The sequence below is a fragment of the Venturia canescens genome, chromosome 4 (genome assembly GCF_019457755.1).
Source record: "Venturia canescens isolate UGA chromosome 4, ASM1945775v1, whole genome shotgun sequence".
Taxonomy (NCBI): domain Eukaryota; kingdom Metazoa; phylum Arthropoda; class Insecta; order Hymenoptera; family Ichneumonidae; genus Venturia; species Venturia canescens.
The window spans coordinates 15,441,988-15,513,127 of NC_057424.1; the positions used below are offsets into that span (position 1 = coordinate 15,441,988).

Genomic DNA, 71,140 nt, shown 5'->3' on the forward strand with positions numbered 1-71,140 from the left:
GAACTGATTTACTCCCAACAACGATTTTTGATGCTTTTTTTACTACGTTCGTCTTATTGCTCCATTTTCAAAAAAATATTTTGCTATTTGGGGACGTAATTATTTCTTAATTAAAACTGAGAGCTGGAAAAAATATGATTTCCATAATGCAATTCAGTAATTTGAAAAGTGATTAAGGATTCCGAGCTCTGATCGAAATCGTCGCCCGTTTCAAACAGCAAATGTAATTTCGTTCTATGGCGAGCATAAAAAAAAAAAGAGGTCAAAAGAAAAGGGAATGAGATTTGAAAGCAAATGACGAAACGGACTTTTGTAAGTTCCGGCTGTTTTCCGGTCTTGCGGTTCTCTCGAGGAGATATCCATCATAAACTTAGCCTCAAGTCTCTCTCGGAGAATCGATTCATGAGACTACCCCCGTAATTTTAGTAGCCAGTGTGCCCTCTATTAGAGGAACTCCCCAACGAGTCATCCCAAGCGCAAATTATGTTCATAGATTTCCTTCGTTTTCTTCCTCGTCCCCATTAGTAATGGTTTTAATTTGTGCGCGAGAAACTTTTCGAGCTCAAAAGTTGCTATCAATCATGACTATTAATAACTTTTCGATTGATAAAATATGTGCGGGGCTGCGTATTTGACTATGAAATCATCCTCGTTGTTTCAAGTGGGAAATTGGGAAGCACCAAAAGTGTAAAAAAATTTTCAGTTATCATAATTCACTCGCTGGAATTAACACTGCGAAGAAGATTTTATTTTTATCGATTTCAAGCTGAAAAAACTTTCACGTCAATTTTTCACAATTTTACAATTGTTTTTCCCTCTTTTACAACTTCTACTCTGGGGGAAAGAAAGTCAGTCTATTCGAAGGCTGCGATAATAATGTGTTGATACGGAAAAAGAAAACAGGTTTTACGATCTGCTGAAGAAAAGTTTTTATTAACATTGAAACGGCTAAGATTTTTTTATAGCTTTCGATATAAAAGACATCGCGGTAAAGTGCGTTCTGTATTATGACCTTTTGTTAGAAAGGAGTTGATGTATTTTATCATGGTTAACGTTGTGATGAGCGTACGCGATAAAATCATTTACAAGGTGCAAATAATTTCTTCGTTCTCAACAACACAATACTTTAAGGGGGGGGTCCTGCTTTGAAAAGTCAAAAAAATCGATTGTTTTTGGGAATATTTTTAGGATCGACGAAAATAACTTACCATAGCTAACTTTTCGGTATAGTTTCAAGGATATTTCAAAAGTACAAAAACGTTTTTTTTAGTGTGAGAAATACTAATTTTTACGTGGTTTATGCGTCAAGTCTGATCGTCGAAGTTTCTCAGCTGCGTACAATGTGGAGATCGTAATTATTCTCTGCAACAAAAATTCCAATTTTTTTTCCATTTCCATAAATATTTTCCCTTCATGTGGACCTATAAAAATCCGAAAAAATTGCGAAATTCTATATTTAGAGCACATTGAAGTGATATTCTTCTTCTTTAGAAGCGTTCCTTTTTTCAATAGGTTCATATGGAAGGAAAATGGAAAAAATTGGAATTTTTGTTGTAACCAATAATTACAATCTCCGCATTTACACAGCTGAGAAATTTCGACAGACTCTGCGCATAAGTCATGCATGTACAAATGAGTATTTCTCACGTTAAAAAAACGTTTTGTACTTTTGAAAGATCCTTGAAACTGTATCGAAAAGTTCGCTATAACGAGTGATTTCCGTCCATCCTAAAAAAATGCCCTAAAACAATAGATTTTTTGATTTTCTAAAGCAGGACCCCCCTTGAACAGAAAAAAAGCAACGAATGATTATCGTTAATAGGAAAATCATTGAAAGTCATCAATCGATATTTCAAAGCGCTTTATAAAAGCCATACGCCACTGTGTATGGTAGGAATAGAAAAAAATATTTTGCTTATAATGGAACGTGCGGAAGGTGCAAATGGTGTTGACTCACTTCGTGTTACCTAATACAAAGCCTCTCAGCGTGTATAATCGAGCTAGGGAAGAGCTGCGGGTATGTTGCCAGCGTACAGCCCCACTTTATCGTCGGATAATCCCTTCCCAGCTCGGGCTAACGAAAAAAAACTCTTTTGTGGTGGTGAAATCATCCCCGTTAATCCTGGTATATCGTTGGCCCAGACCTCGTCCTTCCCAGTTTCCACATTTTCACTATATCAGTAGCCCACACGTGTATCGCGCTGAGCCTTAAGGTATACGAGGATGATTGGTGCATTAAGAGCATCATTAATTCGCTATGTTGAATTCTACATTTATTAAAAATGGCGAATAGTCAACTGCATATTTGTCAGTGCTGACTTTGCTCTCCTGGAATGAAAGAGAACATTTTTATGCATGTGACCACTCACTCCTTTAGAAATAATACTCTATAATACCTACGCCATATATAAATGCACGTGTGTGTATGCGTGTATGAATAATCTGTTCTCTGAGTTCTTCGCTCGTTTCACTCCTACATCTTCGTGCTCCCTCTCCCTCTCGCTTCCATCCTTCCTCACTTTTTCGCAGCTATCAACCTTTATCATTCTTTCTCATCCCTTACTTCCCTTCCTTACCCTTTGCCCCTGCTTTTTTTCTCTTTTCCTCGCCCGCTCCTCTCCCCCCCCCCCCCCCACGCCCATTCGGTCCTCTCGTTCTTTCTGGTCGCCGTGTGATATGCCATGAGTTACGGCCTAGGCGTAATCCACGAGTCGCAATCTGCGACCAGGAATTTGAACGTTTGCGAGCCTCTACCTAGACACGGAGATAGGGGAACCGAGAGGGAGAGGGACAGGACCAAGGGAAAAGAAAGAAAAGCGTGATTTACGTTTTTCTCTTGCGTTCACTTCGCGAGCTCTTTTCTCTCATCTTCCTCCATGACGACGACGTTTTTTCTCCTATTTTCTGTGTATCCTCTTTGGCCTCTCGTGATTTTCTTCACTTGCAACCTTCGCATCGCAACCGAAAATCCTGACTAACGACCAGATCTTCGGTGTGAGCAGTTTCAATTGTTTTTTTGACGTCGCAGTGCTTCTTTCAATCGCTTCCTGCGGACTGCAATTGAATGATTTGTTTTTTCAAATTTCTCGTTCCCCTATTATTCCACACTGTCCATTGAATATCGAACAGTTTTGTGAACACAAAGTTTACTTAACATCCGTATGCGCTGTCGATACAAGTCACTGCGTCGAACTGCAGATCTGGAGGATCATTCGCTCGAAAATAGTGACGTACGTTTGAGAAATTCAATCGATCGCGTGCTCGTACATGACCGACGCCGAAGGCCAATATAATAACCAATTTTCTGTGTCAGTTGAGTAAAACGTCCAAACTGTGCGCCTCGCTTTATTCACCATCCGATTTTTATCTTCCCGTGATATATTCCGTACCGCGTTTCCAAAATGGCAGCGAGAACTGACGTTTCTGGCCTTTTTGTGCCTCGAAAAATTCAACGAGCTCAAAAACAACTTGAAAGCTCTAGATCGCGTTTGGCAATCATTCGACTCGACTCAATTCACAGAATCTTCGGATCCTGAAAATTTTGTAGTTCTTGAAATTTTGGAAAAGTTCATTTGGAATATTAATCCACGTAGATCACAACGTTTTGCCGAATTTAACATCCTTCACTTTCCTCATTCATTCATCACACAAACTAACGTCACACATGTTCAATGTGAAAATATTAAGCATTGTGCGGTGCGTTGATATTTTGCGTTGTTGAAGTCCAGAGCGATACACAATTCTGAGAAATAATCGTGCAAATGGAAGACAATGTGTGAGTTACGGTCGTGTATGAGTTCATATTTTCACGTCTTTATGTCTATGTACAAGTCTATGTACAAACATGGTGCCCATAATATTACGTGTGTATATAATATTTGGCATATACGTCCAGGATGAGTCGTACTGTTCCCCAGTACGTATTCATGTTTAGTGCGAGTTGCATTTTCCTGGTGGGCCAACCGCAAAAAGCATCAGAGCAGAGTGCATCATATCCGGCGTTGACTCTGTTCATACAACGTGCAACTATTTCATACGTTGCGAGCATTACTGAATATTTTTTTGACAAGGAATGGAGGAATTCTAAACATGGGTCTCGATGGAGTATGTTGGAGTTTCACATTCGTTTTTTTCATTGAAAACGTAGTGCATTAAATGAATTAAATTGCAATGATGTTCGTGTTCGTTTCTTCTCTCAATTCCCTAGCCAATGAAGAGAAGTTCGTTTGAAATGGTTGAAAGTTAATTGAAATTGAGAACGAATCATAATCACGAGGAACATTCATTTTGGTATAAGCGGCTCATTTCCGAGTACACGATCGAATGTTCTTCACAAGAAACGTCAAAAGGAATGTGCGGAAAAATAAAGTTTTGTACAAGGAGCAACGGAACGCGGGGAATCGCAATTAGGACTCGGAACGATTCGTTCACGTCAGGGCACACAGAAGCTTGGACCAAGTCATAAGGGATTGAATGAAATATCAGCGGCGAATGAAATGAGACCGAATCTCGTGTACGTCGTTCATGGAGTAATGTAATTCCGATTCCTCAACGCGGGGAATCGGTAGCACAAAGTAGTTTGACGGAAGTTGATTGGTGCGCGTAAGTCGGATGTCCTGAAAGATTGGTCGCATAACGTTGAAACATCGAGAATAAGAAGAGGAAGAAAAGAGAGCGAACGTGTCTCTCCCCTTTTCAGTTCGTCTTCAATTTGGCCCCAGGAAATTCATTCCAGTTGAGATAACGATGGCGTAATTTTCATTGGCTAGTAAATTAAGCTTAAAGTTCTCATTAGACTTTGGCCTCCGCGTATTACTTTTGTTCTTTTTTGTCATTCCTTAGATATGTGACTTCGAACAGAGTTACTTCGACGTAATTTATCTTATCTACAACAGAGTTTGGATTTTCTTGCTCCAATTGTTAATCTCGTGAATAATAAACGCCTGCAATTGAATCACGAAGCAAATAAATTATCGTTCCGCCATCATTAGGCGGGCAATACCTTGAGAAAAGTGGAAAAAAATATATAGAAAAAAACGAGAGTTCGGTACGGGAGAAAAGGCGTGATGGTACGAAGCTCCCGGAGAAAGTAAGTTGTCCTGCAGAATTTTCTTCAAGTTCAACGCTCTGTACAAGTTCATACAATTGCTGGAAGCTTTGTTACGGCTTTACACGGGCGTTAACGTTGCCAGTGTGACGGCAGCGTGTATGTGTTTTATACACACGATATTTATGTGGAGAACTGCATGAACGTACACGTATTAGAACGGAGCACAATCCACTTCTATCGGGCCCGGCAGAACAGTGAGACACATACAAACACATATTTTTCTGATCTCGTTAAAGCGGTAAATCAAAAATAACGAGGAAAGTCCCATTGTGTATCCGCGAGTATACTTGGGCGCGGAACAGCGACGCAGACTCCGACGTAGACGTCGGAGAAATTATAGTTGAAAGTCACAAGAGCGTGAAAGAAAAGAGAAAAAGCAGAGCACAAGCGGTTTGGAATTGGAGCTGGCAACGCTGAATTTAGCAAGGATTTAAGAAACGTGAATTTAACTTTAATTCAAAACGTACGCTCTCAATATTTCAGTTGTTTCGTTCCTACATTCGTGCATATTTTCGAGCATTTCATTATTCATTGAATTACAATATCAAATTCTGTTGAAGCTTAGTCGACGGAGTCGAAAATTGTGAAAAATAAATAAATTTTTGTACTCACACGTCGATTTCCTGTGCAATTAACCGATATGCGTATTTACGAAATAATCATACGATTATCATAGAATTGAGTGAACTCTTGGAACGAAGCAGAATTTGAGGAAGTCGATAGCATCGTAATAGAGGTCATTAGAGACTGATGTATATTCGATGTAAACAGCGACATTGCTAGAAGCAACTCAGCATCGAAATCAACAGATTTCTCCACTGCGCATGCACTCGACTATACCTGGAAGTGGAGCTGCGCGTTGCTCATGTCTTCCTATAAAATCGAGAGTGCTTTTAGAGGCTGACGTCTAAGAGTACTCACTCTATTTACGCAATGAAGTACGTTACCCTGCTTCGACTTATCCACCAAACACACATGTTTCTCTGGTTCAAAACTTATTGGACACTCGCGGCACGAATTTATGCATTGAAAAATGTGTCGAATGTATGTCTGCGTTATTCAATATGCAGACGACTAATATGCGGTTGAATTCGATCAATTTTGTGTTCCTCGATGTGGTCGATTCGTTCATTTTTCGTATAGACATAAAAAAACATTGATTATTCGAAATCCGTTTTTTGTCATCATCAAATCAAATCAAAATATCAAATTTTCAGAGAATGGATGGTTATCAAAATAAAATTAATCAAAAATTGATTTTGACAGAAAGATGTTATTTTTATCATTACAAGTAATTCCAGGGTTCATTACAATACGCTGTTATCACGAACGCGCACCCATAATCGTATGCAACGTGCACAGTCGTTATAAACAAAATGATAATTATCGTTAACAAGTTCCTGTACGTATCTGAATCATTTTATTTCTGACAATTCCAAATTTCCTTAATCACACGCAACAGATTTTCGGCTGCTAAAATACCTCGTCATTCGCTAACTACGAATCACTAATTGGTTGAAATATCCCATCGACATGTGTATTAATAATCGATGATTCATTGCATTGCAAATTTGATCAAATTCGTTTCCTCTCATGATTGAATAATCCTGCCTGTCGGTTCCGACGTGTTTTTTTAAATAATTTGTCGGATTTTTAAAAATCCGACGTGTTTTTTAAAATAATTTGTCGGATTTTTAAATAATTGATCGAATAATACGAGTCGTAAATATACAATGGCAGATTTTCTAAAGGCGGCACGCTCTAGGACCCCCCGATGTCCTTAAGACTCCATATTCGAACCCTCACTCGTTCACATCTTCGTTTATAACGTCCTGAGAATATGAATGTGTATTTATACATCGTTCAACTCAGAAATCGTCGAATTGATGATGTGCACTCGGTGACATACCGGGAGCAAGTGAGCGCGCAGGGGTCCAGATGAGTTTCCTTTCGATTAACCATACGGTCAGGACATCTACCTAGTCTCGGTGACAGCCACGCGAACGAATGATTAATGGTTTTCACTTCTGTGAGAAATGCTCCCTTATCGTACACGATCAATACATTTTTCTCGCCCTCGGGTATATTCAGCGACCCATCTAACGTCACTGGATGTTTATTCGAAAAACTACCGGAAAAAACCAAATTTCTCGAATATTACAGACCGTCGTGGAGTCCTTGCGTGCCACGATTAAAAATTAAAATTTTTACGGATGCTGGGAAAAAACCTGAAATTTTGGGGTTTTAATTTTTCAAAAGTTATTACCGCACTTGCGCTCCCCTAGGGTGTATCTTTTAGCGCACGCGGTCTAGTATCTCTGAACAAAATGTTCGCATTTACCGACAATTGGCTTAGGAGCTAAGCGTCTCGACGAGAGTTCGCCCCCGCAGAGAGTGCACGAATTTTCGTGGTTAATACGTCATGAAGATTCGTCGTCGTCGTGAAAAGGGGAAAAAAGTTCTCAGACGCGGTGAGCACGAACTGTATATTTCATAAATATATAGACACACACACAGCTGTACGTTACCTTCGGTGAAGGAAGTTGCAGAAAGTTTTCCAGAGCAAAACGTATAAATACATTGGAAGGTGAACGAACGTGTGTGAAAGAAATATAAAGTTCGTGCGTCGTACTAGTCGCGGGAAAAAGGTCTGCTTCCTTTTCCACTATATCTGTATGGATTTTAATGTGGTCCTAATATATAGACGCGTGTACGTGTTACTGTAACTGTATAACAAAACCGAGTGAGATGCACTCGACCACGGTATTTTCACTCTCCTTACGTAGAGTCAACCACCGAGAGTGGCGTTGGAGTATTACGAAGATAAATCCACAGCAGCCGGGCGGAAGTTGCTCGAGATAAACCACCCGTCCATTTGTTTCGCACCTCGAAGAGAGGAACAAAGAGCGAGAGAGAGGAAGAAAGCCACACGAATTTGTTGCGCCAACTAGCATCCTGGGACTACCGTTATAAAATTCACCCTCCTCCTATAACTCCATACTAGTCCTGTACACACCCTATAAACTTTAATGGCATCTCTCCTTTAGCGATTGCTCGGTGTTCCAAGCTTGCCAGCAGACCTTACATGTTTATGGATAAGCGTGTAATTTCACCGAGTAAAATAACTCGTCATCATATGCTCATATGATGACGAGAATGGAAAGCGTTTCGTCGTTCGAGTACAATGAGGCGTGCTCATATCCAAATGCCTATTCGTGAAATTCGTTGGACTAGTCCATCAGTCACTGAAATAATAATTCGGCTCGGCGTATTGATTTTTTTCACTATTTTCGTCTTCTCTATATCGTTGGTGAATACTTTTATTCCAATGGAATCATCCCACAGAAATAGCCTGCTGACGTACGAATCGTTAGTGGAGATATTATCCTATACGTAGACTGAGGTGATGTGATAGCGAATTCTGGTTCGTTTGCATTATTGAACAATTTTCGATGAGGCTTGTAATTTAACTGCGTCACGTTCTAATTTTCCACTCAATTTTCAGAACTACATGTTGTGATACATTCGATGATTGATTAACTGGGTGGGCTTTTCTGGTCTCAGTAAATAGATACTGCTAATTCATCAAAACCATGTGAACAGCGAAATCGAAGTAATTGGAATGACTATTTCGGACATACTGTAATATAACGAGACATCCTTGCTCGTTAAATTTACTATTCTTATATCGGGTACACCAGAGCTTCGAATTATTGTGACTTTTGCCATTTTATGTTTGCTCACAGCCAGTAAAATTTTATAATCCAGATTCAGTAATTTCCGGAATATTTTCCTTTGGTTCTTCAAAAATATATTCTGAACATTCCATTTCAATTATTTTTATCCGTTTACACCAAAGTTTATTTGGAAAAAATTCAAGCTCTTTCTAACTGTTTTCCAGCCTAAAAAATCCACAGGAATCTAAGTAGGTCAGGGTTCAATGTAAAACTGTTGTGAAAAGCCTCCTGTGTACGCGCTGAAACACGCTCATTTATACACGGATAACTGGAGAACTGGTGCAATGTCATATCATGTCGCGTAACAGCATTCCAGAGCGCACGAGTGTCAAGTGGTTCATAGAGCGATGCTCATTAAGCTCCCTGATATTAATGTGCAATATTACCGTGTGGACTTACGGAGACTGTTTAAGACGCATGGCATAAGTTTCGATGTCATTTCACGTATGCTAGATAATGGTCCTATGTATTATTACGAAGCTACCAAAATATTTATTCGTCGTGAACTCATCAATGTTAATTAGAATTTATCCATGCTTCTTTTTCACAAACTGCATAACGAATGTTCAATTTATTCATGAGGTTGATATGGTTCCTGACGGTCCGGATAAAACAGTAGTCACAGGCCGTGGTCCAGCGATTGCGACGTTACCAGTTGATCCTGAGCCAAGGGCCACAACTGGTATTGTCGGGGTAAGCAACTTCACTGCTGGTTCGTTCACGAGTATCGCATTGTCAAAAATTTCTTGGGAAACGACTGGTCCATCCGATGAACCTTGGATGATTGTGGGACTCGATGTGGATCCTGAAATATGTCATCGCATGTTTAGAATTGCGGAGGGAACTATTAAATAATTTTCTAGTGGTAGCTGTACCTTTGACGAGAACCGGACCCCCCGTGGCGCCAACTACTCCGACGCTAGGAGCTTCAGCAACTATTGGCCCAGGAACAACCACAGGGCTTGCTGGTACCTGGACAGCGTCTGGTCCGGCAATGACAACTGGTCCAGTTGAAGGACCAACTACAGCTGTCGTTGGCGGGCCACCCGATCCCCCGGTGACGGTGATTGATCCGTCGGATGGACCAAGTACTGTTACTGATCCTTGAGACAAGCCTACAACTGAAAATTGTACGGTGATTCATCTGGCAAGTTGCATCAAGAGACTTTAACACTCGTTGTTCCAGTTCGCACGCACCTTCCTCAGCGGCCACTAACGGCACTGCAGCACTTGATCCAGCTTTAATTGTGACGGGGCCAGCAACAGATCCTTTGACGACAGTGGCACCGGAATTCGGACCTGCAACGACAGTGGCCTCCACAGGGTCTGAATTGATTGCTAACGGCTCTGCAATTGTGACGCCCAAAGGACCAGTAGCCAGAAGAGCACCTGTTGCTGGCGGTACCAGACCCACCGGTGCATGATGCGGCCAAACACTGCTGTGGCTGCTCGACACCAGGAACATCGATCCAATGAACTATGAAACATAAAAATAAAATCGAATGAGTGGCTTCCAGGGATGGAGAAACTTTTTTTTTACGACCTTTCAAGACCTGATGTAAATATTTTATATTACGAATCATTTCGATGAGTTTGACAGCGCTGGAAATTCGACACGAGATAAAGACTGGTAACATCGTCACCGCAAACCCAAAGTTCCAGTTATTTATCGATTCTGTTACTTGGAGAATTTTGCAATTGCATCATAACAGCTCAAGACATAAAATAGTGAGGCACCAAGTTTGGGACAGTTGATTAGCTACTTCTTGTATTTTCATATTGGATCGCAAAATCAGTAACCGAAGATGTGAAATGAGCTTCGTCATAAAACGTAGATGTTGCCTCTGCTAGCCGAACTGCATGAGTGAGAGAAGTTCTGCCACCATAATAAGGTCTGAAATGGGTCACGACTTGTGCAGTCGTAAATTCTCGTATACGTAAGCATCATATACCGTACAGCTGATCAAGTGAACTTCGTTCGTCAATTTTCGAAGCTGTAAAACTGCTGTGACTTCCGAACTCTATTGCAATGGAACGTTTAGATTTCACAGTACTTTCCCTACGTTTGCAGAAAAAAACTGGATAACTTATCATCTGTACTTTAAACTACTGATGAGTCCAAATTTACGTCACATTTCATAACACTCAAGCCAGAAATGATTTTATTATTATGGAATTTATGTTAGTAATGAGCACATATCCGAATGCTCGTATTTATCCGGATTATTTTCAATGGAGCCTCTGATTTTCAAGATTATCAAGCTCATGGTCTGCTTCCAGCTTGCTTATACCTTCTGCCACTACGTAGAACCAGTAACGACGACCAGCTACAGCTCGGATAAGGTCGTTATGCTTTAGTCACTTCTGTATAGAAATTTACGTAACATTTCCAGAACTTGATGTTCATCCTCATTATTATGAGAAGCCACTTCCTATTAGACAGCAATAATTAAACTTGACGAGCGACAGGTGGCATCCGCCTCCGTGGCTTATACCTTCTGACAAGTTTATACGTCCTGACAATAAGATACCACGTTAACAATAATAACAATATCTCTTTAGCGTTGTTATCCCCACGTCACTACAGGCTACAGCCAGCCCGTTGAGCTGGCAACCCTTGCTTTCTCGCCTCCTCTTTCGGACTGTCTCTCAACTTGGCGTGCAAATTCGTCAACTGAGGCGTACAACGTTCAAATTCAAATTTAGCTCAACTCAATTTCATACCGCTGATATTAGTTTGAGTAACTAAAATAACTAGGCATTTCATCGATCCATATCGCTGCTACCTATGCCAATATATAGAGGGCAGTAAAACACAGCTTTAACTAACTTCCCATCTCGCCAAACAAACTTCCCATATGCATATGTAACCAGCAAAGTACTACGTATGTGTCTGGATAAAAACGATCTCAGACCTTTCATATTTTAAAAAGTGACCGGCTACTGTAGTGCAAATTAGCAAACTGATGGAATGCATTCGATGTTTATGCAATTGCTATCGATCAAGATACTTGAAAACTAGTTTCTTAAAAATAGTGTTTTAGTCGATGTACTCGGAACGAGTACTTCTCTCGCTTGCCAAACGGGTGAATTTGAGTTCACAATGAGATATTAATGTGCTATAATCCTCATGGCATTTCACGATCACACTTATACGTTGAAAGTATTTTAATAAACTGAACTTTTGAATTTTTGAGTTCATGACCTCAAACGGATATTGAATTATTGAAATATTGAAGTAGCCTCGCTGCAGACAATTCTACATTTTTCAGGACTGTTCGAATCCGGAGATCCGCTGTAACGTGACAAAAAATTATTCCTCTCAAATATTCTGTGAAGCCGAGATATTTCTTGAGTATGACCACGTTGAAATTGATTTATTGAGTACCCTTTTAAAAAATAAGTTGTACGTAGCAAATCTATAATGTATTAGCACACGTATCTTTGAAGTTTGCAATATATTCGAAATGCAAGGAGTATCTTCGACGGAATTCCGGTAGATGAATATTCCCATGTTCTCGAGTTTCTCATCTTCGCACAAACACATGCACGCACACGTGCGCATATAGTCACGCAAACATGAGGTTACAGCACTCGAACCATCCCTAAAAATTCTTGAGGCTGATCTTCCACGAAAATTCCAAATGAAAATAGTCAAATAAAAAGTAGGAAAATAGTGAAAAAAAGAAAAACAAACGAAAGAAAATCGGGTGAAGGGAAAAAGTGAAGGGCCAATATTCCGCAAAAGCTTTGATCTCTCAAGTGGTATGAAATTCGATAAACGAAGTTGTACGCCCGGAGCTTTACATTCACATTCTTCTTCCTTCTTCCACTTTTTCATTCTTTTTCAACTCCTCACAGTTCTACATACACGCCATGTATTTACGCATGCATATCTGTAGAAAATTGATGTTTTCAACTCTTGCTTTCATACCATACACCGGGGTTTCGTATCCTCGAGTTTAACTTCAACGAAAAAACGAAGAAAAGTATTTGGGTGCGCTGGCCTCCGGATGTTGGCAAAAACCGAATTCCTTTCACAAATGGACCAAGAAAAGGAAGAAGTTCAGCCGGTTTACGGAACAAAAGTTATTTGAATAAGAAAACACCTGGAGCAGCCGATAATCGATCCGAATCCAAGTGCAAATATTCAATCGGACAAGCTGTTTTAAAAGATTACCAGAAAAATCATATTTTTTGTCCCCTCTGATGGCTGCTCAGCGAATTGGATGAAACACTCACTTCACTACTGACACACGCGACTGTACGTCACTACAATTTATACATCAGTGGCCTAGATCTCGCTTATTATAGGATGAAAAAATGTTGAACTTGAATTTTTAATGACATCGGTGCGAGTTTATACTTCTTGCGACCTTTCGCGAGTGTGCATGATTGGATTTACCGTTCGAAAGTGTAGCGGAGCAGTCTTCCTTGAATAGAATTCTCTTCCTCCATCTACGTGCTCGAGATTAGTTGAGTTCAATATGGAATGCAGAGCATGCTCGATCCATTATCGCACGTGTTGAAATTTTAATGAAAACCGACAATACGATTATCCGTGTCTGTGTGACGCGTATCTTTTCCGGAATTGACATTAAATCAATAATTCTTCTCGTCGTTAAATTTGCATCACAAGAACTTTCGAACTGGATCGAGTAGAACGCGTTCATTAGCATCTAATTGGAATGATTATCCTGACGCAATAGATATGCCACTTGATAATGGTATTGTCGAGAAAAAATACTGCAGAAGCAGTTAATCGATTTACCGAATGAAGCACCTTTCAGTAGCTACTGAACCTGATCAGCAAATGCCACGAATATGAAAAATAGTCACAAATCAGACATGGAAAGTAACGCGAGGGTGAACTCGAATGACCATTGAGATGAACGAAGGGAGGACAAATAATGCGTCACTTCTTTGTGCCAACTGGTATAAAAGCTCGATGGAAGCAGAGAGTTAACATCAGTTGTTCATCATCGTCAGTTCTAAGAGCTCATAAAAAATTCAATAGAAAATGAAAACTTTGGTAATTGCTTGTTTCATTAATAAAAATGAATCATTAATGCAACGAAAAGTCTTGCCACTTATAAATAATGTGAATACACGAATTTGTTTTTCCTTTCCATCAGCTCGTCATTCTCGCTGTGGCTGTCGTCGCCACTGTGGCTCATCCTGGCAGAGAACGTCGCGGTGTTTTGGGCGTTCCACTTTTGGCTCCAGCCACCACGGTCCTCGGGCATACTCTTGGAGGTGCAGTCATCACAGCACCGGCTCATGGTGAGTTTTGACAATTTATTTGTTGCAGATCTTGGAATGTTGACACTGCAAAAAATTTTGGCTCGTTCTCGCTACAAAAATTCTTGCTGCGAAGGAAGAAAGCAGCGAAGAGATTATTATTAGTGAAGATTCTCTCATATTTTGCAGGAGCCACGTTAGTTGCAGGACCTGGAGGCACTGTTGTCTCCGCCGTTCATCCTTGGGGCCATGCTCTTGTATCTCATGGACTCTGGGGCTGATGCGAGAAGGATCTCTGAATAACCTGACATAAAACACTGACCGAACTTCTGGCGAATCTTAATACTTTTGATGAGAATGACTTGGATCAAGTTCACTTGGTTGGAACTCAAGATTTTTCACAACGCAGATCTACTCATATGGAAAACTACATTGTTTCTTAATCACAAATGACTTTTACTATAATTTGTGAAATAAATCGTGATATGCAGCATAATTCGTTCGTTCAAAATTTCTTAAAGTTTCATTAAAATGTCGCTATCCTCAAAGATTTTTGCAGATTTCCTCCTTCCATTTAACTCCACTTGTGCGTCTTTCACTGAGTCCAATTTTCTCCTGAAATCCTCTACAGACGTTGTCCTCAGTTCCTCTTTTCCAATGGCCCACCGTATTGCGTTTGCACTCAGCTTAAGAAAAAAAAGGAAAACTGCCACTTTATAAATGAAGTGAAAACATTGCAGCTGATGCTGCAACCCACGATGGAAGTTATAGACCCAAATTGGTGCACCCACAAACGAGTATTGACCTCCTCGAAGCGTGGCCCACTTGGTAGATCGACAAAGTTACAAGCCTACTGCGCAACTACCCCTGTTGGTGTAAGGAATACGTGAAATTTGTCTTCTAATAATTTGAGAATTAATCACGTTGGCATACATTTTGAAAAATGAATTAATAAAGTTCAGGTCATGTTTGACTGCTTTGGGTACATTAGCGAGACGCCCACGTTGATCATAAATTCAATTAATTTTTTCAAATTTCTTAGTTCTAAAGAAAAATTGAACGTCTGTCTTAATACGGTGAACAAAAACTTCATGTAGTAGTTAGTCACGAAAGTGGAAGAAAAATCGAAAATTTCGAATGAATTGTATAGATTTGGAGACTAACAAAATTTTTAGAACTTCAAGAGTTGATAATTGTGTCATCAATATAGGAAGAAACTACATTTTTCATTTATGTTCAACCCTCAAATAAAAATAAAATGCTAGACAAGTTAAATGTCCCGGTAAACGATTGCGTTTATGTGGGTACACGGTGATTACGCGTTAGTTTGGGGTTGACGTTTCCCGAGCCTCTTTTTCAGAAACGAATTTCATACTTTTTTATTAAACATTTAAAATTAAAATTTTTGTTCTGTATACAGAGGAAAAACGTTTTATTGAAAAGAACTGTTTATAGAAAAAAAATTTAACGACAAATACAAAATATCAGATTTCCTTAAAAATGCATTCGCACCTGTTTCAATTTTCTAAATACATATTACTTCCTTAAAACTTGGTTGATATAGTTTACGAATGAAAAAATTTGATGGAAAAACTTTGAGTTCAGTGGCTTTATCTATAGACATAACAAAATAGAATGAGAAAACCCGAAGATGGGTAACTTATCTAGCACGGGTCACCCGATTTATGAGTGCGGTGAGGAATCCACCGCGAGTAGTGATCGATCGTGCAAACACGAGAGACAGCTTATAGGCTAATTATAAGTTTCCAATGAAGACATCGAAAATGGAATGGGAAATAAGGAAGTGAAGAAATATCAATTTGAAGTTATACACGAGAAATAGTCTTTGAAAATATGTATTATTATTTTGACACTTGATTGTTGGCAGTGTTTACACACATTTGATCAAACGGTAGTTAACTATATGGTATTTACTCCGGATAATGTACAAAAATAAACAAAATTCAATTCGATTAGTGATCAGGCAAGATGAGCTAGAACGTTGTTTTGAGGGTCCAGCTAATTGTTTGCAGAATCTCGACGCTCTTCACTGGTCGACCGGGTCGTTTACCAGATTCCATGAGCACCGAGGAGACTGCCAGTAGAAACGACAGCCCCGTGACCAGCGAGTCCTGAGCCCGCGACAATTGAACCGGATGGTCCAGCGACGACTGCGCTTCCTGCAGAATAACGTGTGCATTGAAAACTCGATGACATCAGCGGTCGAACGCAGGGTCACTTTTCTCACGATGCTTTTCTTCTGTTTGCTTGAAATGCTTGAACAATTCTCGTTGGAACAACTCACCAGCAGCCGGTCCAACGACAGCAGCTGATCCTGCACTAGGGCCAACAACAGCTGCACTATGAGCGGCGGGTCCAAGGACAGCAACGGAAGGAGATACGGGCCCGATCACTGCAGCAGCAGGCGCAAGAGGACCAGCAAGCGCAATTCCGTGTCCATGACCACCAATAACAACGGCTCCGTCGTGACCCCATCCTCCCCAACCCCATCCAAGAGAACGACGTTGACGTTCGGGGCTAGCAGAAGCAGCTACCGCGACGAGTACGATTATGAACTGTGTGTTGATGGAAGGAGCAAAAAAAAGCAATGAGAAATAAACAATGGTCGGTAGCAACGATCTTTTTCATTGATTCGATTCTGTGAAGCATGACACGAAAATGGAACAGTTTTGGAGCTCAAGAAAAATAGCTTTCGCATGTTTTTTCCGCTGTTCTTAACTTACCAGGACTTTCATGATGATCTGGATGTTTTCTTCGTTAGTTGAGCCGGGTGTCGACGTTAACCGTTGGCGTTGACTGATGCTCAACCCTCCGATGTCTCAGCTTTTATACAAAGCCATTATGTAGACTTATGGGTAGCCTTCGTCCTGTTGATTTACCCCCGCAAGCATTAACTCAGAAACGGAGACTACTTTTCCTTGTCTCGGACTGGGTGTGGTTGATTGTACGACATTTCATTGGAATTCGAATATAACGAGAAAATCATATACCGGAAAACCACGTTAGCGGTACTCTCTATTGTTTTTTTTTCTACACTGCTCATCGCCTTTGGCTACCACTCAATGAATCAATCAATGTTTACTCCTTCAACAGATCAACCTAAACGCCGTGACAAAGGAAATTAACGTTTTTAAATAATATGAGATCAAACATTGTTTTTTTTTTATCATGAAAACTCTTCATAAATGTTTTAGTATTTTCTTGATTTGAAATTAATTTTGTTGAAATACCAATATTTTTCAATACATTATTGCCGATGACCTGGGCTTAACACGAACAGAAAATAACGAGGATTCGTGTGAGAGGGTCACCCCGTGTGGCAGCCGGATTTTTTGGGGTTTTTTCGCAGGATAAAACATAGAATTTTGACATTTGAAGGGTTCATTTATCGGTATTTCAACTCTATGATTAGTATTTCAACTCTGAAATTTTTAAATCATACATAAATATTGAAAATTGAAGGATTATTGAGCTACGAAGCATTTTTGAAAATTGAAATCCGGTGTTTCAAAGCTTGAAAAGCCTTCGATTTTTAATATTTCTCTATGACTTTAGTTCAGGCGATAGCCACTGCTTCACAAATCAAAATGCTCTTTGGTTTTTTGATCTCAATTGAACCGATTCCCTGCAATCGTGGAGGCCATGGAGAAACATATAGAGTAGTTTTAAAAAATTCGATCATACAGTTGAGTTACCAATAAATAAACTCTTCAAATTTCAAAAGTCTATGTTTCTTTTCCTCGCCGCAGAAAAGTCGCGAAAAAAGCCCAAAAAATCCGGCTGCTACACGGAATGAGTTCCATAAGTCGTGCGTTCACGATATCGATTGTTCACAGATGTCTCTCATCTCACGATCATTATTTATGATGTTCATTTTCAACATTAGTTTTTTCACCTCGATTCTACACTTCAGATGTAATGTTAAATTATTTTTCGACACGGATAACAGAAATATCAATATCCCAGAGTGCTTTTGTAGAAGCACAAGAAAAATTAAGAAATTATGGTTGTGTGTGAGTGTAAACAAATGAGACGTCACTGCTAAAAAAACAGTTTTTTCCTTCTGTTCTCTATGGATCTCGTCAGTAAAAATAAAGTCTTCAATCAAATATTGAAAATCCGAATTCAGTGAATGAGATACAGCAAGCTACCAGATTCGATATTCATGGAAAAGCGCTGATTTTACCTTTGCGCTTGAATATTTGGAATATGTCGACCAAAATAATTAGTAGTAGGACGGCAAAGAGGACAGATGCAGCTTTGACAGAGCTGCGTGGTGAGTGTGACTGCTGGGAGAGGAGAATAAATCGGACAATGCAGAGCAAACGGACCCTACAAATTCGTCGCTGCACAGTTCTCTCGGTCTCTTGAACGTTTGGTTGAATACCAGTGACCAAACCTTTCCCGATCATTGGTGCGTGATTTAATGTGAATCCCTTTGCACAAGTACGTTTTCCGGACTAGTGACAAATATGAATTCTATCTTCCGCTGCATGCAACATACGTTTTGTTGTTGTATTAGTAGGCAGCATATTCGAACTCGAGTGGTGTATTAGTCAACATTTGTGCTGAGACGGTAAAAATTATTGCAGGCGTGAGTGTGCCCGTTGCAAAGCATAGCAAATTGTGAGAAATTTGAATATCATCGATCTCGCGGTCAATTTTCTGTCTGCTCGGATTACACCGTTAGACGACCACCAAGATGAAATGGAGTGTGACACCTCGAGCAGAAACGCAACAACAATGCAATACCGCTTAATATGCTTTGCAGATCGATCGATTAAACGGCTGTTCCCAATCAGATACTTGGGATTCATCGGAAACTCAAACAATCAATTTAATTGTAAATATTCCCAATAAAAAGCAAGGTGTTTTATAAAAGGTCAACAACAAATGATATCTCAATATTGATTCGCCGTTAATTCATTTCATTTTATTCATTTTTCTATGGCAAAAAAAATACACAAGGTGAAGTTATGATCTGATGTTTATAAAACTTTTCAATTTCTGTGTCGAGTATAAGAACGTTGTTTCCTTTTTTCAATCTCGATGAAAACCGGGTCTACCATAGCCCATGGAGTCCGTGATGTGGACCTGCGAGAATCGCTCCATGACCAGACCCATGGGTTGAAATGGACTCGCCCCCGGGTCCAGCAACGAGAACGGAACCCGAATCAGGTCCTACAACAGCAGCAGCACCTGCAAGAGGTCCTGCAACGAGGGCTCCATGACCCCATCCTCCGTGACCCCAAGCTCCGTGGTCTACCCATCCTCCTGAAAAGATGGAACATTTCCGTTGCAGCTTTTCATCGAGACACATTGCGTCATCATTTTTCTGGTTTTTCAATATTTTTTTTCAATGCTCAGCATTACCATCAACGACAGATAGTCCAAGGGATGGCTCCGAAATGACTGTTGGCCCAGCAACGGAGCCAATAACAGCTGATGGTCCAGCAACAGCTCCTTTCACCACAGTCGGTCCTGAAACTGCCCCAGAGACTACCGAACCACCGGCTACAGGCCCAGCTACAGTAGCTGCGCCCACGTGTGGTCCGGCAATGCTTGCACCACTGACAACCGTTCCAGTCCACCCAAGTCCGTGCAAGTCAAGGATTCCACTGGGGGCAGCCGCAACCGCAGCTACGCTTGCTACGAGAACGATCTACAGAGAGACATACTATTTAATTATCGTCGTCCAATTAACCTACTTTTTTTATTCAACGAACTTATTGAATTATACCAAGAATTTCATGGTAGCTGCTTCCTATGTGGTTTTCTCAAATGAACGTTAGAACTTGTGTTCGAAGACTGTGTCGATTTCCTCTGCGTGATGAGCTTTTATAATGCTCCACTGACCTCGATTGTATGCACGACTGTATTGGATGGTGGGTTTTTTTTTTTTCATTATTTTTATCGCATGGTTCGTTACTTACCCAGGAAGTCAAAGCACAGGCATGTGGTTGAGTCGTATAATTTTATTCGATTAGTTGTTTGACCTATGAAAACGGCATTACGCCCCGTAATTGTAACATCTGTCATATCATTTTTCACTTTTATTGGCCTTTGATATTGTTCACTTTTATTGTATGCAAATCCAACCAGTGAAACTCGATATGAATGCACGTTGAGCACAAATAAAAACGAGTATTCTAGCAGAAAATTTTCAAAACTGCAAATATTCATCGTGGAACGAGGGCTCGAGATGAAGCTGTACTGATGGTAGGATATTTTCCAAAGCATTAAAAAACGTTTTGACACTGTTCTGAGTTTACATTCAGCCCTATTTTGAGAGTATTTTGAGAGATTTCGGTTCTTTAAGGAGTTTCGATACAGTAAACCAAAATATTTAGGTTATTTTTAAATTTTTTCCATATGTTCGTCGATAATGTCAAGGCTCACCTGCAAAAATTGAGATTGATTCTCAACACAGTTTTTGAGAAATAAATTTTTTTTATGAAGCATTTTAACACGGGATTAGATGGCACAAACCACATTTTTTTGTCATAATTTAAAAAATGCTTATACATTGAAAATAAAAACACCAACTTTCACGTTGTATTAAACTGATAATTGTGTTCAATTTTCAAGAAGTTTCTCTGCATAGTTTGTTAGATTTTCGTAAAAAAAAATTACTGAACTGCTCATTTTCCATTGACTCGCCACGGTCGAAGAAAGTAACGGCAATGTCAGGATTGGCGCGAAATTTCAAACAGTCAAGTGGAGTGGATGGATGAGGTTATGTGTATCGTATGAAACCGAGCAATATTCATATTTTGTCCAACCTCTGTCTGTTTCACTCTTTTATCATGAACAGCTGCGGTCACCCATTTGCCTTTCCACCGTTTTCTTGGCACCATTACGATAATAACAAAAAAACAATCCAACGCTACTGACAAAAGATTGAGGTTAGATTGTCCACACAGCTGTTCGAGAGGACCTGTCGACAGAGCAGGCCGATCACTACGCGAACGTGACAACCGAGCAATGCCGCGGTTGTCACGTTCGCGTCACATTTTTCGATAATTTTTAGAAATAACATAAAAAATATCCATAATATGTAAAGTAAACTATAACATTCATCATTACAGAAAATATGGATGGATACATAATTACACACATATTATTCGTAATAAAGCCTACTCTTAATAATGAAAAGTGAGAGTGTAGAAGTTGGCGCCCTGCTAGAATACAATGGATTTGCCACCCTGATCCCCCCCCCCCCCCCCCAAAGATAAGCTGTACCGAAACTCCTTAACAAGTATTTCTGATATCGTAAAGCTTGGAAATTGTAATAAAACTGAACAACAGTTTCACCGTCTGGTATGATGAGGCTGCGGTGTCTGAAAACTTGTCCAATGGTTTTATAAGATATAAAAATTCTTTTTGATTTTGAGATTAAAATCGACACTAGGTGCAGGTGACTGAGCACTTGGATGCTCTTGCTGATGTTCGCTGTTTTCGACAAGCTCATGTATAGTACGTTTACGATAATTAAATGCTGCAGGCTTGAAATCTGATGATGAATATGAAATCATAAAATAAAATTTCCGTGGGGAATGTTGATTCGGTATAAAAAGTCTCGATTCCCTCAAATCCCAGAGTTTTTTATATTCCCTCAAACGATTCCACCGTCTACATGAAAAATCGAGATTAAAGCGCCATGGTAAAGGGGATGAAAGAAGTAATAATAAAGAAAATGAAAAAGAGAATAAAAATAACGACAATACGAAAGGAACTACTATAGGGCAGAAAAAATTGAGAAGAACGAAAAGCCGGATGTTTATGGAACCGACGACTGGAGGAATGGTTCATCCGGTTCGTTGCTTGACAAAGAAGACGGAAAAACTCATCTATATCTTTTTTTACAATAAGTACAGGATATCGGATTGGGGTTGAACACCATGCGCATCGCCTCACAGAGAGAGACAGAGAAAGAGACAGCTTTAACGTCATCTACCTTTCGTTCTCAGCCTCACCCCATACCACACAGAGAATACTCGACTGATTGGACTGGCGTTAAAGCAATTTCCGACAATTACAGCAGACTCCCGGTATCGTCACACTACCAAAGCTCTACCTCGTATTGTTGGCACAATGGACCTCGAAATAGAGGTCAAACTTGATAAGGTCCTAAACCGTTGAATGCTATTATACATATATATGTATAGGTTGTACATAATATATAAATATATGTATAAAAATAATAATATAAGAGTAACGATATACTTTATTGGAATAGTCTGGAATACTGGCTGATGCTGGTATTGTTACGTATATAATATACCAGACGAGAAAAATACAGTTAGATGTCAATACGTACAGCTGGAAAGAAGGAATTATCTGTGAGAATGAGACGCAAGGCAGACGGAAGAGACGTAGAATAGTCACTTGGAATCCTTGCAAAATCTTAAGACTACCGTCGGGTTTCCATTATTTCCAGATTTCACGCCTTCTTGCTGCACCTCAATGCTCGATATTGCAAAGGAGGAGATGAATTTTGGAAAAAAGAAACCTATCACAGCCACGAGGTGGGAAGTTTGAAATTAAAAGCAGATTTTCATTTCAATCTTCATCGGGATTCAATATCCTTCACGATGTTTATTTAAGCGATATACCAAAAGATGGGAATTTTGATGTCGCATTGATGAAACCGATCATGATAAAAGGAGGCGAGCTTACGAAAATTTTTTTTGATTTTTTGAGTGGTATGCATTTATTATTATTGAGGGATTACATTCAAATGGTATAGTATGCGTGTGGCATTTTTGTATGCAACATGCCGAACGTACAACGTGTCAATACGAATAAAATATCGATCGTCGTGTGAGGTACTATAGCGGTATAAAATAGATGAACGAGATCATGACGTTGGTCCGCGCGTTTTCTTAGAGGTCAGGTTTTGAGGTTATCGATTGGCCGCTGAGAACAGTCGAGGTGAGAAGTTTCTTAGGATCGATTCGACGATTACCAATATCCTCCGAGACCACGAGCAACACCACCGTGACCGCCGTAGCCTGCAACAATGCTACCGGATGGTCCAGCAACGACTGCGGGAGCGGAAACTGGTCCTGCAACAGCGGCGTGTCCAACAGCAGGTCCAGCAATCACGGCACCGTGACCTGTGGATATTTAAAAAACAAATTTTAATGGCGGGTTTTTGAAATTGGAGAAAACGGTATGCGAAGGATCGAAAGCCTGGTTTAACGTCCGCATTAACGCTCGGACTTCTGAAACATGCAAACCAGGCCTCGAGTTGTAACTACATTGAGTCGGACCAAAAATGTTTACCATGTCCGAGTCCCCAACCGAGAGCTCCCAACCCGTGTCCACCCAATCCGTAGCCTCCCCAACCAAGACCAGCGTGTCCAAGGACAGCAGTTCCGCCGACCACGCTTCCGGAAACGACGGATGGAGCTGCCACTGAACCAGTAACTACTGCGCCTCCGTCAACGGCTCCGGAAATCCTGGCAGGTCCGGCGACCGGTCCAGCTAGCGAAGCTGGACCGACCCCGGGGCCGGCTAGTGCGGCGGGGCCCAAAACAGGTCCAGCGAGTGCTGCACCGGGTCCCCAGAGACCGGAAGGTGCTGCCGAGGCGATGGCTACGCTCGCTACCAACAAAATCGCTATTTGACTGCACATTTTCGCTTGATTATGAAATTATTGTTTTTGCAAATAAATAGCTATCGGAAGAGATTTCTTCGATTCGGATGAGGTAGAACTGTTGTCCGTTGACGGATAACGATGATGTGCTGTTGAGTACTCCGCTTGTGCCAGCTTTTATAGGAGACCCTATTGTCTGTTCTCCCGGTGCTTGGACATGTTGCACTTTGCAGAGTTGGGCGGGGCAGGACACGCCAAACATTCTCGCTCTCCACCCGTCTCACTTGCAACTCTCGCCTCTGGCACCAACGCACTATCGTCGTCTCTTATCAGTATTACGAGTCAATAACACGATCGTAATATAAATGTGTGTGTGTGTTGGTATCTCGCTACCACCGATCCTTCAAGGCCCCGACATAGCTGTGCTGGGTGTTCCTTCCAGTTTTCCTCCGTCCCACCCTAGAGGAACCTTGTCGCCATACGGCTCTTCAAAGCAACGACATCAAGATCCTACCGGCTCGTGTTTACGCTGCATCCGGAACGCTGAAAGAATTCGCACGTGCAGCGATGGCTGAGTCGTATTCGGGGATTGAAAGTTCTCATTGGAACGAATATTCCAAAGCATTAGGAGAGATAAAAATCTCGTCAAAATTGCAGCACCATTGCAGCTTCAACATTCCACCGAAGCACGAAGCATCAATAATTATTCGCGATGCGTCATTAAATTTGAGTCATCGCACCGGGACGACCTTGCCAAGAGGTTGCAGAGTCATCGAGTTCCAGCTTACGAAAAGTACTGTCCATGGATAATGCGAATAGAATAGGATACTTTTGTATTATAAGTGGGGCGTGGGCAATGAGCCAGGCTAATCTCTGTGCTGTTGCGACGTCGTAGTTTCGCATTGTGCATCCGTTTAGGGAAGGCATAGCCCACGCAAGTGAGACCGAGATTGTTGAGAGAAAATCGCATAACTGTATTGTCTCGTTGATTGTTTCGAGGCCCTGTAACATTTTCCCCAGGAGGCTTCTAACGATATGGATCATTCGTGGATCCCGTAGGCATCGTTAATAATATTTAAATAATCTGCATAACTAACAGAATTATATGCTTTGCTGATAATGTTCACTTCAATTATGTGCCATTCGCCGTCCGATAAAGAGCGTTGTACCACCTGACTCGTGGCTACGACTGCGAAATATTTCGCCATAATGCAGACGTTGGCTACAATGGAAAATAACACTAAAGTCAGCGTATCGTGCTACGAAATGGCAAATAATGCCCAATAAATACGCGCTTCACTGTATCACGATGCGTGAACTATTGGTGTCGTTATTTTTACATCTACGATATGCGAATTGTGTGAAAGCTTTCGAATTCGACTGTTTACGTGTGCCTGTGTGCGAAACTGAGACATAATGCATATCTGGTAGGCAGTTACGGATTTTCCATTATACAATGGCGATTACACGTGGAAGCGGATTAACGCAGCCGTTCGTGGCCCCAGTGTATGAAACGATTACCAGCGACGAGTTAAACGTTACTGGAGCAATCAGACAATGGGGAAAATACGAATCGGTACATTTTCGGTTTTCTGCCGTCATTTTATTTGTGTTAGTTTATTGTTAGAATTATTCTCACTGAAAATCAATGACGACCTTTCCATCATGAATGAAGAAAATTCTGGTGAAACTTTTCATTTTCGGCACACGATATAACGCCAATGAAACGCACACGTCAAAAACTACACGAGCCGCCATTACGAAATCCAATCTGCGTATTCGTTCTATTCGTATTTACTCGTTGTACGAGATAAATCGTTATAAGTTACTCGTTACAAAATAAATAAACGAAAATTTTGAACTTTTCAACAAGTTGGTCCATTTTTCCTCCAAGGTGATGTTATCCCTCCCGACATCGTAAGGTAAAGTATGAAGTAAAAAATGAATATTTATTACCTATTGTTGGGTATGATGCAAAAGGTCCATACAAAAGAAATAATTGACTGATTTTTAAATTACGATTAAATTGCTAAATTAATTTAAATAAAATATAAGAATTAAAATAATAGAAAAAAATAACTAAATTAAATTACGATCCGAACTAGACATTAATTACGAAACATAAATATCCGAAGATCAAAATAACATCGATTCGCTCCAGTCCCTGTGCGCGAGCCCACGCCAGTCCTGGCCTCTTCTTACGCACATGACACGATGCTGAGTTATTGCAGATCTCGTTAGAACGATTGTCACAGAAAGTAATTGTTGTTTACCGTATACCCGAGTTACATGGCGTCTCTGAATACAAGAGCACACGGTATTTCTATCCTGCTCTCGAGCTTAAAGAATCCTACGAGTCTAAGCTAATTGTTCGAGTCTGTACGCGGGGTCAAATTTGTGTACGACCCGAAGGAAACTGGTTTCATAGGGTAAATGTAAAACCCGGATACGCCAAGGGTCGATTGACATTCCACGACTGACTCTATGACGGAAATTCCATCGTTTGCATATGTGCGTGTTAACTCCCGACATAAACGTTTTTGTACACATCCATTTCGAAGTGTCTCACCGACGCCAACACCACGTCCCACCTCTCTTACACCCCGTTATGCAAACCATGTGTACACGTATCGACTATAGCTCCGTATTAACAGCACTCCCCACACGTGGCAATAAATGTCACTCGTACGTATGTACGACTCGAATCGAACGAATATATCCCAACTTTTTTATTTATTTTTTATTTGGTTTTTTTTTCTTTCAAAAGACAGATCGTATTTTCTTTGAGAGATTTTTATACGAAAGTCCTTGCGATGTATATGCTGATACCGAAGCTATCTGTATCTTCAACAATGTCCAAGCTACATGCCCCGCCTTTGCCCCACGATAGCACTAGCCAGCAAGTTCACCGACCCACACGTGTCACTTATTGTCGAACCAACGGATCCAATGAGTATAAGTCGCCGCTTATAAAGGTTCTCTTTCAATCGACGCGCGCGTCAATGTCTCCACGGATTCGGGGGGATCTACTACAACGACTGTTACGGAAAAATATTTTTTTTTTCCCTGAAAAAGGTGAGTTTTGTACCCAACAACCAGAAATTCTTTATGGGCATTTGTTTATAGAATATTTATAAATTGCTAGAGCGTAAGGTTTGATAGAAAAGCAATTATCTGGCAAACGACTACTGTTGAGAGATTTAGGATAATTATTCCGTTCGATTCTTATCTAGATGTGGTCGGATCGCAGTCATTTTCTCAATGACGGGCCGTCGAGTCGAGTGAGGAAGTCTGGAATGAATGATTTTTCTATCCAAAAAGCTACCCAAAGGTTTGCTTATCTAAAAATCTTGAAAAATTTATTCCACGTACGTCTTGTCTCGAATAAAAGATTTTTCCTCGGAACTCTAACAATAACGTAATCAATGAATAAGGGAACGAGTTACGGAATGAAAAGAAATCATTCGACTGTGTGGCTATTGGAATTGGTCTAGCAACTTTTGTGTTCTGGCTCGTATTGGTTTCCTGAAAATCAGGGCAACCAGAAGTACGAATCAATTATCGATCCCTCGGGGATATTCATGTTTCTCGATAATCGATAATGTGCCCACCGACACGGACCTTTTCACTTCCGTCTTGAAGCATTTCCTTGCGGTTATCAATCGCAGTGCTCAAATCCAATTTTATATTTTTCCAGACCTCAAAAATTATGTAAAAAACCGAATTCAAATTCTCAAGAATCGGGTTGGGATACGTTTCGTGGTTTACAGAGATCCATGGTAGTGTCATTTCAATAAGGTTCAATAAGGTTTGCGGAGGTTTGATTCCAATAATTTCTATCATAAATTCCGCCAAATGACTCGATTTCTCAACCAATAACATCGAGAACATCAGAGAAATTAGAAAAAAAATATTTTCCAATGTTTTCGTACGAAAATTCGTGATACAGAAATAATCTCCATTTTTTTGCAACCACGTGACAAACAAGGAATCGAAATTCCATACACTCCAATTCATATTATGGATTATGAGCTTTCCGTCAGCAAAAAATCTATTGAAATCCGTTTAGCAATCCTCCGGGTACACACAGCCCGACAAACTCTTTTCCCTCAGAGATTAAAACGCTATAGATACGTCTATAGAAATATTTGCACTCGTACACACGCGAATACGGTGCAGCGTTATCAGCAGATCTATCACAATCGATAATTCGAACGACCTTGCCTTCCGATCCGTTGCACAAAGCTGCTATCTGTCAGCGATGCAAATACATACATAGACGCAGACATTTACGGCTTAACAATTATCTACAGCGGGCGCGTATCGACCGCACCTCTCGAGACGTACTCTTGTGAGGGCCAATCTCGCTGTAATAACACTGTGGATCATACGCTAAATAGTGTTTGCAGTAGACTCACGAGGAGGGAGGAGAAAAAAATCGATAAAAAAGCAATGCACTCAGACACGAATCAGTTTGGATTTTGTGATCACGCGTTCATGTGATATTACACGACTGTAGAAAAAAAAATTTTGTCGTTTGTTCTAAAGTTCATTTTATGATTTTGTCGTTAGTTATGCACAGAAACGAAGAAAAAATACGCTCATATAAAGTTTGCTTTTGTGATAGCTATAATAATAATACTCATTTTCATGTTTTCATAAGAATTTCAATTAATTTTGATGCATTCAACAATACCCCGGGATAAAAGTGGGGTTCTTACATTCGCACAGTGTCTCCAGATGGCACTCGAGTGATAAATAATAATCCGGTGTTTTGTACGGGCAGAGACCATAGATTTACATGGAACAACAGGGCCCGTATTCATTTTTGAATAATTTTCCACTTTTTAGTAAGCTAGTTTGATAGCTAAAATTAATGAAAATAATATACATTTATATTTCTATGGTTTTACATGATGCTGAAGTTTACAACGTTGGAGTTGAAACTTCAGTGTCACGGTTTTATTGTTACAATAAACATTGAAATCAGAGGTTTTCAAAAAAATCGTTCAAACGTTCTCCTGTAATTATTTTTCGTTCAAGTATGATCCAATCTACCGAAATTCCATGCTTAAATGTCAATGTCAAATTTTGTGTTGACCCGTATTATTGGTCGAAACTTCGCGGTAAGATCGTGATAAAAACGCTATTTTTTATCGAACAAGAAATAAACAATTCCCCCTTGCTTGTTGTGCCAATTCATAAAAAATGTTCACTATCAAAATTGAGTGGCTAAGCAGTTCAATAACGAATATAATATTGTCGTGATCTTGGGATTTTGCAAGAAATAATTTTATTGGCAGAGACTTGACCTCCAGGTTCGAATCACTTCGTAATTGATTGAGTACAATGATATAGATAGAGAGCCAGGGTTTATGTTGCTTCATAAGTGTGCATGGCCGATAGTCGCTGACCGCATAAACTCTCTCACACTATCCGGTATGGAAGATTGATTTACCGCGACATTGAGTTAGCAATCGTACGTGTGTGCTATGTATAGAGAACACGCGCGGTGTGAACATGCATCCCCACACCAGGGCCTGGCCTGAGATAAATCGAAACTGAATCTCAAAGACGACCTTCGACTTGTCACGATTCGCCTCGTAACTGCAAGTGCACAGTGCACTACAAGCGCACTCGAGCGATCTTGCAATCCTGACATGCACACAATTTTCTATGTATTCGTAGACGACAATTACATTCGATTATTTGAACGAACCGTTCAAGAGTACAATTTCAATAAAAAATAAACGCTGCCAGAATAATTGTGGTGTAAAGAGTCATGCAAATGAATGTGTTTCAAATAGTTATTAAATAAAAAGGAATTCAAACAGAAAGAGGGTTGAAATGTTCATTGCCTACTGAGGCTAAGTATAATTAACAAACGCACGCACAATCTGAACATCGACACATGAAAAAAAACCACGCCTGAGAGGAGGCCAAGACGATTTCTCTCGTTTCCAAGGAAACGAGTTAAAAACACAGTTGTTTTTTTCGGTCTTGAGAAAAAGCAGAAAAGAGAACAGATCATCGCTCGAAAAGTATATTGATTGAATACAAACTAAGGAAAGCATACTTCTGGTATATTGAACATGATTCATTCATCTATTTCTTGGTTCTTATAATCAAGGTAACTTCACTAATTTTAAATTTATCTTAATTGTTTAGAATGTAATGTGCAAGACCTAGATGACTCTCAGCTAACACGGTAGTATCTATCTCGATCTCAAAACTCTATCGCACCGTGTGAGTCCCGTCTTGCACATCTCGCCATCTCAACTTGGTTCTCTCAATCTAAAAAATGAATATGAATCCTGATCATAAAATTTACTCTCCTTTTTCTCATTCGACTTTCTCAAAAAATCATGCATCATCATTCGAATCATTCTGAATTAATAAGATAATTTATTTTCAGGAATTATTAAATGCCAAACATATATTGAACGGAATGAATAATAGTATATTACGACCCTAGGCCCGAAAGTTGGATTTCCTGGCATGTGCGATGCCAGGATGTTAGATGCCCTAGCACATGCCAGGGCATCTAACATTTGGGCCGTGGGTTGTATACTATTTTTCTTGATCCCGTAGCCGAAAGTACGTTCAATAATTACTAGCAATTGCGAGGAGGGGGGGGCGGGCATTAAAAACATAAACAAAAAGTAAAAAAACACACACAAAATATCACACAATGATACAACAATATTATTAGTACAAATAAATAATTCGTTGATACATGTCTGATTCAAAGTCCCATGATAGTTAACAATTTTTATATATGAATATTTCCCGCTATACTTGACAATTTATATGAATATGTGCTTTCCTATGAACCTGGAATTTGGAAATACAACATTATTCCGGACGACCATATTCATTTTATAAGTTCGGTTACATTATTTTCTGTTTTCGCATCTGAACGAACAAATGTATGTTATTCGTCCGGGTTCATGGCAGTATAGCGCATAACATGAATGATAAAAGCTACGCTATACGCACCCGCTTGAAGCAAATGATAATGATGCTTGGCAACGAATAAACAAAATCATGGCAACGAATACAGGCTTCACATTCATATATCGAAATGTTAAAGGATCACCGGCCGCAAAAATATCGTCAGAGCGCACTGAAGTTAGCCGAGTTAGCCGGCCACGAAAAATGCTCTTCCCGGCCTGAAATGCGGCCGGAAAGTGCGTTCTTTCGGCTAGGGGAGCAAGAAAAATTGTTTTGTGACCAATGTGCCGTTTACGGGAGTACGAAACCGTTTGATCATTGGAAAACAACATTTGAGGGGTTATATATTTTCAGACTTTTCGAATAGTCCATCTTTTATTTTGATGTTTGTCGATATCACACTCGCTGATAATGGAAAAAATTTTCATTCACAAATTCCCATCGTTAGTAGTGCTTTACCGAGAATTGTTTACCCAGGCTGCCGGTATGCAAGCAGCGCATTTTTACCGAAATTCATCTCTGTGTCGTGAACACCGGAGCTCCAAAATCCGAGTATTTCACCACCGGTATTTTCGAAACTCCCAATTCTGTTTCGTTTCAATGGTTGGACTATTTACTATTGAAACTTTTCAAAATATTTAGGATCCCGATGGGTAGTGCAATCATCGAGTGCCGCACCGGAGAAATAATTAAAACTAAACTATTCCACTCAAGAAGGATCGATCGAGGTTTTTAGTATTTTCGACCCTCGAAAAATGCCCATAATCCAACACGTTTCAGCCCCAACGTTGAATTCGGCACCATGTGGTTTGACGATTCAATCGAACGATTTATTATTCTCTCTAGACTCCCCGAAGTATTGTCTTGCATCGTATGCGGCGATAAACTATTTTTGCTGGCGTCACGTGCCTCGTAAAATCCGGAAACTATCGATGGCGTAGATCTTTCATACGTTTGAAAGGTTTGGAGCATGTGCGCAAACAGCGATGAGATATCTTTTGTTACATTTGGTATTGTATCCGGTGGAGCGATCATTACAGAAGACTAGAGAGTGATAGACACACACCGGGAAAATTGGAGGCTCCACCAGGAGCGCCCGATTCTCCACGTGTGTGAGAGTAGAGTCCTCGAGGTTTCGGACCCGACTGTTCGTTCCGGATATGTGTGTAATGCAGTACAAATACCGGTACGACACGCACGACGCTTTCATTCGCAAATGTTTGTCTACAGTGTGCGAGTAAAGGGTATCCACGTGATATTGGGCAACATCATCGATTGTTGCTTGCGATGTTATCCGCACTGCAAACACAATGGTGTCATAACTATAACACGGCGACGTCCGTGTGTTGCCCGTGCACTCTTCACAGTTATCGTTTCAACTTTTGTACGTGTCAGGGTATAGAAACGTCATAGGAAGAAAAAAAATTATTTTATTTTTACACGTTATTCGTGTAAAGGAAACTCCCTCGGAGGCGAAATCGCTGGATCTTGTGACGCAGTGCGAGTGCAGCAGCGTCGATATTCTTATTCACGCGTCTACGCACTCGCTGCCATAATTACAGATTTCCGTTCTCATTTCGAGAAAAGTATAAACAGCGCATTGTTAACGCGGGGGCTATAAAATCGCACGGTTAGACTATCGAGTAGGCGTTCGTCCGATCGCAAGTGGGTGACCTTTGGGAATTTGTGGAGGTTCGGCGGCGCACTTCGAGCAAACGGAGCTGAGGCTTTCTCACAATCCATGGGATCTTGGAGGAGGTGATATTTCAACTGAGAGGCTGCGGAAAGCCTTTGACGAGTCTTCGCTCCAGAAAAACTGATGCAATACGCGGCGAAACCCAGAAGTGGTTCGGGCACTCTTACGTTCAATTCTGCGACGTCTAAAAAACGAAGACATCGCGATTTTGTGCGTATTCAATCACACGGCACACGCTTCATTGTCTCGCAGATATTTTTTCCTTCGGCATACATTAGTTCGCTGTTTATGCGCGTTACCGCGTCATGACTCGGTGGAGTCTGCGAAATGCATTGCTCTCGGGACGCGGAGAACAGTCAGAGGGCATAATTTTCCCATGGAGAATCCGCACGTGTCGCTTAGCTATAGCGAAGCAGCCTCGTGTCTATGGGCGCGTTATCCTTCCCCCATTCCGAAGGTTCGAGGCTCAGTTGTCTTTCTTTTTCGTTATAAAAATACTTTCTTAATTAAGCAATACTATGAGCGGATTCTTTAGATGAAATTTTGATGAAAAAAACTATTTCATGTTTCCAGTTTTCATGTTTTTTGTGGTTTATTTTATGGCCTTTCAGTAAAACCGATTCTTTACGTAATTCAGTGCAATTCAAGACACGAATCTGCATCGTTTATTCATTTTCATAAAGGTCATCATTTTTATCCGGAATGTTTCCCTTCTGGATTGACTGCGACGCGCGAGAGTCTTTCGTTCCGATTCACAAACTCGAAGATTCCTTTATTGCCTTCCACTCTTTTTATTTTTCGATCAGCTCCGAGAGTTATTAACCCCGAAAAAGCACGCCCAGCATCCTTCGGTTCCGTAGAAATTTCAATGACTTGAAAATCATTATTTTCATGTGTGAATTTCGTGGATGCGAACGCGACTTTTGTAAATTTCCAAAATCGATGCGTTTCGAACGAGTTTTTGTTAACAGCAATCACCATTTTTGCAAAATGCGCGATTTTCGGAGCTTGCCGAAAAATTCACTTGAAGTGAGTCTCGCAGTGTTGTGTACGTCGGTGATACGGCGAGTTGAATCTCAGCACGGTCGAATGTCTACACTTTGTGTCATAGGGAGCACTCGTCGAAGATTTCCTGATGGCTCTAATGTGAAATTTCGAAGCAAATAATTCAACTAAGCTGTCACAGTCGGGTTGGTTAAAATTGAAAATCCGAAAGGAAAGAAGATGAGGGTAAAGTCGTTGGGTTTTTTTTGATATTGTCAAATTCTCAAATTAGTATGAAAACGCATTTATATACGAGTACATTTATATAAGTATATTAGGAGTTACAAAATGATGGATTCAGTAACGACGTTGCTTCCTCGATGTTCACTCCGCTCATGAATCCAACTAATTGCATTCAGGTAGATTTGAGTTCGATGTAATTGGGGTGATTTACATTCATTAAAAGTGAATAAACGCCAGTTTATTCACTTATAAAGATTTGAGGTGTCCATGGAGAATGAAGCGAAGCTTAGTAGTGACCATGAACACCGTAACCATGACCAGCATATCCCGTATGGACCGCAGCTCCGTGACCAGCACCGTGAGCCGTGATTTTTCCTGATGGTCCAGCAATGACGACGGAACCAGCGTGCGGACCGGAAACTGCAGCTCCGCCGGCGTGTGGACCAGCTACGACGGCACCATGGCTTGCGGGACCAGCGAGCACTGCACCGTGATGAGAAGGCCCAGCGAGCACGGCACCGTGAGAAGCGGGACCGGCGAGTACCACACCGTGACCATGTCCACCGTGTCCGTAGCCTGCACAATGAACATTTCAAGTGGTAATCATGACCAAGGAGTGCCGCGTGATTTATTCATTGACTTGAACAAAGGGACAAAAATTTGCGGACTTGTTAGGCATTTTTATCTCCCATTGACTGAAAATCGAGTGCTGAAAAAAATGATACAAAAACTTCATGTTTGTCTAATGACACATAATTCGTACTCGATGAGTGACAGTAATTTTTAGTCATTTTGGGTGCTGAAGTTAATTTCGGCATTATCTTTTCTTCGTTACACTTCGAAATATTGATAACCTCAACAATAAGTGATTTATCATTGAAATCATTGAGTCAAACATCGTGCCAAGATCGTATTCCACATTCACAATAATCTTTGTGACTAATATTTATAAAATACCCGTCCCCTCACCACCAACGTAAGAAGCTCCGACGTAACCGTGGTGTCCATCATAAGCTCCGTAGCCTGCATAACCGCCGTGATCTCCTCCGTAAGCTCCATCGTAGTGTCCACCGTAGCCCTCGACATGAGCAGGGCCGGCGACTGATCCGGTTACGACAGCTGGTCCAGCTACGGCACCGGATACGTGGACAGGTCCAGCGACCGAGCCAGAAAGATGCGATGGTCCAATGGCTGGTCCAGCGAGGGAAGAAGCACCAACGTGAGGTCCTGCAATGCTGGCATGGCCCAGGGCCGGACCAGCTAGAGCGACACCGTGCGCGCCGTACCCTCCATGACCGTATCCGTAAGCTCCGTGATCAGCGAGCGCGTAAGCTCCATGAGCACCTCCGTAGGGTCCGTAAGCTCCGTGACCACCGTAACCAGTCCAAACAGCACCGCGACGTTCTCGGGTCGGTGCGGCGGTCGCCACTCCAAGTATAGCCAATCCAACAATCTGTGGACACACGTACACCGACACACATTTTAATTGATCGCCTCCCACTGATTAACACACCGGCGTTTGTGTCCAGCATCGACTTATCGTTGGTCAAAGAAAAACTCCCGTCAAAGAGGGAGGCTCCTGTTCGGTCATCCGCACGTTTTATCATCACACTTTGGTTACACTGTACTAATTAACGGCATACGGTTTCTAATTGCCAAAATAATCCGACGTTTCGTTAACAAAAGCTACTGAAATCTTTGCCCCTTACACTTCTACTCGCCTTCACTCCAACCTGATTCCATCGAATCAATTTTCAACTCCTCTTTCTCTACTTACAAATGCCTTCATCTCGCTGACTCTGTCGCTCGCTGAGTGTTTCAAGATACTCCAACGTACAACCTTATATACCTTAGAATCCCGAGGATCGGCACCGCGCCCCCGCGCGCTTTATCCCTTCAAATCATATCCGCTGATGGGAGCCGTGCTCACCCGTTGCGCAAGAAGGTCACCGACGCCACGCCCCAAGTTCTTACGGAACCGCAACATCATCGGGGACCCCCTTTTGCCTCTCTCGCGCCACCATTTTTTTCATTCGTGTCCTTCGAGCTTCGGGGGTACCACGAGAAATTCTTTATACCATGGTTGCGGCTATGTGGAATTATTAATTGTTGCTCGATACAGTATCCATTTGTGTGTACATTCCGGAACTCCAACCGGACTCTACGATACACGTCTTTGGATTGAATTTGCAGCCGATGTAGTTTCAGGGCTTTTCAATCTTCCTCGTACAATCGAATTTTACTCAGAATTTAAGCTCTCGGCAACACATTTCACTCCGATTTTTTTTTATTCAGAAGATAATTTTGTGATTTTAGTATGTCACTATTTACCGAGGATGAGTTCTCTCTCCCGAGTTCATTTATTATTAAAACAATTTCGCTATAATATGAGCGATTATTATGTGAAGCTCATGCAGATTCAAACTTTCTCATTATAACTTTGAAACTTTTGTGCTGTTAGTCAATTCAGGCCCTCAAACACTTATAATCACGTGGTGCTTTTCGTAGAGAAAATACGGTGCTCTTGATCATCGGGTTTAAGAAATTGAGAAAAAAAAATACAAATGAGTCCCAAGAGATGCGAGAAGCATTGTTTTTTCAAACATTCAATGATCTGCAAGTTAACGATTTTAGAAAAGGTCGAAGAAACAAAACTAAAAATCAGTTTAACATCGACAAAAGAAAGTTGATTTAGTGTTACCGAAAAATATTTTTTTTGTTACAAATTTTTGTCGCTCATACGAATCAACGCTTTTCAATTTAGTAATAATTCATGGATTGAGGGCAAAGTCATTTGTTGTTTACCAAATGGAGGACCAATTTTTGGGCAACATCAGCGAAGGCCTGGGATTCAAATTTGATTTGACATCCACATATTTTGATCAATTTTCATTTTACAAAAATATTGTTACGAAAAAAATGCACCTGCACGGATTAATCATGAATTTTATGGAGAACAAACTTGTCATAAATTTTCTAACAAATTTTTGGGAATCTTTGTCACCAATAAATAAAAGCCCGATAAAATCTATGGCTGTAGTCCATGAAGAGTGTTACTTTAGCGAAAAAAATATCTCGGAAGATCGTGATGTCAGACTGTATCATAAAATTATTTATGCCGAGTGTAAGTCGCATTAACTTGCTATGTAATCCTGCTAATAATCGTTGCGATTCATTTATTGGCTCATACTAGTTTTTCACACGAGATTCTCATCTCTTGACACATCGCATACCGTGAGCTCTGAAATAAGATTCACATAGGTTTATGAGGTTTTTGAGAATTTGAGAATTATCGGCTGTCTGTACAGCAATTATGTATCGGAGGATTTGCAATCAAAAGTTCAACTGTAAAAGGTTTACTGTGAGCTCGATATTAGTTATGTACGAGCGATCTCACGTGAAATATCATGTTAAAAAGAAAGAAAAAAATTCTTTGATGAAAATCCTTGTATTTGCGTATTAGTAGCATAATTGAAGACCAAAAACGTTCAATTTTGATTGCTTTTGATTCGTAGAATCTCAAAAAGCTACTTAAGATTTTTCAATTTTTCAAAAACACCGTATTGAAACGAAATGTAGCAAAGGTTCTTGCCGTTCATTGTACCTGAGAAGGATTCAAAGTTATCAGAAATTCAGTGGATCTTAGTGAAGCCTCAATTTTAAATTTTGATGAAAAAATTTTCCATGAAGTTCCCCATACCTAGGATAACAAGATGTTTTGTACGAGTTGAAAGTGTAAATATATATTTTCAAGAGAAATAAGGGATAAAGAGCACAAAAAATTGTTATCGAAACGAGGGCACAGCATCCACGATCGCACTCTGGACCGATCTTTTCTTTCACTCTGCAATTAAATCCATAGCGATCAGTCTGGTGAACTCGCGAGATGATACGAGCAGTCTTCTCCTTGCTGGAGACGTCGCGAACTCGACCTTTAAGCCACCGAATGTTACGAAAGACAGGGTACCTGTAAAAGCATGCTTGGGTTACCAGAGCGCTCTATCATGGACTCAGGTTATACGATGATCGATCGGGTTCACTGACGAAACTCTGGGCAACAAAAGTTTCCTACTAAATCATCTAATTATGATGGAAGTGGTGAAGGGTCGAAAACCATCATTCGGTTATATCGAAAATATGAAATTTTCCTGTCGTCCAGTAAATTTTCGATTTTGTAGAATTTCTATATAAGAATAGAGAAATTAAAATAATTGTTCAATATTCATTCGATTTTGCTACGAAAAACATTGCAAAAGTCAGAAATCTCAAGCTCCGAATTTTTAACAATAAAAAATTTTCGTTAATAAAACTCTCATCGTGGCATGAATTTTAATACAAGGAAAATCACACTCAACTCTTGAAACCGTTTGGAATAATGGGTTTAGTATGTAAAACAAATTTGTTTGTGTAAAAGGGAGACGAAACCGAGGATAAATTCACGTGAGATATATTGAAATTGAGTTGAGAAGAATTGAGAGGTGGACGGGGTCGTCCAATCGAACGTGATCCGAGTTAATGGTGAGACTGACATTTCCATTCATTGTTCCCAACCGTTGCTACAGATGCAATTTACCTTCGGTTATGGTGGCGAAGTTAAACTTCTCGGGCTTACACGAGGAACAAATACTGTGAATTTACCGATAAATTAAAAACGTTTCAGTTCATGACCTACTTCTCATTCGAGATTAGTGTATAATCGCAGCGCAAACTTCTCCGAATTCCAATTTGTGCAAAATTCACTCTAGGCACTTTTTCATTATCAGCTGTTGATGAACGAATGCGTGCGAGGGCGTAATTGCTTGACGTTATGGTAAATTAACCTTGGCACGGAAACTTTGCATTTCGAGGACATTTTATCTCGTTTTATCCTCCAAATGAATGTTTGTCAGCATCTTTGTCAGAACACTCATTTCTTTTTCAGCCAAATTCCATTGAAATGTTGATAAATTCGATTTTTGAATTTGAATACCTTAAAAAAAGCTGCAGTCTTCGTGAGCGAAAGAATTCCACAAAAATCATTCAAAGTTTCGATTTTCCTCGAAAACTTAGTTCACTTTTGAGTAGCGTAAATAATTTTGAAGTTCAGAATATAATTTTATTTTTTCTTCTTACACAGTTGCATAAGCAATGTAACAAAATTATTGAATTTTCAATTTCAGGTGACAACACCTTCATTTTCGTTTATTTTATTTTACATTACAATCCCAGTAACATTTTCTTTCCCCTAAGAAGAAAAAATTTGAATTCACTTCGTACGAAATTCTATTGCAGAAACGATAACAATTTATAGAATCTATTGAATACGTTCATGAAGTGAGATCACTTTGAGTAACGAGGACGTTACGCAAAATTTCTCTGATAGTTATTGAGATACGAGACGAGCAAAGCTCACTGGTGCGAGTTGGATAATTAGACAATTCAAACTATTAATTACTGTGAATTGGTTGTAAACGAGGGTTCTCCGGTTGAGGGTATCGTCGTGATTCAGTGGTTGAGACGAACAATCGAACAAAAGATGGCTTCGGTACACGTTACGAATAAGTGCAGGAACGTGACATTCGGCCACGAAGAGCAATGTATATAATGCATCCGTCATATCCTATAACTGGCGGAGAAGCGATGCCATTTCTCTACCCGTTAATGACAATTATTGAACTAATTTGAGCGCTTTCAGCGTGATACGATGTCGGAGCGATTCTATCGACAACGACCGGATGTAGCCGGGAGCAATGTGATGGTTCTCTTTAGTAGAATCTCCTGAACAACCGAATTGGTCATTCCCAGGCTTTTGCGAATCGGTTCGTCCAGTGCTTGGCGGACCAACGAACTTTGCTGAATTTATCCATATCCAAAACGTACTGCTATGCTCCGGTCACTGGTAGCCATAATTGCTGGAAAATCAATTAGATACAGAACATTGTGCAGGCAACTTCCACAAACGATGAAACTGACGGGATCCAAGTGCTCGAGTGTGTTGGTTGAATGATCAAAATGGCTAATTTGTTACGTACCTGTAACTATTGATATAGCTATTCCTTAAAATTGCTACCATTTGGTACAATTATCCTGTTTCAAACTCAATCAACCTGGTGGAAACGGATCGAAATTACTTTTTCACCGGATGGTGAATAGGCTCCCTTCATTATGTTCCCGATTCAATGTATGATCAACTTGAGATTGAAACGTTTCACTGGAAATGTTTAGAATAGAAGAATTATCAAGTGTGGAATTTCAGGAGCTGGGTAATTGGCAACTTCAGGTCATTTACTTCTACGAATTTGTCTATGTCTGTACACACCTGTCACACGAACTCAAGTTTTCTCATATGTAATTCGTACAAACTCACTTTGGTGACGTTGAGAGCTGAATGATTTAATATGTCTCTGAATTTTTTACTGCTACTCCGAGCCCTTGCAGTCTATAATTGAGTTGCTCTGCACAAATACTTGAGCGAATGCGAACAAGGGTTGGAAAACCATCTTCTGATTGCCAGTAGTCTTTCATCTAGAGTGGTCGAATTCTGGTTGCAGTAATTACGTGAATGGTACAACAGAAGTTCATGATTGGTCTTGAAGAGTCACCTGCATAGACAGCTGATTATAATTATCGTTGTTTTATGTTCAGGAATGTGTCTGATCATGCCTGGAAAATCATGACAACGTGATATTCGTATTGACAAGTTGATATGCATTTTACCTTCTGGCAGAATTTTTTTTCTCTTTTGTAGGATTTCTAATGCAAGCTTCTCTCCATTCACACTGCATTTGAAAATTTCGTGTGCCGGTCACTGAAACGAGTTTTCCCCGATGGAAAAGGTGCCCCAAATCAACGCTCGTTAGCGAAGTCGATTGTCATCTTCAGAAAATGGTCCACATCAATATTCAGAAGGAATCGATGATTCAACGACGACATCGCCATGGGGAAGTGGAATCGAGAAAACTATGTCATCGGTTTCCTTTTGGTGAGCTGGACAAAAAATATATTGATTAAACACCGCACGCTATTGTCAATACGATGCAGAGTAACGCATTGAAATAACGATCAAATTGGTGGCATATTTATTCTTTGTATAATTCCAAAACAGAGGTCTAGTTTTCGATAAATGGATTTAGTAGCTTTGAAAATATTACGAATTTCGGGTTGAAAATTGGATTCCCCAAACCATATCAATCAATTTCGTGAAATATTTAATTTTCTTATTGGAAAATACGGAATATTCTCCCACTACTATTCGATTAAAGTGATAATAAAGTTCTTCTCACTTTTGGAATAAAACTCATGATAAACTTAAGATTCCACTTAAACCCGACAATGTCGTGTTTCACTAACTTTGATGCCATGTACTTTCAGTATGCGCGGAAGTTGCCAAAACATTTTTATTCAACGATGGACGACAGAAAAACCACGAGAATAAGATATCGTGACTGCAATCAAATTTGAAAAATGATTTTATCAAATTTGAGTATTCCTAACCAGACCAAAAAGTCATTTGAGACACCTCAATTAAATCATTAAATTCTCAACAACTGGAATATCGAAGGACTGAATGCTGCAGCCAGCAAGTTGTACGTTCGTGAATGGCTTTGCAATAATTTCGATGTAGACATCAGAAGCGAACCGATGAGAAGATTTGAATGATGTGGGAGGTTAAAATAGCAATAGACAAGGTAAGATTGAGTTTTAAATACTGATGCTTTATTTTATATAAAGTATTGTATAAATGTATAAACGCTATAAATACGTGGTATCTATCTATGGTGGTGGTGGGGTGCTAGTAGTGATCGCATAGAAAGGGTATGACGAGGGCGGGCGGGGTCGGGGGCCGGCGGCGGCGCGCCTTCTATGTACATTCATTCACTCACGGGAACGGCTGACCTACCATAATCTACCGGTCTCCTTCACATAACACGGGTACTTGTATGTATATGCATGTATATATATATACGTCCATACTAAAGACACATTGCGTTGGCTCTGCATTTTATGTACTTGATATATATATGTGTGAAGAAGTAGTAGGTATAGTAATAGTATATATATATATATTTGTGTATATATATATAAATATATATATAGAAGACATATGCATGGACGAGTATGTAATAATAATATGTATGCTTGGGTGCGGCAGTGAGTATAACAACTGTGAGGAAACTTGGGTTTCCTCAACAAGGGATAGTATATGTGAGTGAGAGCGTCGGCCTACAAAAGATGGAAGATGTAAGAGAATTGGAAGTGTCGAGATGCAAGCGAGTGGATTGTTCAGAAAACAGAAGAATCAGCTCGGTTGTGTATCGACCATAGAAGCGGCAAAGCTTGTCCTATGACTGGGCTCATGACGGAGCTTATCGCGTAATCTTCTCGATGTTGATGAGAAGTCCGCTCGATTTACGAGATTCGTATATGAACATACGATCGAGCCGTAGTAGCGCACTGTCGCTGCACGATATCGCGGTTGCGGTCTCACGATGAAGTGTAAAATTTACTAGATATTCCCACGAGATGATGATTTCTCTTGGGGTGGGTAATGGGAACCGCTTGATCGCGCCTCGCCAGGCACTGGTCGAATTGTTTGTTAAACACGTATCTCATTGTCTCTCGCGGTATGATCACGTGATGTTAGGATGATTGGACGAGCAATTAGATGATTCTGACGGAGTGTCCGACTGACTACTCTATATAGCTGCCATGCTCCGAGGTTGGACGAAGCTCCGACGTTGGTAACGCGTTCGCTGACCGGTATGACCGTGGTGGGTTTGCCGCCGTCGCCGAGCCGAGATCGCTGGGGTCTAAGACCGTCTTACCACTTGTGGATGGGGGCGGGGATGATAGCTCCGTGGGAGCCGAGACCGGCGTGGATGGCGCCAGATGGTCCGTTGATCACAGCAACTCCGGCGTCGTGTCCGCCAATACCACCGGCAATACCGGGGCCTCCTCCTCCGATGACAGCGATGGCACCAGCACCACCGAATCCACCACCAAGACCTCCGAATCCACCTCCGGGAGCAGCAGCAGCAGCGGAGCCAGAGCTACCGTCGTCACCGTTGATTCCACCGGATCCGGCGTAGAAAGCGACTCCACCGTAGCTGGGTCCAACGAGGTTAGCGGTAGCCTGGGATGGTCCTACGAGGGTGGCGGTTCCTTGGGATGGTCCTACGAGGGTGGATGGGCCAGCAGCGGGTCCAACAAGGCTGGATGGTCCGGTACGGGGTCCTCCAACGGATTTGGCTCCCTCTTGGGGTCCTACGAGGTCAGATGGGCCAGACTGGGGTCCTACGTTGGCCTTGGGTCCCTCAGCGGGTCCAATGTCGGACCTTCCACCGGTAACTCCTACGAAACCGCAACGATTCGTTACTCACTCTTCAAGTGTCTACATCCGTTCGGACACCGAAATATCGATTATACTAACCACCAGATACGATTTGTTGGACTCCCGCGGCACCAGCAGCGGCAGCAGCACCAGCAGCGTAGCTGGCACCAAGACCACCGGATCCCAAGCTAGCGGCACCACCCTGGAGGGAGGCAGCGGTACCAGCTCCAGCGGCGAGACCACCGCTAAGTCCGGCTCCGTGTCCGTATCCACCATATCCGTAACCGCCTCCGTGACCACCACCGTATCCACCGTGGGCGATACCAGCGCGCGCCGTCGCTACGGCCAGACAAGCGAAAACAATCTGGAAAAATCGAGAGGATTCCCTCCATTTATTCGACTCCCATTTCTCTTGTTACCAAAACTTCGGATACATGTATATTCTGAGCGTTTTCATCGTTTTTTTTTTTTTTTTTTTTTTTTAAATTTTCTCGACGTTCGTAATACTACCGGACTAAGGCACAAGAATCGAATTACGGAAGCTAAAGTATCAGACTCATGAACAATCATCGTACAGACGTAATATACGGGATACTAGCGTTGCTCTATGAGCGAGTTACTCGACGCGGCACCGATTACAGACTAGAGAAGTGTGCGCGCGCGAGCTCGAGACCCCAGGAAGCATAACCGCGTTGGCTTTCACTTTCAATGGGAGCGCGCTGCACGCGGTATGCAAGTATATGTTGCACTCGACAACAGAGGTAGGAAGAAACTGAGAAGCTAATGCGAAATTGCCATTCTCGAAGTATCCCCCGAAGGTATACTGCCGATCATATTGAACGAAAAAATCCACTTTTATATATCGAACGCGAGTGCAGCACGCGAACTGGATCGAGATGCAAACGCGAGTTTAAACATTCCCAATTCCGGTGACATTAAATCGTTGTGTCACGCAAAACGAGTTCAGAGACTACGACTTGATGGTAAAACTCGAAAATGGACTAGTTGCTAGGGTGAAATGACTTTTCCGAGGCCCGATCCAAACGTAACCGTCGATATGCCGTAATATTTCGTAATTGGACCGAGATTCCCCCCATCGATTGCATTTTCGAATGGCTTACTATTTTCTCAGTTAGTCCGAGCCACGATTCCATATTTGGCGGGGAAAAGACATCGCGAAACAGGCTTAATCGCCGTTCTTCGATCCACCGAGAATTTCTATCTCACTTTATATTATGTTGCGTGAAAAACAGGCTCGCATATTTGTGCTTTTCTGTACTCGATTCAACTAAATGAAATAAAACTTGATCAACTAAACGAGCACTTAAGGTGTGCCAGCGTAATAGCCAACGGCAGGACTCGCTACGCAACTCTATTTGTGGCTCCTTATAATTAATTGGATAACTAAAAAAGTTCCCAATCACTCCGTACATCTTTTCGTTTTCCGCGTTAAACATTTCAGACTTTAACCGGTCGATTATGCAAGAACGATCGAGTTTTTTGTTCTTTCGGTTTTATTTTTTCCCGATGATCCGCAAATTGAAATTGACGATTTCGAAAAACCTTCGGCCACCCGCAACCGGTACAATGCAATTACCGATCTTCCCGCATGTTCCGAGAATCAGCCCGAGCTGTTCGAACCCAAGAGTTTGCTGAACGAGATTTAGAAAGGAAGTTTTGAGCGTTCAACGAGCCCGATCGAGGCAAACAGTGCTTCGGATTTATCTAGGTTCCGCTAATGTGACGATCGCGAACCAAAGTCTTCTCGAACGTATGTGTAGCTGCACTCACGATACTCTTTACTTGGACTGTTACTAGAGCGAAACACACGTCGCCGTGAATAAATTCGAGTTGATATGAGAATCGAGAGCAGGTAAAAATGCCGTGAAAAAACTCGAAATGACGAAAAAAATGGCTTTTCGTTTACAACTCTAATAGAAATCGTGATACATCACCGACTTTTTCTAACGAGATTATCGTACCAGTGATTGTGCATTAATGAACGTGAGTTTAATCGAGAACAACCAGTTTGCTGGAGAAAGATGACTCGATATTGTAATAGCAACCGGTTTGCGAGACTACCGTTCGAGCGCTTTCCTCGATTGATCGCGAGGGAGTGCCGAGTTTGTGAATGAAAAGTCGTAAAAACGTAGGTTAATGAAAGCAAATGTGAAGATGATTCTTTAGCGGCCAGAGTTTTATAATATTTGACATTGAATGAAAATAGAGATATTTAATGAGCAATTTGAATATTTGGAAAGACCAGAGCTGCGTGAATGTTGTTGATCGCAATCCAGTGCATGATGAGTATCAGGAAAAACTCGGAATAAAGAATGTGCATTGAAAAGTCGAAAAGATTCGCAAACTTGAGAAGTATTCCAAGGGAAAATAAAAAAATGTCATTTCGCATAATACCGAAAATATAAAAATGATCAATTCGAAGAAACTTCGAATTACGGATGAGAAATAGTGAAATTATTTCAAAAGGAATAGAGTCAAAAAGATCATTAATGAAATGTAAAATGAATTTGAATGAGAGAACTGAATATTTGGCCAGAGATGAAGAGCCTCTGAGAGGACACCCTACAAACCACCCTGATATACTCACAAAGCACTTCATGTTTGGTGTGTGTTTGGTGGGTTGGTAGTCCAGTGAATGACTGACTTGGGCTGGGTCGACGGGCCTTATATACGCCCAAGTCTACACTCTGGCCACCGCTCCACAATCACCATCCTTTCGAAAGCCATGCTCTCCTCCACCCTCCTCCTCCCCCAGAAAAAACTATAATCCTCCGGTTGCAATGAACGGTGGTCGTTCCAGACTTCATGCGTTCGAGAGAGAGAAAGAGACACCGAGTAAGAGTAGTGCAAGGCAAGGGGAGGGTCGCGGACAGACGGGGTAGTGGCTCTCCGTAGGCAGAGTTAGGTGGTAGGCAAGTATATACATTGGGTAAAGCATGTAGACAAGCTAAGCAAAAGCGAAAAGGCCTTAGCTACCAACCGCCCGCCGCCCATTCGCCCGGCTAGGAGTCGTCGTCGTCTCGGCTAAATCTCTCGCCACTGATCTCTCTCTCTCTCTCTATTCCTAACTAACTAATATTTCCATCTTTATTTTCCTCTCGTATGAGATCGCGCTCGCGCGGCTATAGCAACAGCAGAAAAGACTCCAGGATAGTTGGTACCAAGTGCACCAGGCACCTGGTCACCTACGATACTCTCGCGGGCGTGGTGCGTTCGCTCGTTTCGCCTGTCGTTCCAACTCCATTCGTCTATGGACGAACAATTTTCACTCTTCGACGATGATCCAGTTACCAAAAGTCGTATTTCCAAAACTTAAGGTTTTAAACAAAGTTACTATTAAGGGAGTATCAAGCTGTGGCTTATTAGCGGAGGATTTTGCCAGAGACTTCGATCGTGACATCTAAAGTCACGAATGTTTGCTCAATCCATCTCTACTGAAGGTTATTTTCAGGATGGGGACCCAATTCTTCTTCACTGTTTGCACCCATAGCATTCGTGCGGATTCTCGTCCTGGTTTCGTCACATTTTACTGCCACCCGGGGCAGAAGCACTTTTGACTCTACAAATTTGCGTTTCAATTGCAGCCCAATGATTTTTGAAAATCTATAAAAAGAACATTTTGCAAAAACATTACTCGCCATATGGGCTGCTCGATAAAATCTGAAATTAGGGCGACCAACATCCGAGCTGACGACATATAGTCGAGCATTACACTCTTTCACTCTGTCTGTGACTAAACTCCGTGAAATATATGAGTTTAGCGGCAACATTTGGATGGTAATTGCACAATGTCTGTAGATTTTTTTCTCCTCATCTTTACAGAAATTAGATGCGTCAAAAAAATAGATAACCACACAGCACAAAGTCACGAATCGTCTTGAAAAAGCTTTTTTGCTGTATAAAATTCTACCATAAGAATCAGGTGGCATTTTTGGTGACGTATTCAAAGTTATAAAAGTGTAAGAAACTGTGAAAAGTGAGCTAATTCTGTCGGATTAAGGGGGCACTAAAATAAGAGGTCTTGCTATCCTCGCTCGTATGAAGATTCCGTGCTATCAGTAATAATTTACGAGACACAACCGCTTTGATACTAAAGTAAGCATCAATCTACATGTTTATACTTGTGTATACATATAGAGCATGGTCATAACAAAGTTTTGAACAAACTCGGGGAGCAAAGTTTGCCGAATCGCCAGGATCGCTTTGAAACTTGAGGTCACACTCAGCACATCCCGGGGTCCTTAGTTCGCCACCTGGAAACTCATGCTCCTGCTCGAATGTGTACATCGTATGAGAATGATGCTGCAGTCTAATTTCACTTTTCAAGGGTCTTCAATGTGTTTTCGTTTCGGGGATTACTCTTCAATAATGGCATGAAAATGCAGCCCAAAATGCCAGCAGTTGATATGAACGGATGAGGATTTTGGCTCAAAGTTTTAAGGTCGTTTGCGCCTTTCATCGTTTCATCGAGCTATCATTCTTTCGTAATGGCTTTTCATAAATTATTCAGTGTCATCGTTAAATGTTTATCAGGTTTGAATCGAGTTACCCCGAGCGATATAACCGAAAGGTGATCGCTGAATGGCCTCAGGAAACTTCAATCACTTTTTCAACACGAATTTCTCGTCGGCAGCTCACTGTCTTTCTCTTTTAAACTATTTCCATCTGCACCTCTGCTGCATATCTGTATCTTTTTACCTATTACTGCAACCTACCAATTTGAGCTTCGAATCGTCTTACCGAAGCAATTTTAAAACGGTGTCGATCAGTTTAAATGCTCGGCGATCGAAGGGCCTAAAAATTTTTATCTGCAGAAAATTCTCATTCGTTATAGAGAAGCAACACTTGGATGATTGTTGGATATTTTTCAAGACTCCACGATTATTTCCAGCTTCGAATCACTAATATTCCCACCACCAATCTGTGAGGGAATGGAATGAGAGTTTGAAAAGGAAATATCTTTTCCACCCTGGAGTGATAAGATCGAGTAATAGCAAAGGAAATCCTTGAAGCGAATTTCGCATAAAAATATCTCCGCCCATTGAGCTTACGTAATAATCCAAACGTACGGATATTCGCAACAGAAAACTCATTATTCCGATATCTGCAAACCCGCTTAATCAAAGACACTTCAAAGCGAATTATTGTCAAAGAAATTCTGACCTAAGAATAAAAAAAGCCCGATCTTTCGAATTTTTTTCCAAGATATTGCTTTTTCCTCATTTATTTCGTTCCAAGTAGTGTGCGCGTCGAAACTTTTAACGTATGCATATGTGAACTTGTATTTTTTCAAACGTTCAGCATCGCCTTTATGCATGTATACGTAGAAAGTGAAAGCCATTATATTCGCTAGCTGCTGGTGTGCGAGGGGGTCGTGCGAAAAATTCCTCCCACCGTCAATCGTCCAATCGAGCTCTCGCGGGCGCGGATCTTTTTCATCCCGGCCATGACCGGTTTGAATATAAGATACGTCGTCGAACAGACTCGAGTCTCATTTGCCTTCACCCCGAAGAGAGCAAGTACCGATAGAGAGGCTGCGCGCTCGCCATTAATAAATGTATCGATATATTTATGTATAAATATCGGTGTCTGAGCATGGAACGGTAACTACGGTCGGAGTGTACGCGTGTGTGTACGTGTGTTATCAACCAAAAGCGATTCCAGGTCGAAAGCTGAGTTTTCCTGAGGTAAACTAGTTTTTCCTGGAATTGAGTTTGGATGGTGGCATTCGTATGAGTTGGACGAAGCTATCGCTCTATGCTCTGCAACCGATAGTATCAATACAGTTTGGCTGATATTGGATCATTTGAATTCTCGGTTAAAACGAATAAAGAATCTCGAGTTGTTTTAATTAAATGATCATCAATTAAGAGTCCCGCTTTTATCGTCGTGACGTGAACATGCAAAAATATTCGTACCCTCCCACGAATTAGATAATATTGGAAAACGCTTACGAAAAAAATGAGAAAACTAAGTCAATTATCGAAACGAAAAAACGAACGTGGATGATTGCGAGTGGATTTTCGACGAAATATTCTACTGACGGAATGGACCATTGAAAAATAGCCTGTTTTATCTCTGATTAATCGACCGAGGGTTACAGGCAACGAAAAAAAAGCATGTTAAAATAATAAAAATATTTCACATTGTTTGGCAGCCTCGAGATCGGAATTTCGCGTTATTCAATCGGAGTTTATTTGTGAGCTTGGTAAACTCCGTATCTCCGTGCAATCGGAAATTCGTATTCGCTCAGCGTGTACATCGATAAAAAGATAAAACACCAAAAATTCATAGCCATTCGGTAGGTTGTTAATATATCGGATCTCTTGTCTTTGGCGAGTGTGCGAGATGATATGCAGCGCGTGGTTTCGATAAACCAACTTTCTAGGTGGAAATTATAACTGGTTTGCTATATAGTACATCCAGCGAGATCGTGACACCCCATACACACTAGCATCTCGTTAGGCCGCCGCGCTGTTAGAAATAAAGTCGTTTGTAAACTGGTACGGCGTAGCGCGCTCTGTTCTTGCGGGAGGGAGGGCCGGGGGGGGGGGGGGGGGGGCAGGGGACAGGCGGCGTCGCCGATTTTATATCTGCAAACGCATTTCTATCGAGCGCACACTTGCGTGCGTCAGCGAGCTCGCGCGTGGGCTCAGTTAATTTTTTTACCTCGAAATTGCTGAGAAATGGAACATTTTTTCTGGCGTTACGTTCACGATCCTCGGTAACCTTGCTAAACATGCGGTCAGCGAAGCTCCAGCAACTGCACTTGATGCCTGTGCATGAAAAGTCGATCGTTACCGAATTGAACGGGCTCCGGAAAATGTTGTTCCCTTCTACAGGCGAAAAATTCTCGAGAAATAATGAAATTCGATCAACGAGTCAATGCACCGATCGCGCTCTGCCTTCTGTTTGACGATTCGAATAATTTTTCTCATCCAACCTGCTGAAGAAAAACTGTTCAAGCTTTAACGACGCATTGCTTCACTGGCCGTTTAACATTCTTCGGGTTTATTATTTTTAGCAATTTTTTCAGGATCTCGATGAGAAATCGGATGCAAAAAATGGTGTGTTACATTAATGAAAGCGCAGTACAGTTACTCGTTCTCTATTCAAGTTTTCGATCAAGTGTTCTCATTAAACTTCGATAAGCTGACCGTGATTGAGGCATTGGGAAAAAATAAGGCAAAAGGATAGAACAAAAATTTGCGAGAAACTTTCAATAAAGAAAAATTCTTATGTTTTTTTCGTTCCCGATCTAATAGAATGACATGTACGCTCCAGGATAACAGATAAGACGCATGTGGTCCGGAGCTGATATTGCTCACTCTACCGGAAACTATCACGCGAACATGTAGCCCAAATGCGGCTGCAGAGGGACGGAGAGATACGAATCTGGAGAAAGAGAGAAAAGAAGGATGGAAAAAGAGGAAGAGAGAGAGAGAGGGCACGGAGATATTCGCCGATTGTGTGGGCGATGAGATCTCCTCGAGACTATATGAGCAGCCCAGCTTCGAGGCGAAAGTCCAATATATCTTGGTGCATATCAATTACAATTTCCAGACAGTTTATCGCTTGATAACTACTGCGGTATCTCCTATGAGAGAACTGGAAAGTGAATGCATAATCGGTTTAATTATTATCATTATAATCGCCATTTTCGTGCGTTCGTATGAAGAGAAAAAACGTTCAATTGAAATTCCATTGAAGAAATATCTTCTGCAGTATTGCACGAATAATACAACCTATGATTTCGACACGAAGATATTTTTTCCCACAGATAACAGCGGCAGTTCGAAACTGTCACTAATCAAATTATTAGAAGTGCGAGTAAACAGGTAACGACGGTAAAAGCTAAAACTTCCCGTAATTAGCGACACTGCAATTTTACAGTTTCTTTCGACACGTATTCGGATTAATGCACGCGGAAAACTTTTTTTTAAGGCGACATATGTATTTTCGATAAGTGGCATACACGCTCATTAATGCGATATCTAAAAAGAAAAAATAAAGAAAAAAAAAAAATAGTCCCATAAGGTTATATATTCGCTTTCCAGTCTCCTTAAATGGATTGCAGGGATAGCCGAGGACTAGGTAACGCGAGTCATAGTTATTAGGAGAAAGAGTAAGACACGAGGTGAAAAACTACGAGGGCAAGAGAAAACGAAACGAAGAAATAAAAAATCAACTATTCGCTATAGAAAGTTTCCCCTCGGTATGTCATTTTTTTCTTGCTCTAATTTTAACACACACACTTTCAGACACGAACATTATACAGTTTAAAAGGTGCATATTTCCACGTACATAGACGCATGTGACGCGCAAAAATCTGAACTTTATGAGAAGCGGAAGGAGGCCTGTGTTTTCCATACGATTTGAACAGCTCTTATATTAACATGTAAAGCCTGCCTTTTACACATGTTCGAATATGAACACATATATCTGCACATACATGAGGCTTATACATAGGAAGTAATGGAGAGGGAAGGAGTCGACACGCTTGCATTGCAGCTCACAGTGGAGACATTCCGTCTGTAGTCAGACGACTGTGATCTTCGGTCTGGGTCAGGAGTGCCTCGGTGTGCAATCGTGAGCGCGCGCGGTCAAGGCTGAATCTTCATCTCGTGTTTTATTAGAAATCTCGTGACTGGCTGATGCGCGCTCAGGAATATGCATACTCGTCCGAATCGGTGATATATTTTGCAATATAATCCTGCCAAAGGGAAATACGTGGAGCTTTGTACAGTCACGTTCATCTGAGACCCGTCACTTGCCATTTCGTTTGAACGATTGGCCACTTTTTTGAGCTCGCAGTGAGATAACGATACGAATGTTCCTTAAACTTTTCTATGTTTCAATCGAGTCAGAATTCACAAACAAGATTCGAGAGGATTGAACTGGAGGGCAGATAAAAGTGTTCGAAATATCTCGATTCACCCTGAATGAAAAATGTTCGAAAATCTCCAGAATTCCCAATTTTTATGTCGATCGAAGCGTTCGGCGAGCGCTCATTTTTAGCATTTTTCAACGGCTTTCGTCACCGCTTGCTTTTTAAATTCCATCAAATTCCACGAATACGACATTTCGTTAATAAACTGCTCTTGCATTCTTCGGTACGAGCACTACCCTCCTAGTCACCCTAAAAATTTGACCACTTATTAATATCACGTTAAAAAATTCATGTTCCTTCATTCAGGTATTCCAGTTCCTTGTTTTAATGTTTACACCAAATATGTCTCACCTTCCGAGAAATTTTTTAACCAACGTGCCAGGATTCGGTGGTGCCATTCGAAGGCACGGATCGAGCTTCAACCCAGCATTTTAATCAAATGCACTCCCGAGAATTCCATGAAATTTAATAGCGTTACGCCAACGTAATTGTATGCATATCTGTACATAGGAATGCGGTAACTACCTGTCATACACACGTAAATCTAATTTCGCAATTGAGAAACTTGAATATTGTTAAAAAAATTTGAAAAAAAAAAAAAAAAAAAAAAATTACGAATTAAAATACTTTTCCGTGTTCAATATATACATTGACCGAATATATTTATGCTATATGCCAAAAGATAAAACGTAATGAGAATAGCAGGCGCTAATGCAGCAGCTCTGGCACGTGAAGAAGGAAAGGAAAGAGGAAGCGATTCGCGCACGCCGAGGCAGGACGTGCCTCAAGGTTACATAATATATAGAGTACATTTTATTGCACATAACTGTACATATAAATACGTTCATGCTTATATACCATGTACATAAAAATACATAGACGTAGATGTGGGTATACAGTCGATTGTATGCACATCGCCATATGGATATCGTTGAGAGCGTTTATCCTCCGTATTGGGAAGCTTTTGATAGGAGACGTAACGGGGCATGGATAGTCTTATTGCAACAGTCGGTCACTCGGAGCCAGCCAAAGCGAAAGAGCTCTCGCAGGCATAGGAAGAACTATTTAGACGTTGAAGTAGCGCCAATAGAGCCAGCCAAAAAGTATAGATTTGCATGCGGACCAACCTCCTTTTTTATTCGTCGACGCGCCATTCCCCACATTAAGGTTCAGTTATTCTCGCATGTTGAGAGTATGAAGAGATAAGAAAGATTAAGAGACACGTTAGTCTCGCGCGGGCATTAATTGCACAGCCGATTTTTCTCGATGATAAACATCGGTTGAGAATCTGAGACTCCTGGACACGGGGAGCTTTGAATTGTTGATGGTGCTGATACACTTTCAGTCTTTTTGGAATTATTGAATTTTTTGCTTCACACGAAATAACGACTCGAAAATTCCAGTCGCTCGTGAACTCCGGCAAAAAAACGAGGCAGAACAATCCGCGAGGGAGAGTTTGAAAGCTCGTTGTTTATGACCACTTTTGGAAACTGCGCGACAATAAATTCGGAAAAAAACGACTGAAAATGAAACTGCTGCCTTAAAACGTGCTCAAAGCGGTGCAACTTCAACGGGCATGCAGAGTGCAGGGGATGGGGATCGGGAGGGAAGTGCATGGCACGACAACTCGGATGACAACGACGTTAGCTGATGAGAGAACTATAAGTAGAAACGGCTAGTGTATGAAGCAATCTTACCGTGCTCCCGGACAAAATTATTCGCCTCGGTGCATTCTCAAATTACTCTTCCTCCAAAGTAACCATAAAATATTTGTTCCATTCGTGTTGTGAGAAACATTGGTAGTTATATTTTTTAAATTATTTCTCTCGTCTGTTATTTAATCATCATTATCCTATGAAAAAAAGGAGCAAATTCATGAAAAATATCTTAGCAATAATGCTTTTAAAAATGATTAAAAGCACCATGATTTTGGACATTTTTCTCGTTTGTAGATTTTTTTTATACAGGATTCATGTCCCTTGGTGTGAGCATAACATTTCCGAATGAGCAAGCACATTTTATTTGCAAAAATACAATAAAAATCGACATTTTTGGGTAATTAAAGCTCATCGGTTCATCAGGAATTTGAGATGATTAGATACCCAATTATTCCATGATCGAAAACCATGCAACCCCACAGACATTGTATTTGGATTTGAGATTCATCGTCCTTTCCTTTGCGCTTCCTCTTTCATTTTATCTTCACTTAATCTGGCTCAGCGTTTTTCTTATTATTGTATGAAAGCCAGGAAGATCTGCAAAACGGCGAGAGACTGGGAAGCCAAAGTCGCAAATCAGTTGCCTTCCTTGTTACGAGCGCTGAGAATAGGTGAAAAAGTAAAAGAAATAAAATGATTTGAGAAAAAGCAGTGAAACTTCAATGGCTTGAGAGTATGAACCAAACTGTGGATTCGTGAGATTCGCCGTGAACGGTTCTCGGTTAAACTGGGTGCATTTTTCGAGTAAATCAGTTGAGGAGGGGCTAGAGAAAAAAAATTCCAAGAGCCCATATTTTCAAAGTGTTTTCACCCACACTTTTCTTCTTCGTGCTTTTTTTCCCACCTTCGTTACACTCTTGCCACTACATATTCCTCAAAGTATCTCGTTTATTTCAAAAAGCTGATCCACGTATGAGGCACTCCAGCTCATTCCAATTTTATAGCTCACCTGATTTTTTTTCAATCCGTACCAACTTGAAAAATTCTTTCACATTCGAAAATATTGTTTTTTTCATCATATTTCGGCGCTTAATATATCTCGTTTTCACGATAACGTTCAATTTTCATAACAAACACGTTTCCAAACGATTTCATAGCTTTCGTAATGTCCAAGCCACCGGTTCCAGGATCCGATTTCCGACCATTAAAAAAAATCATGTTTACCAAAAAATCATAAATAAAAGTATTTTAAAAAAGTGCGAATATTTTTCCAGAAGAAAGTACCCCGTTGAAAAATTTCAAAGCGACTAGTGGTGATCGGGATTTTAAAATGGTATAAAATACCCAAAATATGCACACGTCCTATATATTTATCGAAGCAACGAACAGTACGTATAAAACTGGATAAATATGCCTGGAAGCAAAGAGAGATTTTTCGTTGTCGAAAACGCCCGAGTCTGTGGTTAGTATTCACTGATTTTTCCACAGTTTCTCGCGCGTCAGGGATTTTATTGAGAGTATATGGATCTCTTGCTCTAGCTTGAAAACTGCGCAACACTTGCTCCATCTTTATCTCTCTCATACTCCAGGCGACGGGTGTACCGTTTTATAACATATACTTGTTTTTTCTACGTATCGTCGACAGCGATGTGTACATGGGGCTTACATAGGTGCTATGTAGAAAACTATGTATAAATATAAAAATGGTATGTACCTTAATGCATCTGTAGCACAAAACAGTCATGTATCTCGTTGATATTGTCGTGCCTCTGTGAATCGTCTCGCCACTTGACACCGTTCCAAAAGCTGCGATTCACCACTCATACGATCCTCATTTTATTTATTTTCTTTTTTTTTTTTTTTTTTTATTCTTTCGTCGCCATGAAGCTCAAGGATATCTCGCTGCGTTGGCAAATTTTTCAGTAATCCAGATCTTTTATTCCACTAGATATTGACAGATCGATCCAACAATATGATTGCAGGGATCATCGAATCGCGCCATTCTAGAATCGAAATTTTTCAAGCTGACCCCAAGAAAACGAGGCGAAAGTGTTTTGGTTTCTCTGACCCTCATCTCAGTGAGCCACCGTTCCTTGCAGAGACCCTGCGAATGAAGAACGCCATTTTCTGCCTCACTTTTTTCGAGAAAATCTCATTGGAACACCGCCCTACGAGTTGGATATCGAGGCAGTTCTGTCGATATTCGTGGGAGTATCAGCAACTTTTGTTTTGCATAACTCGCTCCTCAGATCGTGCCCATTTCGTCATCAGTCCCGTTACAAAGTGCTTGTGTATCACACGCGTTTGTCTATATCTATTTCATATTACAAGTCTGGTTTTCAGACGTGGGGAAAATGAATCTAATGCGTCCTGGCGACGCGGAGAGTGTCCACCGGGCAGGTATATATACCGGTCTACCGGACACTGCAGCTCTCAAACGAGCGATCACGCGCCAGCCATGCACACTGCATACTTCTCTTCTCCTGCAGCATATAACGACCGATATACATGTACTTTCGAACACGAGGCTTTTCGCATCGGCTTGACCAACTGCTCAATCGATTTTTTCATCTTTGTAAAAGACGATGCGAAAAAATAAGATTCTTGAAAAGAAGTTTTGTTCCGGAACACTTGAATCCTCGGCTTGAAGCGTCTCTTTAAAAAGTAAGAAAAAAATCTGTTTTCAGCCAGTCGGAGTCCCCAGAATTTTCAGGCTCGAAAAAATTTGCCTGTTTCCCAAACATTGCTCAAAACACCGCGCGATGTTTTGAATTGAAATGAGCCCCACCTTCATCGTGTTTATGACGAAACTCGGATCTCCAGAGTTTAGGTAAACAGACAAAAGTACAGGAAGTAACCGGAAACTTTATTGCGATTCCGGGGATAAAAAGTGGATGCTGAGAAGAAAAATCGTTGATGAGATTCCCCGCGGGAAAAGGAGCGCGCAAGAGGCGATTTGGCGTTGAACGGTTCGTGCGTGGATATCCACAAGGTGCATGACGCGGAGGTACAGGCAGCATGTAGACTGTGGAAAGTGCTATGCACGAGAGTGAAATTCATATACGTATGTATATATTTTCAGCTAAGGATTATTGCGTAAGGCAATGTGAAGCAGGAGCAAGAGAGCAAGGCGAGTTGCTGGACTGATGCTTCTGTACGAGGTTGTGTTTCATGTTCTATTAGGCGGTGAGCTCTCCATGTGCGCCCATCATATCCGTGTTCCGTGAGAAGCAACTTCTTGTACGAAAGCTGACCAGGCATTGCATATATCTTTGTTCATATGTGTGCTGCGATGTAGTGGCTTCAAAGGGAAAAGCAAGCAGGACGACGTCGGAGCATCTGCGCTCGGTCGCTTCTCTTAAATCAATTTCAATTTGACCCTGACTTTTGATGAATTGTGTCCATGATTTTGACTGCCTGAGCATCTCATCTCGAAGCTATTTCGCTGAGTTTGAATATCGATAAACGATTATCGAGAGCAGTGCTGACTAAAAGAGTTCTCGTTGCACTTCAACAAAATCTCGAAAAACTGTCATAACTGTTTTATTTAAATCGTGAAACAAAGATGAAACTATAGAAGCATGCAATTGCGTTGGAACATTGGAATTGTTGATTACTATAATAATGACCCACTTTGTGCAACGTCATTCGTTAAATGATGTGAGAAATGACCTTTTGACTTTCAGCCCCATCAACCTACTTAGACTTCCTTACGTACGAGCGATATCTTGATATTAAAATGCGGCTCTTCGATCCCAGACAAAGAATTCACTGATCGACTATTCTGAAGAATCGCAACGCCGCAACAAAAGTACCCACCATTTGGTTCAACTACAGTTGATAATCGTGCTACCGAAACGACAATGCGCCACGATATACGTACAGGTTTATATGGCGATTAATACGTACGTGGGAACGCGGACGATTAGCGGAATTTCCATCGCGGGCGCGTCTCGATATCTGTTGCACACTCCGTAGCAGTTAAAGATATACAAGTAATCTGCATTGTATATAGTTATATGCATAAATATCTGCATGTACATCGTTTGAAAGCGAGAGCGCGGTCGAGGCCAAGCCATAAAACCCATTGCTGAAGATCGACGCGCAGATATACGAATAACGAGACACAGAATCGTCCCATGTGCTTTCACTATTAACTATCATTTTTGTTTCTTTTTTTTTTCATTCAAACGAAGCTCAACGACCGCTTCAAATTTAAACATATCGTTATGGCCAACTGCTTAAATGAAGCTTGAACAAGTACCCATTCAATGTGAAATACATCGCTTCTGCTATTCCAATATTTTCTTTCATTCGGACATTTTATTTCATAGCGATTGTCAGTAGAGTAAAAACTGATGATTTTTTATTTTTATTTTTTTTTTTTCAACGGATTCTCCGAATTAAAAAAGAAGCTTCGAAGTTTGAGCTGCTCTTTGCTCTTGTACGAATCCATTCCAACATTACTCGAGTCGTTACCGCGAGTCTTGATGCTGTTTACAGAACTGGACGAGACCGATCGAAAATAAGTGAAAATTCGAATGCGTGGTGTCGGAAAATCAACACTAAAATAATGAAACGAAGGCGAACGTTCGGAATACATGAAATTTAAAGTTCTCAAGAATGAAGTTGTTTAAGGTAGTTCATGCACGAAACGATTTTCTTGAAAAAGTCTTGAAATTTACACAGAGTTTAAATCGGTAGTCGACTGACACCCATTTCAAATTTCCAAAGGGCTCGTTTTATGGGTTATTGAGATAAACGTGTTTGAATATGAAAAAAAATGCACAGGGTTATAAGGACTATGCGTAAAAAATCGTCTAGCTTTCCATATAACGAATGAACGCTTCTTACGAAGCTTATAAAGTACACAATAACAGTGAAAGATATAATGAAGGTTTGGCAAAAATTCGAGACGATTGTCTTTCTAGTCATAAAAATATATTACCTTAAAGATTGAACGACATTGGTAACGAGCACTCGTATAACCTCACATTTGCTTATTTCGGCATTTTGTTTTTTCTTGGCTTGGCCCATTCCTGTCACAGCTTTCTGTTTTTTTATTAATAATTTTTTCTCTACCCATTTCTCGTTGTGTTTTCCCTTGGCGCTCTCTAATGCGATTTTTTACTTAAAAAACTACAGTATTTTCGCCAGGGCTGAATGAAATTTCGGGTTCAGTCAGTGATGGATCCCCCATTAATTAATGGCTGGTAATTTCACTCACCAAAAGATAAGTTGAAAAATTGTATTTACAATTCCAAATTAATAACTCTGACATGAATTTAAAGTGATTATATCATTAATTAGGAAGTAAAAATCGATCCAATTTAGACACTCATAAAATACGATTCTTCGAGCATGATGTACCTTAAACATTGTATAATTGAAAAGAATTTTATTGAAGAATGAAAAATGTGGGAATAATAACATTAGAAATAATATTCCCGTTATATTTATTCGTGCTTCAGTTAACTTTTGATTCACTTGAAAAATCAGGACACGCGCATATATTTAACGAGGTTTCCCTGCTCGCAGGCGATCTGTTCCGTGTCCTATCGAGAGGGAGCGGGGCGCGCACGCGAGGAAAAATCAGTTGGTATACGTATTCTACAAAACGCGTTGAATAATAACTGCATTCCACATGGTCGAACGAGTAAGGGATAAGTTGCAGTATATCCAGACGCGTTCGTACGTATATACCGTGGTACGATTTGTGCCGAGTTCGCTATTGCTCGTTTGAAATTACGAGTTAGTCCACGTTGAGACGTATAACATAAAATCTCGATATATTTTCCATCTGGTTGCGCTCGTAAACTTAACTCAATGAAAAACCAAAAAAAAAAAAAAAAAACAACGAAAAAGAAAACGATTTTCTGTTTTTTGATCGTCATAAGCGCAATTTTTTTCTAACTTCGTGTGACATTTGCCACTCTAATCGATCAATCTAACTTTCTCCCCAATAATTTTCATCATCGAGAAGCAAAATGTCATTTCACCCCATAAAACAGGCTTTTAAACAATCGTCTCCGTAAAATCAATATTCCAGAATCCACCGATCGATTGTTATTAAAGATAGTAAAATTCGCGAATATCACCAGTCCAACGAACGCCGTGCTTCCATATGTGAGTCTCCTTAATACTCTATTGCCGCAACGACAATGAACTATTATAATTATGTGTATTATTATATTTGGTAGAGTGATACATTCTTGGAAATATCTCGCAGAGACCATTAATGAAAAATATGTTGGATCGAGCCAGCACTATATAATAACGTTTCAGCAATGGGCGTTCCTAGTACATGGGGCCTATATCACTGGTCCAAGTACATAATACGAGCTTTGTATACGTATATAACCTCCGCATATACATACATAGGTAAACTATGTTATATATGCCATGAGAATGTACTCCAGCGGTGCGAGACAAGCAATTATCATCATATAGCTATGTCGTTGTGTAGAACTAGTGGTATGAGCTGCCAGTGGTCTGAAGCCTCGTGTACGAGCAATAAAGCACAAGCAATTAACGTTTAATATCGAGTTGGCCGAGACAGTTTTGCGAAAAGGTGGAGGGAAGGGGTTTCTTTTCTCGTTGGACTTCTCGGGTAAGAGCACCGAGTGTACTGTGCAATTATAACATTTATATATCTGTATAGTTAAATATTTTGCTTTCTTTGTCTCCCCGCTCTCGCTCTTTCTCTCTCTCTCTCTCTCTTTCTGAACTATGAACAATGTACATGTAGGATCGTGTTAGCTTCTATGTTTCATACGCTATTCGTAATTTGTATTAGTAATTTGTTCGGATACTTGCGAAAAACGTTGAAGATAATTATAATTAACGAATTATTCCGAAGGACGAACGTTCCAAGCGAAATCTAATGGTGCGTTGAAATTCTATACTTCAATAACTGATCTCTTGGTAACGAAATATTCCGAGGTTTTACCTCGACGAATGTGTGCGTGTTACTATACGAATTTGCCTCGTTAATAGTTCCAAATAGTCCGAAACGATCATAACTCCCTGGTAACGTTTCATTTGGTACTTCAATGGGTTAAGGGCAAATGGTTAATTAAACGGGCAAATAATGACCATTTTCACGAAGTTTTTTGATCCGTATAAATGATAAATGTGGATATAAAAATTGTTAGGTCTAAAAAATACATTCCTTAAATACACAACATTTTTTATTTATTTTTATTTTACTGAGTTTTCGCACAGATAAATGAGGGAGAAGACGAGTAAAAAAAAGATTAGTGCGCGTTGTTGATAAAATCTCTGGAATGGATGATCGGAGAAAAAAAAATAAAAATGGTTTTAGATTCAATGGGTAAATGGCTGCAGCGCAAATCATACGATTTTTTATTTATTCCAAAATGACATATTGGCGGCCATTTTTCCAAAAACTACGATTAGGCGCGTTTTTTTACATCGTTTTTTGCAAAAATAAATAGTTCCACTCAAAATTTAAATATGATACACGCTATAGCCATAGTCTCAAAGAACACGTGATGAAATTTTGGTAAGGATCGGTTGAATAGTTTCGGATATTTTATCAACGAGCCGTCGAAAAACGTAATTTTGAGAAAAACGCGTTTAAACAAAGGCAGGTACGCAGGACCGCCCAGCATATATCAGGGCGCTCAGACAGCCAAGTAATCGTCGCTCAAAAGTACACTTAGACTGCTCAGATTTTTATAAAATTTTAGTATGATACTTTGAAATATGTATGCTTTCGAAAAATGCAATAAAAAAATCGATTTTTTGATAATTCTATTTAGGGTAGACCCCTTAATCGTTTCAGTAGCCGAGGTGCTTGTTTAGGTATCGAAAATTCGTAATCGCGAGTAAACATCATTTTACCAATTCTTGTTAGAGCATACGTTGAAAAAATGAAAGGCTTTTGGGAAATTTTACTTATAAAGTGAGTAAGACTTGCTCGACGTTTCATGTTCTTAGATTTATCACAGGAAGCCCAAATTCGGTTAGTTGCAATAGCTTCGCCATATTGATGATTCGATAAAAAAAGCTCTCCTGAATTTGATTCGTATCGCGACATAGGAGGCGTCTAAACATATTAGTGTGTTCGAAAGTTCGAACGCGCATGGCTCTGTTTGGGCGTTTGTGTGTGTGTGTGTGTGTGTGTGTGTGTTGGAGCAGCAACAATGCTTGCAATCGGAAGAGCTTCAGGCTACGATATCTCGAATACTTGCATCGTTTTTTTTAGTTCGTCTATTGGCTGACTCGCAAAAGTCGAAAGGACCTAACACACGTTGTGCGGAGGATGATTCCCGTCTTGCTCAATATCGTATATTCTGGTTTTCAGTTTTTTTACCCACCGAGCAATGTTCGACGAGCTTTTACCTCTTCTTTTCGCGTTACGTACGTGTTTCGCTTTGAAAATGAAAGGACTGAAACCTTACCGGGGCTTTGATGTGGCTCACCGAAAACATATACGTTGATAAATCTTTCAATAAGTTTGCACGACGAAAAAAGGTCAATTAAAAAAGCACATTTTTATCCTTTTTTCAAAGTCGTGAGTAAATGTGTTCACTCCTTCTGGAAAAGAAATCCTAGATTCAGGGTTCTCACAAAACTAAGATCGCTTTGATAGCTTCACTAAAAAAATTTGTCCTAAATCTTCCACAAGAATTTCGAAGGTACACAATCGGTAATTTTTTAATATTTTTTGCCTGTTTTCGACCGAGAATCATCGTCATACAAAATACCGTTTTCTTCGTATAACAACGAAAAATGAGTAGCTACTAAAAAAAAAAAAAAGAAAAAATTCTAATGAATTTGCTTTTTTTTTGTATTTTATTTTATTTTTATTTTCCAGGGTTGAGGTTACATATGATAATGGCACTGTGTTGAGAGTTTTTGTCGGTTTATTTCCAGCGTGGATGATTTTTAACTTCATAAAAGTTTCTCGAGGATTTTGTTCCACAGCCATTCGATCACGCCCTCGCAAATATGGTTCGATGGAATTTATGTGAGGAATTGATAAGGAAAAAACGGTAAACCCCTTCATGGTTTTTCCACTCCGCTGAACCCCGAATTTTCACGAGTCGAATAAAACTGAGCCGACAATGATTAGGATGATTTCCTTCCAAGAGGATGGAATTTTGAGATGAGCAGATGCAACTTCAACGATTATCATTTCGGAGAAGATAGGTCAGATGATGCATCTCCAGAGATTTCGAGGCTGGTCACCAGACATATTCGCAGCAAGGGGAGCAAGATCTTCAATCGTTTCGGTGAAGCGGGCCGAGGTACGTGGACGTATGACATGCGTGTAATTATGCATCGATCGAAGAGTCAATCAAGACTCAAATTTTTCCTGATTATTATTGAATAATTCAGCAATTTCGTGTTCTAAAATTACCACTTGTAAGCACTATTTTTCGTTATTGTAAAAAATTTTAATCTGCATAGAGCTCTTGGTTATACGATTTTTGGCAAGGTTTGAAACGAAAGATTATCTCAACATGAAAATCGAGAAACTGCAGAGCGTATCTGCTGTACTCCACTCGGTCCCTCGTTTTCTATCGATTTTTTTCGCCCTCTTCATTTCAGCATCTGGTTTTGTATTTACACAGAAGTCTGTTTTTCAACAATACCTACGAAATGGTTTTTCTTCATCAAAGAGTTATTCCAGGGCCCTCGGAATTTCCGGTTGGTACGTTTCTCAATATTGGAAAATGTTGCAAAAGAAAAACAAATGATTTGTAATAATTTGAAAGCTTTCACACGCTCCTTTATATGTTAGTCATTTGGGAAACGAAGGTAAAAAAGTATCTTTGTTTCATTGTTCCTTTCATCTCTCATCTGAGCGAATTGAATTCATGGAAAATTATTGAGTCGTATATTCGAGTAGGGCGTCTCGATGTAAATTTATTGATCCATTGTTGAGTTGATCTCGTAATCGTTTCCAATAATATAACCGATATTTATGATGTTCTATCCGTTCGGTGCAGGGATTGGAGACGAAGATACCAAGACGCAAGAGAGATATCGGTGGTCTCCTCGCGAACGAGGCATTCGAACGCTGAGAGAATCGTCTGTAAAGTGCAACCAGAGCAAGGGAGTCTCTGTAGAGTGTCACAAGTTTGTTGAGAAACTCTAGGGGAAGGCGCTTCAAATCCACAGCTGAAAAGGATTCGGGTTCGGTTTTAACCCCTCGGAGAGTCCTAGAAGATATCGTCCGGCGCGGTCTTCTCCTCAGCTTCCGTGTCTTTCTCTGTCTTTCTTTTTTCATTCTGTTATTCCTTCACTCTTACTTATCGAACCCTTATCCAGAAAGAGAATTCTCCGTGGCAGTATATAACATTCAATCCTGGCCACTTCGCACTTTTTCTATCCTTCGTTTATCTTTACTTTACCCCTTCTATTTTATTTTCATCCATAATTTTCAAGCCACATTTCAAAGAACGAGGACCCGAACCCCCAGCGATTGTCAAACTTTGCCAATACGACGATCGAGCCCAGGAGAAGAGTCTCCGACTACTCACTGTCAGAAAATCCAAAGTTTTCCCCAGTTTATTTGTTTATTTATCAGTGTGACGAGTAAAGCGACGAGTCGAGTTCAGTGTTGAAGTCTGTTGATGTTAAAGATGGAAAAGTCTGAGCCAGAAATATGAAGAATGAGTTAAAAAATGGTTAAAATGGGAGGTTAGTCATGCTCGTGAGGGCCGAGGGGGGGGGGGGGGGGGGGGGAGTACAAAAGTCTTGGCAGTAGCGGAGTTACAAGAAAGAGTTTATCCGATAAGTCGTTGCTGCACTTGGCGAAGGATTAAGGCATTTCGTAGGTTTACTCCTCAGGGAGTGGTCGAGTGGGGAGTTTCCTCGTGGGATTCTTTTTTCGATTGAATATATGAAGAAAAGGGGGATAAAGGTGATATATACGAATGGTCTTCGCGTTCGAAGATCCATTTTTCCGAATGGAAAATCGGGCGGAGCGTTAGATCCTTGAGACCGGTTGAAGGATCCTTGGCATATTCGATGAGTGTGCGAGGAATAAGAAAGGTGAGGCGAAAGGAGCTCTAGTAACTTTTCCCCAATGGTCCTTTTTCACTTATTCTCGAACTGTAAATACGTAAATTGTAATGGAATTGCCATGGGAAGAAATCCGGAAGGATTTTGTTTTATTATTTCGCGTGTACAGCAGCTCAGTTCGCCTCGCATTAAGGGAAGGAAAAAATGCACTGCCATCATCGAGAATTGTCCAACAGCTAGAATCGAGAGCCTTTTTATCGATTCGGGACAAAGGCAGTTAAAAAAAAGTTCGATTCAGAGCCGACAAAAATCTCAATGGCAACGGTGAAACGAAACATTTTTTTTATTCGTTTCTTGAATTTCACATGCGCATTCCGAGCATTTGTTTCCATCGGACAAACTGCGTCTTAGCTTATTCGATTTCCTTCAATTTGGGTCTCGTTGGTAACAACAATTCAACTGTACCGGACAGTCAGTGTAATCAAGATCGACAACTTTCTACGGAATTGGATCTAACGACGAAGCGCACTTCGCCGACATAACTCGAACGAACCGACTGCCGTTCCCAACTAAAGGCTTGTTAAGCGTGCTCTCGATATATAACTTTCTTGCAACCCAATGATTTTCATTTATTTTCTTTTTCCTTACGAGAATTGCGCGATTACTTTTTCATTTCAGCTTCAATGGAATCGAGTATCTCAAAACGATTTGCATAACGACAAATGTTTACGAGAGCTGCGCAAAGAACGAAAAAGCGTATCATCAAATAAAAAATTCGGATTAGACGATCCGTTTAACTAATTGCAATAAATTCCATGCGAAATTCGATCGGAAAATCCGTCGTTCTATAACAAAATCTCATGCACCATTTTTGCGAAAATAACTCATCGAAAATCGATAAAAAATTGACGGTATCCGACACAAATATAAAATAAAAAACGAATAATTCCACGTTTGTGGGCAAACAAAAAAGAAATCCGTTCACATCGATTTCAGCACGAATATAAATCGCAAGACAACCTACGAGATATCGAGTGACTGGCGTACATTAAACGCATGTGCTTCGTAATAATACGTCTTGTGACACTGTCGCCATCATACAGTAAGAAATAGTTACCCTGCAAAATAGCAATAATTATACCAAGATAGTGGAGAGCGCCAGCAAGTAACCCTCGACGACTTTTGATATTCGCGCTTGACCGCGTTCGAGCGGGCACAAGAGACAAAAGGAAATGTTGCCGAGGAAAAGGGTAAAAAAGAGTGTTTAGAAAAACCGAGAGTGAAAAATGCATACTCGGCGGACTGGAGAGCCGCGACCTTTATCGTTTCATCTGACTTCAGTGTTCTGCTCGTTTCTTCTCAGCTCTATACATACGTCTCGTCGTCTGTACCAGCGAGTTATCGATGCACACATATACAAGTTCACACGATACATAAGAAGGGAAAAAAACGTACAACTCGTAACTCTCGTTCGTTTCGAATTACGCAATAACCACGCCTAATGGCGTAGAGCTGCTCAACACGCTGCACCGTTACATCGTATGGCTAAACTCTCCCCGATGTTTCTGTGTGCTCTCCTTCTACATGCATTTTATGCTTCGACGGCACTACAATATTCCCACCAATACTCACTCACTGACCATTTCCACCGTTACCGGGCGCGTAACCCGTTGACTTTATTGCTGTATTATTACGTGGACGCGGAAAGTGCAAAGATTTTCCACGTCAATCATATCTCCCGCAGTCACGAAGCGACTATCGAAAGTGAAATTCCCAATAGCGAAGAGTCTGCGATTATCCTCGGACCGGAGCCACCTACGTTTTCACGAAAAAAAAAACATTCGACGAATTTGCATGAGCGACCTTTCTAAATTTCAATTGCAATGAAGTATTTCATAACTTACTTTTTCTCGTTGGAAAATAAAGCTTCTGATTGTGCAGTTTTTTTGTATGCTCTTCTTGAAAGTATATCGGCCTATGAAAAGTCATTTTTCAGCCACTTTTCACCAAACATTTTGAAAAATCTTTATAATTCTGAGGCATTCCTTTCGCATGAGCGTATCTTTTGGTCGCGTAAATCGGTGCACCCGAAATTTCGACTCGGATAAGTCGCGGTTATATAGAAAAATAGCTTTTGCTTCTGTCATTTTTCCAGCTTGTATCGTTAATAACTCTTTTAAGCATTTTGAGCTTTAATTTGGAATTATTTAGTTTGCGAATTGTTGACCAGAAATGTGGCGATTGTGGAATCTCCATAAGCTTCGTATAAATTTTACGATTTCTCAAGTTTCAATTCTTTATTAAATATTTGATAACCTGACCTGAAACTTCGCCAAACTATTTCCATGCACTTTTACGTCACTGTTATTTAAAACCAGTTATTTTTAGAATATTCGGGTTCGTGAAAGGAATACCTTAAAAGTGCGAAGCTTAAAATTACCCTTAAATTTCAAATTTTAAGAAATCTCTTGATCCACTGTTTTATTGTATTTATTAGGTACATTGGATTCAACAGTTTGTGCTGGACTACTCGACGAGAATTCTACGGGACATGATCAGCAAGCTGCGATCGTTGTTCACTTTCATCTTATTTTCCATCTTATGGATTTATGTTAAACTGCTGCTGTGTAACAAGAGCCTCTTGGGCAAGAAATGCGACACAGATTTTGTTTCACGATCTCGTCAGCTCGGGCTGGAAACCAGCGTGGATTTCGTGACTTGATAGATCGTAATTGCTTATATCGTTCAACGAATTTGCGTCGATATGCAACGGAATGTGACGAAAAAAAGCGTCTGCGATTCGAACGAGTGACTTTATAAAATGTTCATCATGCCGAAGTCCGCGAATGATAAACAGACTTTAATCAACGGAGGAAGAGACGAACGAAAAAAGTAGCTGATTTTTGTGCTCAGCCCATTTGCCGAATCCGGAACTTTATTCTCAATGCACTTGCATGCTTTTTTTCTAACCCTATGGGCAAGAAGAAGGTTTTCTCGATTTTGTAAGCGCGGTTCCGATCTTCACAAAAGATCGAGAAATTTTTATCTGCAGGATGAGAGTTGGCTACGAACGAAAAAGGAGTACATCGTTGGAAGTGCATCATTAAAGAGCACTCCAAGGAAATCCCGACGAGCACTCTTTAGTATTGGTTTTTCTTTTCGCCTCGTTGAGCTCGACGTTTCCGCTCGCCTTTCGTGCATGCCCCCTCGTCCGTTCGAGATTTCCGTTGCTCTGCCTCAACTGCTGTTTTATGCTGGTGTCCCCCGATCGACGAGAACACACCGCACGGATACATCGGGAGACAGAGAAAGGAAAAAATTCAGAAATCTTTTCGTCGTGCAGGAAAAGATCGTGTTCCAAGTGCAGAGAACGCGTTCGAGCGTTGCATTGCTACTGTCGTTTTGGGGTCAAGGTTAGCGATCAGTGAGACACTTTGTACATTCGTCTCTTCTGTAGAGATTCCTTACAGGCAATTTATTAACTTAGAAATTTTGTACTATTAATTATCGATTCTTAAAAGTGATTTTTTATTCGTCGCAAATCCGGCCTTTTTCGAAACATTACTGCTCTTATAATTATTTCATTTTCATTAAATAAAAAATTCGGTAACTCATGGTTTGAAAATATCCTTTTCAGAAAGCCACTACAAAATGCCATGAGCGAAAATTGATCGAAAGTAACGTTCCACCTCGAAAATATTTTGAAATTACAAAATTTATATTTCATCATCCAGGTGGATGGAACGAGCTTTCCACTGGGTTGATTTTGTATCGAAAAGCCAAAATCAAAGGACATTTGAAATCAACAGAGAAGGGATTTCAACTGGTCTCCTACCGTGTGTTTGAAACTGTTGTACAGAGAAAAGCCCCCCAAAGGCTATCAGCCTGCTCTTTCGCTTATATTCTCCACTATTATCGCACACTCTCACATATATTCATGTCGAATTCCTCCAATTCTTGGTGGAGCTGGCGTGCCTGCAATGATTCTCAATTATCACGACTTTTGTAATCAGTTGCATGTTCCAGATCCGTAACATTCTAGTTTCAAGCCGGGAGGAGATTGATGAAGAACTTCACACGTTTGTTCTCCCGTGGATTTACCAGAGCACGGAACAGTCACGAGCATGTGTTGTAATCGTGATTACTCTTCGCATTGTCCTCGCCTCTCGGTTCTCTTCCATCGACCTTTGTAGCTTTTGGGCTGGTTTCTATCATATGAAGTGCTCCATAACAGCGAGCATGTACTATGCGTCACCGAATCGTTACATTCGTTAGTCGAATATTATTTAAAAAACCTCGTTCAATGCTGACTCGATGGTTTTGTGAAGCAATTTTATGAGATTAACGACGATGAGCGAATGTGGAAGAAACCTCCATGAAGCTCCGTCATTTTCTCAACTCTTTTTCCAACATTTTTCGCCCCTTCCCGATCCCAAGCCATTTGGATACCATGAAAAACTGAAAGAATGATTCTGATCTAAAAATATCGTTAAAAAAGCTTATCGTAAAAAAATGTTATGACGTTGCATTTTTGTTTTGGTTGGTGACGAAGTTTGTTGATTGGTAGTCAGTCTTTTCATTACTGTCTTACTGAAACCTGAAACCCACCAAATAAACCCAGAAAAAGAAAGACATATACTATGCATTTGGTTAATAAATAAAACCAGATTATGGTTATGATAGATAAAGTGATGGTGCTGCTACTTATCATCAATATCGGAGTAAAACCGTAAAATCGTTATTGAATTGAGTCATCCAATTATATATCTATTCAAACAAATTAAAGGTGTGTATCATTTCTCATCACTTCATCATTCCTGGAATTTGTATATACTAAAAAATCGTTAATAAAATTATCTTATCCATTTATTTTCTTTGTTCATGAACTTGGCTTTTATTTAGAAAATATTCGTTAAATCCTGTTTCTAACAGATTCGCTGTTACCATTTTTCGAGTTGTTTCTTCCAGGTTTCTGGCTCCGTTCCTCCGCCCGTTTCATTCCCAACTTTTGGTGTGATGAGTAATAGAAAACTCTCTGTCTCAACTTCAGAATGAATTGGCATTGAAAAAAATAAATATTTTAAATAAAGTATAGAATAAAGAATTTTCCAGACGAAGTGCGTAATTGCGAATGAAATAAGAGCAGTTTGAAAACATGATCTGCGCACAGGCAGCCACAAAGTTTGCAGAAACAGGAGCAGCTCCATGTTGAACTCAATGTCGTAAGTTTCTGTCAGCTATCACCTATGTGTGGTCGGTGGTTCGACAAGTTGTGCACAGAAAAATACATAAGTATCGAAACGTTATAACGCCTACAGCGAGATCACTAGCTTTCCGACATGCTCATAGCTATACGAGAATATCATACTTAGTCAAACTATTTTTCAGTGTTGCTCATCGATTGCCATCGAACAGTGAGTAAAGACAGCGAGAGAATAATATTAAGGCTGAAAGGAGCGTTTCCTGAGTTTATTTGAGGGGAAATCATAATTAATATTAACCGTGTAAAAATACGAGGGAAAATATTTTTCTCCACTTCTTACACGACTTGAAAATTGATCGACACCAGTCTCCTGTCGCTTGGACTTTATCGATAATATCTGTCGTTGGCAGCGTTTCCGTACGGAGCCAGCCATAAGGAGCGAACAGCTTTCATTGCATTTTCAGCTGTTATTATTCCTTCGTTATTTTTCTACCGTAAAATATCACCACCTTTTCTGATATGACAGAGTATATGAAGGAAATTGCGCGAATAGCGAAGCGGTACGTCAATGATAATAAACTTTTACCCGCACCGCAGTCGTTATAAGCTATCCGCGTGTCCGTTACGTGATCATAATGTTTTCATATAATACAGTCTTATGTATATCACATATAATTCATCTATTATATCATTCCAACAAAGTACAGACGTTCTATATTTTCAGACTTAAATTAAATGATAATAATTATTTATTATTATGAAAGTATCTATCGATATATTCGGTATAATGAAATAAATACTTTATCGATGAAACCTCAGACGAAAGTTCGTTGCATGGAAGGAGCTCAATGTTCGCAATCCCTCTGGAGAAAATTGAACGTGCGTATTTGGATTGAACGTTTGGATAAGAAGGTCCAGGGAGTATAAATCTTGCTTGGAGATTATCGAAAGTTTTATTCGAGGTTTCAATGTCAATACAATCACATTCGATGATACGTGAAACGTTAAAAAAAAGGACAGCAATATTATTAGCTTCCGACTGCAATTGGCAAAAATTAATTGAATCTCTTCAAAGTCGTGCTTACATTTGCTCACGTTGGCGCATATTTCGTTGAAAATATGTCGACCGAATGTGCGAGCTTCCGTCAGTCAGTTTACTACCCAATTTTCCACGGATGCTCACTACGCGTACATATCAATCTGCGTATATAGAAAAGGGTATCGAATGGATTTTCAATATCCTTCGTCTTGATCTGCCCCGTCCGATCAGGCGCGTTCTTCTCCTCTGCGTGTCAAGGACTCAGCAAGTTGTGGCTCGATTTACATGGAAAAAGTGGGCAAAGTTTTTTTGTTGGCACGCACCCGATCGTTGTGAAAACATGAAAATGAAGAAGCGGAAAAATTCCGAATCGGATTGGGGGCTCAGAAATTTGCATGAAAAAACGAATTGAGCATAGACGGAAAAATAATTTG

General features: G+C 40.5%; 6 protein-coding genes and 3 long non-coding RNA genes across 12 annotated transcripts; 2 read left to right on the plus strand and 7 right to left on the minus strand.

Annotated features, from left to right (window-relative positions):
* Nucleotides 1-8,430: 8,430 nt before the first annotated feature.
* On the minus strand, nt 8,431-13,116 carry LOC122409119 (uncharacterized). Of its 2 annotated transcripts, none has more exons than XM_043416391.1 (4): nt 13,028-13,116; nt 10,045-10,324; nt 9,723-9,962; nt 8,431-9,652 (listed from the first exon to the last, which is right to left on the minus strand). In XM_043416391.1, exons 1-4 carry the CDS (start codon nt 13,037-13,039, stop codon nt 9,423-9,425), a joined length of 762 nt encoding a protein of 253 aa, XP_043272326.1. In that variant the 5' UTR covers nt 13,040-13,116; the 3' UTR covers nt 8,431-9,422. The 2 variants fall into 2 exon arrangements, with proteins under 2 accessions (XP_043272326.1, XP_043272325.1); XM_043416390.1 differs by having other exon boundaries at nt 8,432-9,652; nt 9,723-9,968.
* Nucleotides 13,117-15,928: 2,812 nt separating this feature from the next.
* On the minus strand, nt 15,929-16,946 carry LOC122409182 (uncharacterized). The gene is made up of 3 exons (XM_043416519.1): nt 16,833-16,946; nt 16,394-16,664; nt 15,929-16,268 (listed from the first exon to the last, which is right to left on the minus strand). The coding sequence occupies exons 1-3, from the start codon at nt 16,842-16,844 to the stop codon at nt 16,156-16,158; spliced, it is 396 nt and encodes a 131-aa protein (XP_043272454.1). The 5' UTR covers nt 16,845-16,946; the 3' UTR covers nt 15,929-16,155.
* Nucleotides 16,947-19,020: 2,074 nt separating this feature from the next.
* On the minus strand, nt 19,021-19,916 carry LOC122409102 (dirigent protein 10-like). The gene is made up of 3 exons (XM_043416351.1): nt 19,850-19,916; nt 19,483-19,771; nt 19,021-19,383 (listed from the first exon to the last, which is right to left on the minus strand). Exons 1-3 carry the CDS (start codon nt 19,859-19,861, stop codon nt 19,172-19,174), a joined length of 513 nt encoding a protein of 170 aa, XP_043272286.1. The 5' UTR covers nt 19,862-19,916; the 3' UTR covers nt 19,021-19,171.
* Nucleotides 19,917-22,793: 2,877 nt separating this feature from the next.
* Nucleotides 22,794-23,871, minus strand: LOC122408982 (glycine-rich protein-like). The gene is made up of 2 exons (XM_043416134.1): nt 23,398-23,871; nt 22,794-23,228 (listed from the first exon to the last, which is right to left on the minus strand). The coding sequence occupies exons 1-2, from the start codon at nt 23,747-23,749 to the stop codon at nt 23,074-23,076; spliced, it is 507 nt and encodes a 168-aa protein (XP_043272069.1). The 5' UTR covers nt 23,750-23,871; the 3' UTR covers nt 22,794-23,073.
* A 9,761-nt stretch (nt 23,872-33,632) lies between these two features.
* Nucleotides 33,633-35,391, minus strand: LOC122409381 (keratin, type I cytoskeletal 9-like). The gene is made up of 3 exons (XM_043416893.1): nt 35,365-35,391; nt 34,557-35,040; nt 33,633-34,163 (listed from the first exon to the last, which is right to left on the minus strand). The coding sequence occupies exons 1-3, from the start codon at nt 35,374-35,376 to the stop codon at nt 33,874-33,876; spliced, it is 786 nt and encodes a 261-aa protein (XP_043272828.1). The 5' UTR covers nt 35,377-35,391; the 3' UTR covers nt 33,633-33,873.
* Nucleotides 35,392-38,762: 3,371 nt separating this feature from the next.
* Nucleotides 38,763-40,810, minus strand: LOC122409382 (uncharacterized). Its single transcript, XR_006260668.1, has 5 exons — nt 40,718-40,810; nt 40,284-40,553; nt 39,886-40,168; nt 39,599-39,777; nt 38,763-39,478 (listed from the first exon to the last, which is right to left on the minus strand). It is a non-coding gene; the product is annotated as an uncharacterized lncRNA (long non-coding RNA).
* Nucleotides 40,811-41,260: 450 nt separating this feature from the next.
* On the minus strand, nt 41,261-45,632 carry LOC122409380 (spidroin-1-like). Its single transcript, XM_043416891.1, has 3 exons — nt 45,506-45,632; nt 42,997-43,261; nt 41,261-42,917 (listed from the first exon to the last, which is right to left on the minus strand). The coding sequence occupies exons 1-3, from the start codon at nt 45,515-45,517 to the stop codon at nt 42,388-42,390; spliced, it is 807 nt and encodes a 268-aa protein (XP_043272826.1). The 5' UTR covers nt 45,518-45,632; the 3' UTR covers nt 41,261-42,387.
* Nucleotides 45,633-54,932: 9,300 nt separating this feature from the next.
* Nucleotides 54,933-57,780, plus strand: LOC122409479 (uncharacterized). 2 transcript variants are annotated; one of them, XR_006260710.1, is made up of 4 exons: nt 54,933-55,172; nt 55,449-56,473; nt 56,549-56,652; nt 57,153-57,780. It is a non-coding gene; the product is annotated as an uncharacterized lncRNA (long non-coding RNA). The 2 variants fall into 2 exon arrangements; XR_006260709.1 differs by having other exon boundaries at nt 54,934-55,172; nt 56,549-56,706.
* An 834-nt stretch (nt 57,781-58,614) lies between these two features.
* LOC122409481 (uncharacterized) lies at nt 58,615-64,148 on the plus strand. 2 transcript variants are annotated; one of them, XR_006260711.1, is made up of 4 exons: nt 58,615-59,592; nt 62,419-62,741; nt 63,046-63,148; nt 63,447-64,148. It is a non-coding gene; the product is annotated as an uncharacterized lncRNA (long non-coding RNA). The 2 variants fall into 2 exon arrangements; XR_006260712.1 differs by having other exon boundaries at nt 63,069-63,148.
* The last annotated feature ends 6,992 nt before the right edge of the window (nt 64,149-71,140 follow it).

Excerpts from the sequence above, each read along its gene's own strand:
- LOC122409119 (XM_043416390.1), bottom strand. Across the intron at positions 9,969-10,044 it reads GTTAGTGGCCGCTGAGGAAG|TTGTAGGCTTGTCTCAAGGA; the intron begins GTGCGTGCGAAC and ends TACAATTTTCAG. Across the intron at positions 9,653-9,722 it reads GGGTCCGGTTCTCGTCAAAG|GATCCACATCGAGTCCCACA; the intron begins GTACAGCTACCA and ends GACATATTTCAG.
- LOC122409182 (XM_043416519.1), bottom strand. Across the intron at positions 16,269-16,393 it reads TGTCGTTGGACCGGCTGCTG|GAAGCGCAGTCGTCGCTGGA; the intron begins GTGAGTTGTTCC and ends GTTATTCTGCAG.
- LOC122409102 (XM_043416351.1), bottom strand. Across the intron at positions 19,384-19,482 it reads TGGACTATCTGTCGTTGATG|GAGGATGGGTAGACCACGGA; the intron begins GTAATGCTGAGC and ends CCATCTTTTCAG.
- LOC122408982 (XM_043416134.1), bottom strand. The coding sequence starts at position 23,749 with ATGTGCAGTCAAATAGCGATTTTGTTGGTAGCGAGCGTAGCCATCGCC. Across the intron at positions 23,229-23,397 it reads CGGTTGGGGACTCGGACATG|GTCACGGTGCCGTGATTGCT; the intron begins GTAAACATTTTT and ends AAATATCCACAG.
- LOC122409381 (XM_043416893.1), bottom strand. Across the intron at positions 34,164-34,556 it reads CGGAGCTTCTTACGTTGGTG|GCTACGGACACGGTGGACAT; the intron begins GTGAGGGGACGG and ends TTCATTGTGCAG.
- LOC122409380 (XM_043416891.1), bottom strand. Across the intron at positions 42,918-42,996 it reads CCAACAAATCGTATCTGGTG|GAGTTACCGGTGGAAGGTCC; the intron begins GTTAGTATAATC and ends GCGGTTTCGTAG.